This window comes from Dipodomys merriami, unplaced genomic scaffold (genome assembly GCF_024711535.1).
Source record: "Dipodomys merriami isolate MVZ:Mamm:240054 unplaced genomic scaffold, mDipMer1.0.p SCAF_1, whole genome shotgun sequence".
NCBI classification, from domain to species: Eukaryota; Metazoa; Chordata; class Mammalia; order Rodentia; family Heteromyidae; genus Dipodomys; species Dipodomys merriami.
In genome coordinates, this window is record NW_027202270.1 from 105,245,280 (window position 1) to 105,317,368 (window position 72,089).

A 72,089-nucleotide genomic window follows, 5' to 3' on the forward strand; every position below is an offset into this window, starting at 1 on the left:
GATTTAAAAATACCACGAACTATAAAAAAGTAATTGATTTTTTTCTCAATTCCAAGTGCCAAATTACACCTTAGCAGTAATATATTAATGAAGTGAGTGATTTTACAGCAATATGTATAGTTGGCAATGGGTCTTTCAGTCAAGACAACTCAACTGATGAACTTTTGGGTAGTCAACAGAAAACTATTTAAAATATTTAAAAAATATTAATAACTTTGCTGTATGTACATTGGAAGAAAATCAACAAAAGATGCCTAAAAGCAATGATTAAGTTCGGGATTTTATATACTTCTGCACGAAGCATTTTCCTGTCTAATCTGGATACTAATGACAATAGCAACAAAAATGACCATACAAACCTCAGAACATCAACTCTTGGGAGTAGAAGTCAATATAGTCTTGTATTCAAATTTAAAGTAAATTTTCAACTGCCACAAGCTTTAGCTTATAAGGGCTGGGAAGGTGGCTCAGTGGTAGAGTGCTTACCTTGCATGCATGAGGACCTAGGTTCGATTCCTCAGCACCACATAAGCAGAAAAAGCCAGAAGTGGCGCTGTGGCTCAAGTGGTAGAGTGCTAGCCTTGAGCTGAAGAACTGAGGGACAGCGCCCAAGCCCAGAGTTCAGGCCCCACAACTGGGAAAAAAAAACACCTTTAACTCATAAAATTATATTTATCAGGCTGGGAAGGTGGCTCAGTGGTAGAGTGCTTGTCTCCCATTCATGGGGCCCTGGGTTTGATTCTTCAGTACTACATAAACAGAAAAAGTCAGAAGTGGCCCTGTGGCTCAAGTGGTATAGTGCTAGCCTTGAGCTGAAGAGCTGAAGGACAGTGTTCAGGCCCAGAGTTCAAGCCCCACACTGGCAAAAAATAATTCGATTTATCAACAGTAGAGTCACAGAACAATGAGTGACAGGAATGAAGGAGCAAGAATTGTTTTGTGGATGTCAGTGTGTGATCTTGGGTGACTGTTGTTGGAACTGATTGTTTAAATATATACACACATCTCTAAACATAGACTTGCCATACATCCTTCCTTCCAGTTCAGATTGCCATTTTTGGCAGTACTTGCCAAACAGGTGCTCTCAATGTTGAGCTGCACCTCCAAGCCTTACATCACACAGCTCATGAAGGGCAACAATTGCTGGCAACGTAGATTTGTTTTTCATTTCCCCCAAACTTCCCAGTCTGTTATGTTACATCCTTGAGACTATTTGCTAAATGGTAGGAAACGTAAAGCTTCTGTGGTTTTCATAAGAACAGACTGGGACTCTAAGTCAATACCTCAAGTTTTATCCACAAACTAAAACTGAGCTGAATCAATCAATATGTGTTAGTGAAGACAATGATAAAATGGAGACACAGCAATGAGTATGGGAAAGACCACCCTAACTACGTCTATTAGCAGACTACTGCTCACTCATTCACTTGTTCATCCATTTTTCTGTAGTTGAGGAACTTCTCTGTAGTGTGCTAGGTTAAATGGAAACCCCTTTGTAAAACTACATCAAATAAATAAATAAATACATAAGCACTATTGGCCTAATTAAAGAAGTGAGACATAAACCAATATTGTATGATACTACTTAGATGAAGTAGAGTTAAAAAAATCTTACAGACAAGAAGCTTAACAATGGGAGTTATGTTTTAATGAGGAAAACTTCTGTTTGGAAGATGTAAATAAGTTCTGGAATTGGAAGGTGTGTGGTAGTTTCACAACAACTTGAGGGTACTTCATGTCACTGAAGTGTACACTTAAAATGGATTAAATGGTAGATTTTCTGTCTGTACCTCATCAAAAATAAACAAAGAAGCCAACAAAGCATCAGAAATCTAACAGATGCAACAAAGATTTTAGAGTTGTTTAGAACAGAAGCTTCCCACAACAGTGAGTGAGTAGCAAATTCTTTTCCAGACTCTTCTTTTGACCAGTGAAGGAGGAAAAATTGTTGATGACAGCACTTGACAGGTTTGCCTTGAAACATCAGGACTAATTTTCATTTGAAAGCTTCCTTCTATTGTATAGATTTTAATGCTGCTGAGGAAAAGAAAAATAAGAGGAATTTATTTTTCTTTCTTTTTTAGTGGAGTACAATTTCTAGAGCTCTTATATATTATCATGAGAAATGGCTTTTTAATTTATGGATTTCTATCTGTATACTCACATGGGAAAGAAAAAGACCAAAGCTCTTTCTATTTGAGGCGTATGAAATGACAGGTGTCAGTCAGAAAGTTATTTTTCAAGGAAATGAAGCTGGTTCTTACTGCAAAGTAAGTTGCGTATGTATAAGCAAAATATAGTTGCAAATCATTGTGTATCAACCATGTCACCATCAATATAGTGATGAAGTGTCCATGTGTGAACTTATGAACCTATGAACTCAGGAATGACTTGGTTAAAGGGAATAAAATACTGGTGTGGTATGTGTGATGAAATTAGGCCTAAACAAACATTTTGGATGGCATCTGCTCTTGCTTGGGAATAAACACAACAGTACAACAGTCAAGCTATTTATATACAAATAGCTTTAAAAAAAAAAAAAAGCAACCCACCACTGAAATGAAAGACCAAAAAGAATTTCAACTGAAATGAAGGCAGAGACAGCCTTTTCCAGAGCTTAAGACTTGATTCCATCAACCACCAATCCCCAACTGAATCAAGTCTTTTTCCTCCTGCTTGCAATATCTTTGTGGCTGCTTTGCAGAAAATAAATCATTAGAAAGGCAAATTAAGTTTACTTTCCTTGTATAGATTTTTATTATTTTAATTCAAATAAAATTATTAAAATATTATAAATTATTAAAATACTATTTTATGTGGTCATGCATTTTTCTTCTTATTTTCTTTCTGTGATTCCTATGGTTAAATTGTGTGATAAATAAGAAAAAGGCCAAAAATACCTTTGCAAACAATGCAGAGAGAGAGAGAAAAGAGAGAGAGAGAGAGAGAGAGAGAGAGAGAGAGAGAGAGAGAGAGAGAGAGAGAGAGAGAGAGAGAGAGAGAGAGATTAGGTAGATAAATAATAATGACAGATACTAGAGTTAAATTAATCATTTCCTAATTTTTGGAGGGAAGGAGAAGTTTTTGTAAAAAAATTACTCTGTGCCCTGAAAATACCTTGGCTTCTGAAGGAAAATGTTACAAATTTCAGGGTGCTCTATTTTTTTTAAAAGAAATTCACAGCAGAAATCACTACCTATCATGTCCTCAATTTTCACTGATGTAGTTGAATCACCTAGGAAACTTGGGGGAAAAAAGTAGCATTCTGGCTCCATCCTTAATTTGAATCAGCATCTAGAGGATCCTGACATTTACAGTTCTAATAACTTCCTAGTGCTTCTGATGCATTGCCAGCAATGCAGAATGATAGAATGGGTAGCTATGATACCCTGCAGTAGAAGTGGTTAGCAACCCTGTGCAATTAATTCCTCCACTCTGTGATTAGTGATCATCTGGTCCCCACTTCTTTTACTGTCATTATGTTCTATTACCTGTCTTGGCCAGAGTAAAGGAATCTGAAAGCTAGTTTGCTGTTGAAACTACCTAAAGGAATTATAACTATATCTTATATTTTTTATTGGACGTTGTGGACCATTCCGTAACTAAGTAATGAGAAGAAAGAGCAGAAACAAGTATGGATTTGCAATGGTAGTTGAGAAATCCACTACATTTTGGGATAAATGGAGAACCTTTCATATGCAACCTATATCTGCAGATTCTTAGGGCTCTTTGATGAGTCGAAGTACAGATAAGAGAGGTCTTGGATATGAGTATTTTCTTGAAATATGCTGGAAACATCTGAATTACTCACTTTCCTGAGATTAATTAGGACGTCTAAGGTCACTGGGAAGTAGAGGATCTAAACTTTATCACAGGCAATTCATCATAAAGATTTAGCTTCTTTAGACTAATAACATTTCTACCTGAGCACATATGAAATTAAATCTTCTTCAAGTTTTATCATCTGTGTCCCTTAAATCTTGCTTTTTACATAGTCACTACATTATTTTTGGAACAACAAACATTTCCACAACTATAGATTTATAATGGGGAGAGAAGTAATGTGCTGGCATGCAAAACGACCCCTAATAAAAAGAAGTCGAACGAGTTTATTTCTCATTTTCCAAGCATAGTTTATCACAATCAGTAAAAACAAGGAAAACCAAGAAAATCTTACAGAAACTGAATCATTTTATTCAGCAATTGCACCCCATCATGTTTGATTTTGTAGTTATCAAATATTTGCCTAGGGCCAAATTTGGACTCATGCTTTTTCCAGATCTTTGAGCAGTGCATAGGCTAAATTCAGTTATGGTGCTTCTGAAACAGCCAGGTTAATTGTACAGTGCTGATAACAGCAGCTGGTGTCTCTAGACACTGCCTTCAATGTAAATCCTTGCTTTCTTGCTTTAGTTAGCATTTTGATTCTGTTTTTAATGGATTTGGGCTGGGTCTGACAGTAGAAGAGTCCACACACAGTGCCAACTCCACCCAGCAGAGCACATTAGTACTAATAAATCTCCTGCAGTAAACTGCTACAGACGCCCTATGCTTGGATTTTGGCTCTGTTGTAATTACAGATAAGCATGCATCTGGCTCCTTTATGCTCTGGAGAAATCATACTGTATTTGAAAGACACTGTCACTTTAGATTAACTGTCATTTCCTAGAAAGGCATTTTGTGCTTCTTAGAAAAGCGTATTCTCTCTTCTCTCTCTCTCTTTCTCTGTCTTTGCTCTGTTTCTGTCTCTGTCTCACTCTCTTTTCTTCTGGTACTATAGCATGAACTCAGAGACTCATGCTTGGTTGGCTTTCTTACTGTATCACTTGAATCACGTTTCTAGCTCCAGCTTTTTGCTGATTATTTGGTGCCAGCTCAGACTCGGTTTGAATTTTGAGCCTTCAGGTCTCAGCCTCCTGAGTAGCTGGGATTATAGGCCTTGGCCACCAATGCTTCTCTTAAATTCTACACCAGTTTATTAAAGAAATTCCCTGCTTTGATGAAGCCTAATAGAAAGTATGACCTTGAAATAGGCATTGTGGGAAACCAATCTGAAGTTAAGAAGTTTGTCTTTTCAACTGACTTCATTAGAAAGTAACATCTGCTGTCACCTAATTTCATGGAAGCAAATCAATACCAGAACCACAAGAAGGGCATAATCTTAAAATAAATGGCAGTTCTTAAACTGAATAAATTTAGTGCTATGAAAAACAAATGCCATGGCTCTTAATCTTCTTGCTGTCCTTGAACAGTGTTGTTTCTCCACCTGCAGAAATCTGTCTTCAGCTCAGAGATTTGGTCTGGGTTTAGAAGAAATACAGTATTTGAAACCATACTGTTCAATAGCTGTGTTTCCACTAATAGCTAAACGGTGCAAATAAAACTTCATCATTCTTAACACCTACTTCTTTGCTACTTAAAAAAAAGAGCGAAGGGAAGAATTAGTGGGGGTTGGGACAGTGGCTCATTCTTTTAAAAAAATAGCAAAGTTCCATTGTCAACCAATAATCTAAGCATCTGTAACTCCAGCTATGTGAGACTCACAGATAGGAGGAATGTGAATCTGACACCAGCAATAAAACTAATAATAGAAAAGAACAAAGCACCATAAAAACAAAATAAAACAAGAAAAATCAGCGGTAACCTATCCAAAAAGATATATAAGACAAAAAGAACATGAGGTATGGTGGTTCAAATGCTAAAGTGCCAACCTAGCCAACCTGAGATTCTGAGTTCAAACCCTAGTATGCCTGCAAATACATACATACATATATACATACATATATATGCATGTGTACAAATATAATTGTCTAGTACAAAGAATGTACAGAAAACTTTACAACATTTCTTGTTTTTGCAGAGATTTTTTTTAAAGTGGAAGAACTGAATTTCACTTTTGCGGCAACTCAAACTGAAATAGTAGTCAGTTATTCAAAAGAATGGCTATTCCCATCTATAGTCATCCTGAGCAGAGTGGATGAATGCTGTAGCAAGTTGAAAATGTATATAATTCTATTTTGTAAGACTAATCAAAGAAATCCATGTTCGTGTATTTACATTGGGAAATTTGTTTATATGCAAAATAAAATTAAAGAAATAGATATTCATCACCTTTTTTCTCACACCACATCGCCTGACCACCTCACACCTCTGCCCTTCCATCCTATCCCTGACCTCCTCTGTGATTCTTAGGATCATTCATATGATGCTGATTTTACTTAGTTTAGTTTTTTAAGTTTTTTTCTCCATGTTAATCAGGTGCAAGGCTATTACTGGATACATTTTTACATTATGTAATGATCAAAGCAGAGTAAGAATAGCTTGCCCTCCCCAACTAGAATGTAAGCCATGAGAAAGCAGATATCTTTTTCTGCCTGTCCACTAATGAATCTAGACCTGAGCCTGGAAAAAAGTGAGTAGCCAGTGACTAATAATTGAATCAATTAGTAACAAACTGCTAATCACTGATCTCAGAAGAAGAGGATAGTAAGGGGGAGAATAAGGACCCAGTTAACTTCATTTTACACAATTGGTTGCATTTGCATTGTGGAAGCTGCACAAATTACTTTCAAGATCTAAAAGGACAACATAGAAATTTATTAAAATGCAAACTACTTGGTACATTTTCTGGCGGTACTTGTTGCTTAATAACTGATTGTTCCTTTCTTCCTCACAAACGTCTTGCCCTTTGAACATGCTTTGCTGTCTGTGGTCAGGAAGAGCTTTCCCTCTCCTCTGAAATTTGGGTGTAAATTTAAAAGGACCGTATCACAAAACATGGCCTCTCTGATGTCGACAGTTCCAGGATATCATCAAGTGTACAGCCTATGATTTACAAATGAAGAAATAAGACCACTGGAGTTCAGCTTATTGGTTCTTGCACTCACATGTCAGAAGCGGGATATCTGTATGGAGGATGGCTCACCATAACTTCCTTCCCAGAGGCATGGAGACACAGGACAGTGCACAGCTCTATGAGCCAAGGCTGCTAAGCTAGTGGGCAATCATAGGGACAACCACCAGAGAACTGAAACATAATCTCAGAGGCACAGATGTGATTAGGTCCAAATGAAGAGATTCCCACAAGACAATATATTAGAAGGCAAGAATTGACAGACTTGAACCTTGAGCCAGACGGTAGGGAGGGGAAAAATCTCAGCATGGCATTGAAAGCACATTCATAAATCTCTATTCTGTTTTCTATTTGTGAAGATTGTCTGGAGACTGAATCTCACAGACAACTAGCATTTCTTACCACTATAAACATCTGGAGCGTTCATGGTGTATTTAAACCTCTCTTGTGTTTCTTTGTAGGCCATGTGAACGACAAGCTGGAGAGAGCAGGTAGCTTAGAAATTATGTTCTTTAAACCTCCCTCACTGGGCTGAGAAGCAAACGCATGTCAAGATCTGCTGTATAGGATAATGAATTTGACAAGGAGAGAATGCTGGTGGGTGAAAGAAAACATTGGGACAGGAAGAGGTAATATGCTGTGGCTGGTGAGGCAGAGCTGAATGCCAGGGCTTAATTGCAAAGCAGGAGGCCATTATCCAGTGGCTGCAATTCCCCTGGTGACTTTGTTTGTTTTATAACAAATGATTAAATCAGTGGGAGAGCAGTTCACTGGGTGGCAAGTGGGTAGCAGCACTTTCTCTGACAGGGGCTTCTGCCCTGTGGGATGCTGCTGGTGGCACTTCAGTGGCCTTTGCAGGCTGGGATTCATGAAGTGAGAAGGTGCCAATGTTTCATGTTGAGTACCTCCAGGCTTCTTATCACACATCTCTGGATTCTGGAGAACTGGCTGAAATCAACAGCCACCAACCAGTCGTGAAATCGGAAGGAATTAAACTGACTGAACAGACTGAATGAGCCTGAGATCTCTTATCAGTAGGGAAGATTCAGAGTCCCTGGACCCAGCTAGTAAACTCATCATAGAGATACTGACGTAGATCCACTTGTGGAAGACACAAAGAAAGTTGTACAGAGATCCCAGCTTGAGAGCTCCCTAATGACATGGTGAAACATTTGTTAGACTTTTCTGTTCTCTGGGATTCTTTCTCTCTCAATGCAGGCTCAGGCCTGACTGATCTGATTGTTCTCCTATCTTACCAGCTCTCTTTCAATACCTTTCACGTCAACATAAAAAGGAAAAAAGCTTTGCAGTTTTAATTACAACTAAATATCTGCCTCCTGGAAGATCCTAGGTAACATAGTTAATTTCCTTCATTTATAAAACAGGAACTATTCCTTGAGACCTTCCTTCTAAAGGTGTTATAAAGATTAAATGAGGAGATAGATAAAGATGGTTAACACACACACACACACACACACACACACACACACACACACACACACACACACACACACACACACACAATGCCTAGCAAAGAGCAGATGGTATAGAGGGCTGCTATGGCCTATTAGTCTTTTGTGCCACATGAGAGTTAAGCTGCAGCCCCAATATTGACTGGAAACTCTTCCCAGCACGTCCAAGAGCTGAAATGGGGGGACAGATTGAATGTTCCTGCTCCCATCTCATGGGTCTACAATATTTAGAAGTTTCTGAAAGGTTCAGGGTTTTATCACGGTAGTATAAAAATAGCCAAGAAACATTCAAGTCTCTTTTTCATGAAGTATAAAAGAGGAGATTTAATCTTCTGCTCCTTTGAACCTCTGAATTCTAGTGAACACATCATTTCTCCCAGTGATTTTTTTTTAATTTAAGTCCTATTTCTACTTGTCAAATGACACATCATTCCTTTGACGGGTAACATGATGTAAGCAAGTGATGACCTTGGACAGGGGGCCTTCTAGTACATGGAGGCATGTTTGCTAGTTGATTCAGCATCCATGTGATCATCCTACAGCACAGCCTCACTCATTGCCTGGCACAAAAGGTAGGGCTCTGGTTGGCATCAAATCTTTTGCAGATCATCGGGAGCAATAGAAATCTGTATTTAACTAAGGAAGTATCATCAAACATAAAGGTGTGAGTTATCTCCAAGCACAAATATATGATGAACATCTAACAAGAGCTGTATTTTTCCCGGCAAATAGACATTTCAAAGGTCACTTGGGAAAAAAAATGGACTCAGGTGTTGGTGACTAGCAGATTCACATAGTGATGTCAGGGATTGGGGAACCTTTTCAGTCATCTCTAGCAGTTCTGAAGGAGGAGGCATTCATAAATAAAACACCATCTACACTGTCATAATAGCTGCCCTTTTAAGCCTAAGCCAAAGGCTTTCTTCCTTAATGTCTATTCCATATGTGTGCCTCATTTAGCCACTTAGCTTTTCTTTATGTGAAGCTGTACGATTCCCAGACATGATTTTCACTGGGAAATGAGTTTTATGCTGCTGTTCTCAAAAGACAAGTGTTTTTCAAATTGTTTTGGCTTTTGACCTTGGATTAAACACAGTCCCTGTTGCTGCCCAGCAGGAAGTCAATATAAATGCTCTTCCTGTCAGGTGAAGAGCAGCCTTTTGCATAACTGGCCTGGAACCAGATGGTTGGGTGACTTAGCACTCATCTAAATGTGTCAAAACCTTAAACCCAGTTATGCATCTATTAGGAAAAGACTCACAGATGCTCATTATTAATATTCATTTTTATTCTAATTTAGCAGTTCCAAGTAGAATTTAACATTTTGTCCAAAGGCAAGAGCTCAGGGCTACCGAAGTGGAACATAATGACCCTCAAGAATCCTGGAAGGGAATTTTGTCTAGTTCTTTGCTTTACCAAATGAACCAGCCAAGGTTCAGACTTAGAGCCAGGTAGGGCTCAAAGTTGTCTGGTGAGCTTGGTGTTCAATCTGAGGAGCCTATATTCTTGGACGTTAGGTTGCAAAACTTGAGGCGGGGGAGGGGGGAGGGCTTCATATTGTATAGTGTAGCTTACTCCATCACAACCTGGAGTCAGAGAATGTTAGAACTGCCAGAAGGCTAAAGTATTTAAGTTAACATACCTAATCCTTAGAGGTAAAAACCAATGGCCAAAAAAGTAAGTGACTTACCTGGGATTTCACATCTAGCTTAAGAATTATTCTCAAAAAGGTGAACCCAAGAATAAACTTCTGCACCCAAGAGTGGTAATGATACATAGTGACACTGGTACACCCGCTCTCTTCCCTACTCTGTCTTCATTCACAATAGTTTGGGAATCATTTTTGATTAACAGTTAATCTAATGAACACCTGGTTTCATTTAGTCAGCAGACACTAGATCAATACAACTTTAAAATTTAAATATAATAATATTTACCTTGAAGGGACTTTCAGAATATTTGCATTATTTTCCTCTCTGTTTCTATGGGTGTTTCTCATGACAAAGATTTATAATTAGTTTACAAGCTAGAAAGAAGTCAAATCCTCCCAGGAGAACTTTTATGTTTCTACTGACAAGATAACGACTCACTGGGGAGGTTGTGCCCTTTAGTTAAGTTTTCATTAGAAACATTCCTTGGGCTTTGAAGTTTTCACTATAGTTCAGTTTGGCCCAGAGAGGCTGGATTTGCTGGATTAGCAGAATTTTACAATTCATTTTGTGTCTCAGCAAATTTATCTGACTGTATTCTTGGGACTAGAAGACTTAGCAGCTCCTTTCTGGTTGTTTCTCAAAGCTTTGTAAATATTTCATAAGGTATGCATAAATAAATATGTACAATGCAGTTAGCCAACATGTACTAAATACTTTTCTCTATACAGACACTAAGCAAATTATGCTACACTGATTACTGACCATTATTGCAAAAGTTTTACATGTGAAGAAAAGAAGGTCATTGGAGATTAAGTGATAAAACTTCATAGCTAGCTGATGTCAGAAGTGGACTGCCAGGCCCAAAACCTTTATGCTATACTATTCTCTTTTTGTATAAATCATGGCTTTCTTATTTATATCCAGACAGCGTTCTTCTCTGAAGCAGCTTCTCAACCTCTAAATGGTCATTAAAAATCACTTAATTTCCACCAGTGGAAGTAAGTACTACACTCAGTTGCCTATTGATTCCAGGTTCTGCAACTACCAAAGAAAAGGCTCAAATTCAGCTAGCTAATGCTTTAGTGTTTTCATCTGTTTTCTAGACTCAAAGACCTACTACAAAAGAATTAACCTTTCAAACATCTAAAGATCTAATATCAATCCTTTGAAATCTTTTCCACCAAACTGAAAAGGAAATATTCCCAAATTTTGATTATGAGACCAATATTACCTTGATACCAAAGCCAGGCAAGAATATTGAAGATGAAGAAAATGACAAGTAAATACGCTTGATAAACAAAGATGTAAAAACTACTAGCAAACTGAATTCAACAGCATAATAAAAAAAAAAACAACTCATTGACTATGGTCAGGTGGGATTTAGCCTAGGGACTCAGGAATGGTTTGGCATACAAAAAATATAAACAATAAATGTGTTAATACCCATATTAGCAAGATGAAGAATTAGTCCCATGTGATTAGAAAGGATCACAGGAATCAGGAGTGTGGAACTTTTCTTCTGCTAAGGGCCATGTAGATATTCAAACATCATTATAGGACATACAGAATTACCAATACAGGCAGTCAGGCTGCAGGTACTGATAAGAAGTGTACCTGTCTATCTCATCAAATACCAAATATTCTCAAGAGCCTTACACAGTCTTCACCCCTCTGAAGGGAGTAAAGCATCTAACAAAATTCAAATCATTTGATGAGTTGAAAGTACTCTACACATTTTTTTTTGTATTACTGAGGTTTGAATATAGGGCCTTGGGCTTGCTAGCAGAAGCTTTACCACTGGGGCCATACCTCAGAAACTCTTAAGAAATTATTAATAGAAATGGGTCATATATCCCAATACAATAAAAGCCACATACTTCAAACCCACAGATAACACTATACCACAAAGGTTGAAACTTTTGCACTAGGGTCAGGAGCAAGAAATGTCCATGCTTGCTCCTTCTACTCAATAAAATGAGAAGTCCTGACTAACACAAGTAGGCAAGAGAAAGAAATGTTATGTGAATTGGAAAGGAAAGTAGTCAATAGTCTGTTTGCAAACAGTATGTCTGTTTGCCAAGTATCACCACATACACTCACGTGCACACTTGCACACACACACACACACACACACACACACACACATTAATCTATATCTACCTATCTACATCTGTCTATCTACATCTACCTATCTCTATCTATTTATCTATCTGTCTGCCTATCTATCTATCTATCTATCTATCTATCTATCTATCTATCTATCTATCTATCTATCTACCTACCTATCTATATCTTAACTTCTCAAAGGATAAAAGTAAAAGCAACAAATTCAGGAAGGCTATACGATACAAAAATCAGTTATCTTCCATGTGGTAACAATAAATTGTCAAAATAATTAATCTACCACACATACAAAGATGACTATCAGTTATTCTCAACCTTTTCCAAAAAGTTAAGATTAAGGGAATACCTGAACCAGACAGGAGATTTATTGAAAAACAAATCGCACACTAGTACCATTGATAAAACATAGATGCAAAAGCCTCAAATTCCAAGTTATAAAACACTTAGAAAAAATTTAACTGAGGAAAAGAAATATCTATACACTGAAAAATAGAAAACATGTAGAAAAGAAACTGAAGATGAAACTTTGGATATCCAAAATATTGTATTCATACAATCAACAGCAATTTGATTTTTACAATGGAAAAAGAACCTGAATAGATATTTCTCAAAAGAAGTACAAGTGGCCCACAGGGATGTGAACATATCTGGACATCACTAGCCACCAGAGAAAATGGAAATAAAAACTACAAGGAGATATCACAGGCCACTTGTGAGAATGGCAACTGATATAAACCAGACTGAGAAAGACAAGCATCCTACCTTCTCTCTCATATGCAAATCATGACACCAGTGCTAAACAAGGAGACTGGGGTTGTGAGCCAGTAGGAAAAAGTAGGTGAAAGGGAGGGTAAAGAAGTTATGTGATTTATTGCAGAATTATTCACAATACCCAAGATGTGGGGAAAAAAATGGAAGGATCTTTGACAGAAGAACAGATAAAGCAATTTAGATAAATATGCAATGGAATATAATTCAGGCTTCAAAAACAGGGAAATTTAACCATTTTCAACAACATGGATGATTCTAGACATTGTGCTATGTAAGATAAGTAGAATAAGACAGGCACTGAAAAGCGTAATATTGCTTAGATATGGAATCTAAATCATTAGAATAAGAAATAGAAATAGTGGCAAGGGTGAAGGAAATCAGGAGATACTGATCAAAATTAATGACCAAATTTTCAGTAATATGCTCAATAAGATTTAGAGATGTATGCAGAATATAATTGTTAGGTTTTTAAAAAGAGGTTGCTGAGTAAGAATAGCACCACGCACGTGGTATTCAGGTAAGGGGTAGGTTTATTCATCGTTCCGGCTGGCACCAGGCCATCTTGGTCCTCCACGTGGTGGGGAAAGGCCTGGGAAAGAGAGCTGGGAGAGCTGGGAAAAAGAAAGAACTGGTAAAGAGAGAGAGCTGGGAAAGAGAGGAGAGCTGGGAAAGAGAAGAGAAGGAAAGAGCTGAGAAAGAGCTAGAAAAGAACAGAGAGAGCAGAGAGAGAGCAGAGAAAGAGCAGAGAACAGAGAGTCTGGGCCTGGGTTAGTCCTTATCTAGGGTACGGGTGGAGAAAGGTGTGGCCACGTCAAATTCAGATGTGACCTCAGCGGATGCAGATGTGACCTCTTCCAGGTGTCTCAGTTGCCTAGGTAACGCAGGTACTGGGTGGAGACTTTGCTGTGAGGAGGGTGGAGTCTGCTCGCCATCCAGGAGCTGACCTTACAATAATATGACAACAAACTTAATATTAATACATTTTATGCTCAAAATTTGCCAAGAGAGCTAGATTTAAGGGTTCTCAACTTTCCCTCCAGAAAAAATAAGTATGTGAAATGACAGATATGTTAACTAGCCTGATTGTTGGAATCATTCCAAAAGGTATATCTAATAGAAAAAAAACCATGTTGTACACTTCAAATATCTACAATATGAATATTCTTCAATAACAAAGGAGTCAGTTGCACAGAAGACATCATTCTGAACTGAGGGGAAACATAGATTTCCCTTTTACTTTTTAAAATATTTTCTTGTTTGTTTGTTTTTGTCAGTCTTGGGGCTTGAACTCTGGGCCTGGGCACTGTTCCTCAGCTATTCAGCTCAAAGTTAGTGCTCTACCATTTGAGCTACAGCGCCACTTCTGGTTTTCTGATGGTTAATTGGAGATAAGAGTCTCACGGACTTTCCTGCCCAGGCCAGCTTTGAACCATGATCCTCAGATCTCAGCTTCCTGAGTAGCTAGAATTACAGGTGGGAGCTACTGGCGCCCAGCTATATTCTTTCTTTAAAAATGAATCTATTAGTCTTTGTCATCATGAGTTGCTCCTTGTCAAGAAATTTTCCTATATACAGAAACAACACTCCAAGCTGATGCTCCTTTGAATAATACCTCTAATGTCATTGATCAAGAGACATTATATTCATAAACTGCTTTGTTAAATGGTAACTCCTTTGTATGCTACTTAAGAATAACAAAATAAATAAATAAAAAGTTCTCAAGGAATCAGTCTACTCTGGTTAATTGTATTTTGTGGATCTAGATATTGTTAATGATTGGGGAAATAAGTAAATAAGAAAGTGGGGTCATTGGAGGAAAGGAGATGTGTTAGTATTCCTTTTTCATAGATTTCAGTTTATTTTGTATTTACAGAATTATGATACTATGCCACAATGTATAAAGTGAAAATAACCCCACATTGTCTGTTGTGGAATGGAACTATATTGTTCAATGCCCCTATACAATAAAGAAAAAATATGATATAGTTAGGGTGGCACCTACTGAAAAGTAACTGGTAAAATGAGATTCTAACATGGTAATGTAGCCCATTTGTGCACAGGACATGAACACTTCCCCTCACAACTTCTACAACTCTATAAGCACCTCTTGCCTCAGACCATCATGGTAGCATTAATTCCATCCTCAAGCTCACAAAGTTAATTGGCAAACAGTTCAGACCTAATACGTGCTTGGTTACATAAAGAAACACAAACAAATTAAATTTTATTTTATCTCATTCTTTTAATGAAGTTTATGCTCATAAAACAACAATAATAATGAACAATAAAACCACCCAATCTTACTAGGTTATTTCTCTTCCGGGAAAGCAGAATGTGACTTATTTTCTAATGCTAAATTTCTTGGAATATGGAAACAAATAAAATAATTACATACTTTTTTTTTACATTTTCTCTACCACTCACTTTATATTATGAATGCAAAATGAAATGAATGTCCCTCCTCCCAGCATCTCCTTGGGTCTGACACGAGGTCAAATTCATTTCATATTGCATGAATGTTCAGAAGAAAAGTAGTTCTGTAGCTCATAGTTCTTGACACAAAGGTTAAATCTAGTGTCCCAAATCACATAGCAGGAAAATAGGCCGGAATCCTCTAGCAGTAATCCTTCTCAACCATTATTTCCTGAGAGATTTTAAGTTGTCCAGAAGTCATATTTAATTTCCTGTCATAATCATCATTTTTATTTCCATATTTATTCTCCATTCTGAAAAATAGTATTCTTGACTTTTAGCACAGGCTCTCTTTTTAAATGTCTTATTAAACATTAGAGCTATCTTTTAACGGATATGTAAAATGGTCTTAAGTACAAGTTATTTTAATGTTTGTAGTCACATTTAATTTTATGGGGCAGCAAATTCTAGCTCCTGTGAGAGGTCCTTCATTTATTACTTGTTAGTGATAAAACTGCTAAAGGAGAAAATAAAGTTAAATGTTAAAGATGATCAATTATAGTTATTTTATATTGAAATTGCAAAATGTGCCCACTAAACTCCCTGATTCCTTGGAGTAAACAGTTTTAATATCATGACCCCAGTTCTGTGATAAGCCTTGTCAGAAAGAACCTGTGACTTACTGACATCTGAATCTACCATTAAATCTACAGTTTTTGAAGTGAGTGTTTTCCAAACTTGATTGATTTTTCAGTCTCAGGATCTCTTGACCCCATCTGAGATACGCTGAATCGGATTTTTTTTCAGGGGAGGGATTTGAGAAAGCATATTTTTCACTAGGGTTCTGGAGCTTACTTTGTCAAGTTTGAGAAGCTCTGTTTTGATTATAATTTCTGTTCTGTGATGGGACACTTCTGAGGCAAATGGAAATACTTAAACTTTTTAATGAGTTATTTAGATCTGCACCTATGTGATCTTATCCCAAGAACAATCTGAAGCAAGAACCACAATATCACGGCTCAGCAGTGGGCTTTGGATGTCAGAGTGAAACCAAACTTCTTTGCAGGGAATATCCTTTGCACTAGACTGTTGCCAAAAGTAGAAAAGACTGGGTTGATGAAATCCTGGGTATTTTTTGTTGTAGCTTATCATAGATATTCTTTTTCTTTTTTTTTTTGAAAAGAGTAATCAGAATACTCTAACTTTTATACATGTTTTAATGCACCAAGGGTATGACAATCATACTATTCAGGTGCCTTATGCTCTAATGAATATTTTCCTTATTTTTTAAAATCACAATGCAAAATAGGTTTCAGTGTATGCTGAAATATCATTTTCTTTTTCACTATTTTTTTTTGGGGGGGGGTCTACTCGTGGGGCCTGAACTCTGGGCCTGGGCACTGTCCTTCAGCTCTTCAGCTCAAGGCTAGTGCTCTACCACTTGAGCCACAGCACACTTCCGGCTTTTTTCTTTTGTGCTTCTGTGGTGCTGAGGAATCAAACCCAGGGTCTCATGCATGCAAGGCAAGCGCTCTACCACTGAGCCACCTTCCCAGCCTATCAGTATTTATTTTTAAGTAGTCGTACAAAGGGGTTTCAGTTACACAAATCAGATTATGGGTATGATGCATCTTGATCAGCATCCCCCCTTCCTTTATTCTCCCCCACCTCTTCCCATTCCATCCGTACCCTCAAGCTATTGCAGTTCAAGTGTTGCATAATGTACATTAAATATAATGACTGTGTTTGGTCACTCTTCTTCTCTCCATGTGAGTGCTATATCACTTTCTAAGTTTGTATTGTCTTATACAGAAATGTACTTTCCTTTAGTGATTGTGGCAATCCAAGTCTTGGCTTCTTTTAGACTAGCTCTAGGAACCTGCTAATGCTAGAAGGAAAGAATGAAGATATGGCAAAGAAGCCAGCAAAGCCATTTCTAAGTACAAATGCATTCCTGTAGAATCAGACAAACACATCTGTTCTGCTTAAAAGATCATCTCCATCATAATTGGACTTTTTATAATATGATCAAATTACAATTACTTGCACATGCTAGGTAAGAGCTTCATTTTGAAGTGTTTTATTATGCTACATTAAAATTTATGATCCAAACATGTTATTTAATTTTAGCTAATTACATATAAACATAAGAACTGGAGTAGAGCACAAAATAATTTGAGTACATTTCTCCTACTCCAACCTAACTCTTCTTTAAATTATAAAGACTTTATTCTTTGTACATTTCTGTGGTTTAGTCTTTATTTTATGATTGATATCAGTCACATAATATATTAAATAATATCAAATTATGAGCTTAAGTATAAATTAAGGTCATTGAAATAACGTGAAACAACATATTCAAAAGTAGAAAATGGGTGGATAGATACACAGTTAGATGAATGTTAAACAAAGGAGATATACAATCACTTTTATATTTTATAAAGATCTCAGTCTACTGTTGATATAGAAAATGGACTCAAAAGAGACCAGAGGAACAATAGTAACAGAAAGACTGGAGGAAAAAGGAAAGTATCTGGTACAATTCATGGCAGAGGTTCAATTCAAGGAAGAGGACCTCACAGTACCCTCTTTGCTAGATAATCTCTCTCTATACTCTACAAGCTGTAAGGACTATTATTTGCATTTTGCAGCAATCATGAGATTGTACAACCTCACACAACTGATTAGTGATGTGTAGAGAGGACTTAACACAGGTGTCTCAGACTCTAAAATCAAACGACTGTGTGTACGTGTGTTTGTCTATTTTAATCTTATGCACATCATTTAGTATTTTAATTAAATGCCACAAATTGTAAAAGCTGGCAACAAATAAAATTATTATTTTAGCAAACAAAAGAAGAATTGGACTACTTTATATCATAAAACTTGAAACTGACTTTAGCACAAATAAGAAAATTATAATATCAAATGTTAATATTAACCTGAGCTTGTCAGCTGTTTGTATGAATCAGTAAATAGGTAATGCTAAATAAAATCTGTCTGAATATCTAAAGCAGAATACTTGTAAAGACACCTTGTCTTAAAGTAAAATTACAAGTTAGAAGCTCTCAGTAGGTGTGAACTTAATATAGTTAAGAAAAATTCCATCCCTACCTGAAGGAAGTAGCTGAGAAGCACCTATTGCACCATTGATTTCCTTGCTTTATAAAATTCTATGAGTGATGCCCTTTGCTGAGCAGATTTATATTATGGTAATATCATTATTTTTATCATGGGTATAGTTATTCAAAGTAAGTCTTTCAGTCATGACTAATTTTGTACTATAGTGACTCATATGTCTCAACATTAAATAAAGAAACATGTACTTTAGATTTTTAAAGGTAACTAAAGCTTAAGAGTGCTTAATTAACTTTTAGTTACATTCTTATTTCTTTGGGTATAGTAAACTATATGCTATAGGGACCAAGCATGAAATAATTTTTGTTTTGTTCCAGTTCTGGGACTTGAACCCAGGGCCTGACTGCTGTCCTTGAGCTTCTTTACTCAAGTTAACACTCTACTACTTGAGCCACAGCTTCTCTTTTAACTTTTTTGGGTGGTTAATTGGAGATAAGAGTTTCACAAAGTCAAATGCAGTGACCACAGGGGATAAACCATGGGGCAGGGGAAGAACAAAAGAAAAGAGAAATAACTTCACATAGTACATTGATTCTGGTACCCTGTATATATGCTTATCTAAATTAGGGAAAGGAAGGGGAACAACCTAATGGTGAGATAAAATACAAAGGGCAAACCAGAGCAACAGTGAATTTCACAAGACAGTGGGTTGGAAATGAACTGTACAACTTGGGGAGGGGGAGGGAATGGGTTGAGGAAAAGAAGGAGAAAAACAAGGGAGAAGGTAACAATATTCAACAAGAAAGGTACTCACTACCTTACATATGTAACTGTACCCCTCTGTTCATCACCTTGACAATAAAAGTAAACTTTAAAAAAAAGAGTCTCAGACTTTCCTGCCCAACTAGTACCTAGGCTCTTCAGTACGTAGGATTACTGGCATGAGTTCGCAGTGCCTGGTGCTGTCTTTATTACAAAGGAAACGTGTGATCTGTGACAGAGACAGAGATTTCTGTCCTGCTTCCCTTTGGACTGATCTTTCTTTCTCTACATTCAACACATGAGAATTTCCAAACAAAAGATACTGATTTCCACCCTAGTGGAAATAAATATACATGAGGAGTGATGCATGATGGCTCAGTCTCTCACAGATTCACAGAAGAAGCAGGATAACTTCTGGCTTCTATGTCTCTAAGGGTGGAGATAAATTATCAGGTAGCTCATACCCATCAAGGACTCCCTGTCATTTAGTAGCCTCTCAAGTCCAAAGGCAGAAGACTTTCTGGATGCCTGGAGTCCAGCTCTTCAGCACTGAAGGCCTTGAATGTCTTTCTGTTTGGGACCATCAGTGGTCAACTCAACCCTGAACTAAAAAAAAATCTCTAACCATAAAAATGCTCAGTCTTTCTTCTTTCTGTTGAATATGCTCATGCACCGCATTATGATGTTTCCATCAGCTATGTACCACATATATGATGGTGGTGTCATAAAATCATTATAAGGAGCTAAATTCCAGTCCCCTGGTGATCTCATAGCCATGGTATGTTTACATATACCAATACTTACCATTGTGTTAAAATTACCTATGATTGTCAGTACAGAAGCACATGCTATACTTTTGTACTTCGGGAGCCAGCAGCTATACTTACAGAGCCTAGTTTTATGCCATCTCTGTTGTAAAGGAATTCTTATCTGTAATTCTATTTAATTATATAGATTTGGGTAAAATTCCAGTTCTGTCACTTACTTGATTTTTCTCCTATCACAAGTGACTCAAATACTCTTGTATAACACAGAAGGAATAACACCCGCCTGCCTCATTTGGCTCACTAGATTCTGGCTGCCATACAACTTCCACAACATAAAGGTTCCATGAATATTAACTTCTATTTTAGCACAGAGATAATATCTCCCCAGACAAGCTAGCCATTCTTATATTTAATTTTGTGTTTAAATTTCAGAAGGATTTTGTGATTTTTCAAAGGTGATTATCATGAAGATTTTAGAATGTATGTTGCAATAGATGAAAATCAATAGATGAAGTGCAATGGCTTTCTTAGTGGGAGATATTTTTAGAAATGAGTATCAAGCAGTTGCTAAACTGACATCTGCTGCACAATAAATATCAGTAGAATTAAGAATATTATGAGTATTTACTTAAGACTATTTTGAATAATATGGCCTCTCTATACCACTATGAGTTTTCAGAATAAGGTTGGTAAGACTTTGCATGTTCACATTATTAAATAGGAAAATAGCTATTTTACATCTGCAGATGGCTCTGCAGTTCCAGGTTAGGGTTTCCCCTAACAGATTCATGAATGGAATCTATTGTTCAATAATTCAGTTCATTCCACTCCATTTTTGGAATAATTTCTTTGGATTGCTTAATAATCCAGCAAAACTGTGCTTATCCAAGACTAGAAAACTTGCTTGTGGAAGAGTAGGGAACTTTCCAAGATAATGTAGATTTCTCTACTCCAATAATCAAATACAGTGTCTTTCTTACTCAAAGATCAGACAGATGGTTGTTGGGGAAGGCTGAGGCTAACATAGCATTCATTTATTCCACTTATTTAAGGTTATCGGGGTTAAAGAATCTCAGTTTGACCATCCTTACCTGTTTGTGCAGTCCTACACTGAATTTAATTTTTGAGAATTTGGCTCTCATATTTCTAGCCCTCACAAAGTAGAGGGACAGTCACACTGTTTTTATTCAGCTAGCTCTTTCTTTCATACTACTTGCATTTACTGCATCCTCACCCACATATCAACCAGGAACTCTTTTTCTGTTGCTCTCAAAACTCATTGCCTTTCCATTCTGTTGTAGAATCCACTTTCAGTTTCAACTCTTCCAATTGCAACATTTTCTCCTTTATCTTACTTACTGACTCTTCTCCATCTTACTTTATGACTTGTTTGTGAGATGGACAATTGAGGGATGCTGGGAAAGATAAAGACATAAAAAAAGAATGAAGCCTCTCTAACATGTCATCTTCAGAAAAAATGTCCAACAGAAACTCAGTGAATGTAAGTGATGTCATTTCCTCCCTTCATCCACTTTGTCATTCTTGGAGCCCAGGCTTTACCCAACTTCAGCATGTCCTTCCTGCTTCCTTGGCTTTTAATTCCCTTCTAGATGTTCTTGTCCCAGGTAGATAGAGTAGGTGCAAGATCACATCTCACATTGTGAAATAGACAGGCTCCAGGTATCTCAGCTACAGAATGCAGGATTCATTCACATTTAAAACACTGCTAAATATAAGTGCTCAGCATACAATATAAGTGCTTAGTCATACAATGGGCTAACTCCTACTGAAGGCATCAGTGTGGTGCATATGAAAGGTAAAGAGCTCATCTCTCCAACTACAAAATGTTGCAATTAGGATATTTAAATGATTTTTTGATTAGAGAAATGTTGCATCACTTTGAAAAGGCAGTATGTTATCTCAAATCATGTATAAAGGTGTTACTATCTTTGCATAATTTTAGTGCTTCTCTTTTTGTACCTTCTGGTAGTATTTAATTTATATTATGGTTTAATTTTTTTAATGCTCAAAAGTGTTTCTGTGGGTAGACCTCATGACCTTACTCTACATAAAACATTATCTACTTGGAAAAAAATTCATTCTGAGCTTCTAATCAATTTTTTGACTTTCCAAATGTCCAAAAGGTTAAAGACTGTCTCTTAATTTGTAAGATATTCTCTTTTCCAAGTAAATGACATGTTATTATTCCAAAAAAGTAACTTTAACTAATTTTGAAAGTCTTAAGTTGACTGGTTACTCATAATGAGAAACAACTATGTACTTAAGACCAATTAATAAAAAATTCCTATCTTTAACCTATATCACATGTATTATCATTATACATGCATATATAATTGGAATTATATTATTCTCATCCAAAAGAAAATATCCTCTTTCATAACTAATGCTCTAAAAGATCAATTTGAAAACACACTGCACTTTCATGGATTTTGTTTTATAAAATATTTTCTTTTTTTAATTTTTTAATTCTTTTTAATTGTGAAAATACTGTACAGAGGGGTTAAAATTACATGGGCAAGATAATGAGTACATTTCTTATCTAGCATTGTAGCCTCCTCCTTTGTTTCCCTTTCCCATCCCTTCCCATCCTCCCCCACTGCTCTCCCTATAAAATATTTTCTAACATAATTGGAAATATGTTATTTTACTCAACCCCACAGTTAGAAAGGATCAGTTTATACAAATGAGGATGGAGGAGAAACATTTGATTTTATATTTTCCAATCAGTATGACTGGCATGAAATCATCTTTCAGTCATTGTGTCTCAGATAGTGAAGGGAGGCCTAAGGGCACAACATTCTTGACCTAGGAAAACAGCAGAGGTGATACTTGTGAGCCAGCATGGGTGCTATGGTGATGAAAACAATCTTAATCTGCTCCTTCTACCTCAGAAGAATGGCCAACAGTATTTCAGGTTCCAAGAACTCCCCATCAATTCCTGGCAGAGAATATGTAAGACATGAAAATGCTATAATATGTTACAGCCACATTTATTATGTGAAAACTGATGTAATTATTTAACAAAACTTTTTTCAGGTTTGAGTGCCAAAGTCACTTTCTATAAATTTTTCCTTCATAGCGAAGATGTACAGATCAAAGTAAAGTAATACTTCTTTTAAGAATTGAGAGTTATTTTCTTATCACACACATTTGTGGTAGATAATGGAAGAGTTCATGTTTCCTTTCTGATTGCTTGCTCATGGTTGCCCAAATCTAATGTATTTATATGTTAATGGTTCTAGAAGCTTGCTATATAGTGGATAAATTCCCTCAGAAATTACACACTATTTTAAATTCAGAGCCTGAAGTCTTCTGCTAGACTCCATCCTGTACAATTCTATGACCAATTTAGATCTAAAAGAGAGTTGGCCTTCATTATAATACACTTATCTCATTAAACTATCATCTTTAACATTATAGGTTTCTTCAGTACAAAAATACAAAACTAGTAGGGATATGTGTGAGAAAGGACATACTTCCCGCGAGCCTCATGGTGGTAATATATGCACCACTGATTTTGTTGGGTGTCAGATTTTTAGATCTAGAACAAAATTGAGAATTAAAAAATGGGCAAAAGTCACCTTGTAGAGGAGATATAAATTTGCCTCACTCCGTCACATTACCACACTTTGTACTGAGTACCTATGTGTCAGGATTGTAACAAAACTTAGGTATAAGAATTTGTCCTTGAAAGCCTCTGAGAGTTAACTGGGTAGATATATGGGAACAAATAGTTCTGATCAAATATTGATGTTGCTCAATAAAAACTGTGTATAAATTGAAGAGCACATAAGAGTAGTAGTTAATTAGGCCCCAGGAAATCATCTCAGAGGAGAAATTTAAATGAATTTAAATGAAACTTAACTGATGAGTGAGCATTTGAAAGTCAGGGTAGTGACGGTTGAAATTTCAAGACCCAGCATGGATGTAATACAATGTGTTATGCTCAGAGAGGGGCAAAGGCCCCGTGGCTTGGGTTTTAGGTGATTGTATGGAACAGAATTTTTTTTTTGCTGTGGTAAATAAAGATGAATATTCTCTTCTAAGAAATTTCTCATTCGTTCGCCAAAATTTCACTGATGGAGTTCTTACAGCAGAGCCCTGTCTCATGTATGAGAAAGTAGATCTGCTTCCTGTCCCTTAAGATTTCCATTTAGATAAGGAGACATTATGTGATGCATGGATGGATCAGCTTGGGCCAGGGGCAGGAGTATTCAGAATGTTTTTATTGTTGTTATTCGGGAGCAACACTAATAGCCCTGAGTAATGAACTATAGGAAAATACAGCTGAACTCACCTCCTGAACTCTCAGTCTGTCCTCTTCTCACTGTTCACTGTGATTATTCACATTCATCCTATTCTCTGAGTCATCAACAAAAATTACATCATAGAATTTCCTAATCAGAACAGAACTCAGAGGTCATTGTGTCCTCTCCATCCCAAATCACAGTGGAAAACTAAGATCTAGTTTCTCCTTTTCTGCTCAAAGTCAAGTGAATTTCAGTACTTGTGAGACCATTAGTTTGCTTTTACTTTATACAGCTCAGAGGGTATAAATGTCGCCATATGCTGCACTAAAATCTGCCTCCCAGCTAACTTCCACAGGGAATTTCTGAGAAGAAGGAATAAAACTGTTATCTTCTACACCTCTTGCACTGGAATTGCATTTGATTCTAAAGAAAGAAACAGAAAAAAGATATAATTTATAATATAATATAATTTAGTTAATAATGTATATGTTTATATGTATGTATATATATGTATGCATGTATGTATATGTATATATGCATGTATGTATATATAGAGTCTTGTTATATTGTCCATATTGGTGCCAAACTCAGGATCCACCTGCCTCAGTCCCCTGAATAGCTGCCATTTCAAGCATGAGTCTCCATTCCTAGCTTTCTTTCATGTGTCTTAACAACCTTCTATTATTATCTTGTTATTCGGGAATATGCCATCTTATGCCCTGTAAACAACTTCTTCTGCTTCTGCTTCTTCTCCTTTTTGGTAGTATTTGAGTTTGAACTCAGGGCCCCATGCTTGCTAGGCAACTGCTTTACCACTAAGCCAATCCCTCAGCCTGTAAACCACTTCTGTGGACCAGTATGGTTCTACAGTTGATGATTCAGACACTTAATTAATTCTTGAGTCTTATGTAAAGTGTCAAACATTGAGCAGAATTAGACTATTCTTATCTAAAATAAAATATCCTCTTTCATAACTAACGCTCTAAAAGTTCAATTTGAAAACATACTGCACTTTAATGGATTTTGTTTTATAAAATATTTTCTAGCATAATTAGAAATATGTCATTTTACTCCACCCCACAGTTAGAAAGGATCAGTTTATATACATGAGGATGGAGGAGAAACATTTGATTTTATATTTTCCAATGAGTATAACTGGCATGAAATCATCTTTCAGTCATTGTGTCTCAGATAGTGAAGAGAGGCCCAAGGGCACAACATTCTTGACCCAGGAAAAACAGCAGAGGTGATACTTGTGAGCCAGCATGGGTGCCTTGATGATGAAAAACACCTTAATCCTCACAGGATTTAAGTATTCAATAGTCCAGTGATAGAGTATGTGCATTCATAAGCAATTTTGAGAACACAATGAATACTGAGGAAATGTAGGAGAGGCTCCCAAGAAGTTACCTTTTTAATGTAAAAGCTCAGTAATTCACTAAGTAAAGCTGGCAATAATGAACTACATGGGTGAGGGAAGGGCGGTGTGCAAAAGGAAAAACACAAACAAAATGTCTTGGAAGGCCCAGAGAACATAGACTACATCTGATAATTCTAATAAATCCTTCATGATTGGAACATGAAATGGGAGAGGTCAATCAGTAAAGGAGGAAACAGCAGCAGCAGCTGACAAAGTGCTTTGTAAGCTATGTTAGAGTTTGGACTTGGTGTTAAAAGCAGTGTTATTTTATCAAATGAGTTTAAGCAAACGATAGCATAATCAAATATGGTAACATAACAGTAGCTCCTTGAGATCAAAGTATTTCAAAAGCCAGATTGAGCCTAGAGCTAGTGACCCATGCCTGTAATCCTAGTTACTCGAGAGACTGAGATTTGAGGATTGCAAATAGAAGCCAGCCTGGGCAGGAAAGTCCATGAGTCTTATTTCCAATTAACTACCAAAAAACTGTAAGTGGAGCTGTGGTTCAAAGTGGTAGGGCACTGGACTTGAGCAGAAAATCTCAGGGACAATGCCCAGATGCTGAGTTTAAACCTTGCAACTGGCCAACAACAACAATAAAAGCCAGATTAGAAGTTGAGATACTAGTAAAAGGGTGTAGTGGTGACTCAGGGGAAAATGGCAGACATGGATCATGTTTGTGATAATAGAGAGAGGAAGAAAAGTGGTTGATTAGAGACATATTGAAGAGATAATTAAGAGGATCTCATGCTTGTTTTAATGTTGAAAGTGATGCAGAAGGAGTGGAGGGTAGAGGTTTACTGCTAGGTTTCTGGCTAAAATTCTGGCTGGATGATAGAATTGAGGTTGGAACAAAGAGAAAGCACATATGGAGGAATAGTGAGTTGAGTTTCAGTTGTCATTAATGTGAAGTGACTTTTGGATGTCCAAGAAAAATATCCAGTAAGTAGTTCAATATAGTTGTGATGTTTAAGACGTTGAGACTTGAGGTGAAAATCTCATAGTCTTAGTTAGAATTGAAGTTTGGGATTCATTGAAATCACAAAGGATTCAGTGGAGTGAGAAGAGAGCTGGGTTTAAAAGAGCAACAGTCCAAAAATAGAGGATTTCACAAAGAGATTGAGCTAGACTAGCTAATGATACAAGATAAAAGCCAGCTGAGTGATGTCATAAAGTGCACTAGCACAGTATTTTAAGGAGTAAAGATTCATACTGAGAAGTATCATTTGGATTTGCTTCAAAAACCAGTGAGATAGACTCCAGATGGAAAGAGAGGTGAATGTAATAAATCTGGTGTCTTAGTCTATTTTGAACTGCTACAACAATAGGATGTCTGAGACAATAATTCGTATGAACATAAATTTATTTATCTTGTTCTAAATGATAGAAAATTCAGGATTAAAGTTTCAATAGGTTCATTGTCTGCTAAGGACTTAGTCTTCACTTCCAAGATGGCACCATTAAAGCAGATTCTCTGGAGAGGAGAAATAATAGTCTACTGGAAAAAGAGCAGGAAGAGACCATACTCCTAAAAGACCTTCCCACTTTTTTTTTTTAAATAAGTCCTTCCCACTTTTTAAGACATTGAACCCACTCAAAAGATTTAATCTTTCATGGTCTAATCACCTTCTGTCTTTTTGATAGTTAATTGGAGATAAAAGTCTCATGGACTTTTCTGCCTAAACTGGCTTTGAACCATAATCCTCACATCTCAATCTCTTGAATAGCTAGGATTATAGATGTGAGCTACCATCTTTGGCATACCTCTTAATACTGTAATACTAACAAAATTCAACTAGGGTTTTGGAAAACACAAAGCTTCACATCTAACAGAAAGCCCTTAAATTTATTTTTAACTTCCTGTGTTAATAGGAGGAACTATTTAAGCAGTTTTAAATAGCCAGATACTAAAGATGCAAGTGTGAGAGGACTATGCAATATAAAGAAGTATGGAAAGAGGAAAAGGGGTAGGACATAAGGGATATGAAGTATTCGTTCCAATGAATTCTTCTAATCCTCAAACTGTTTTATCCTATGAACCATTATTAAGATTTCAATCTCTGATAGTCTTATGAATAACATAATGACACTAGATTCCAATCCATTTAGCATGGAACAATTTTTTCATAAAGTAGTAAGATATTTACTTAAGACCAATTACTTGAGAATGGGGCTACAATATACTATGGGTCAATACGTTGAGTACCTATGATCCCAATCTCTTTGTGAGTGGAATGATAATAATATATGTATAGAAGGTAGGTAGGTGCCAATTAATAATACAGGGTTTAGTAAAATAAAACATAATATCACAGTATGGGGAGGGGGAAATGCAATCTCTAGATATAAGTAATGTTGTCTGAAAGAGTGTTGAGCTTATCAGTCATGTGTTGATCTGAATATGTAGAATTCATGAATAAGAGTAAATAAAATAAGAATATATAAATAACATCTAATAAAATAAAATAATAAAAGTACATAAAAGAAAAGAAAAATACTACAAAAATATGTATTTCATGTTACTAAATTAATATATAATTTAAAGAAATTCAACTTTATGGCAAAATAGCCAAGTATAACAACAAGCTTTTAGAGAGCTAGCTATGAAAGAAGATGTCATATGGTCAATAGAATCTGATGGTGCAACAACAGAGTCTGTTGTGTGCATGTCTCAAATATTCATAATAGTGATAATTGTAATGCTAGTAGATTCTTTTTTCTTTCTTCTCTGTGTTGGGTGATACTCTGAACATTAAGGATGTGTCCATTAACAGCCCTAAGTAGTAGGTAACAATTGCTGTTGATTGCCATATGCTTATTTCATGCCAAAAAGGGAATTACTTAAAAGTAGAGGAAGGGAAGGAGGCTGAGTATTCTATTACAGTGGGGACAGCCCATGATAGGATGATTCTTTTATGCATATAGTTCAATTACCATTCTCTCCCAGAGCCTGCTAACTGTTCTATTAGTAACAGACACACTAGCCTCTATTCTCAGCTATGTTAGCCCGTCTCTCTTCCTGGACTACTTGTTTCTGCCTTCTTTGCATCTGGAGGCAGAGGATATTGTAATACTCAGGGTAATGGGATGTGAGCAGAGTAAGTTATAATATTTTGGATGGAATGGAATTTTGGAATTTTGGATCGAATGGAATGTACTCGTGGTTGTGAAACAGCTCCAATCAGATAGACAAGGGCAGCCCCCAAAGATCATAGAATACCACCACAGCAGGAATCTAGGCTTTTCAGATTGCTTCCAGGGGTGTTGTAGTCCATAGGTTAAATCCACACTTATCTGAGGTCATCTCCATGATTTAAAACATTAGACTGTACCTTAACTAATACAAACAATAGTAAAAATTTTACTCAGGTAGTCAATAGTCAAATTTAATAGTTGGATTGTTAACTGTCTCCAAATATTGTCTTCCAATAGACAAAGAATTAACCTGTCAAAGAGTTCTATTGCTATTAGGGGCTATTAGTTGTGATTAATAAACTAAATGGCTAAAATTTTGTTTCCTATGAAATTATGCTTCTCGAGAAGGATGAATTGGTCTTGAAAATATTACTTCCACATTTAGACAATATTTATATACTTGATTATCGTCAAATCACCTTCTGAGTATTGACCTTTTTTTCTAGTCCTAGGGCCTGAACTCAGGATCTGGTTGCTGTCCCGGAGCTTTTTGTTCAAGGCTAGTGCTCTACCTCTTGAACCACAATTACACTTTCTCACAGACTTTCCTTTTGAACCCGAGCTAGTTTTGAACTCAATCATTAGAGCTCAGCCTCCTAAGTAGCTAGGAGTACAGGCATGTGCTACCAGTGCCTTCTTGATTATTGACTACCTTAAGAGGCAGATAAAAGAAAAAAGAAAAATTTAGTTTCTCATCATGCAAGATTGTGGGCAAGACTAGACTATAAAGATACTCTAAAAGATAAGAAACTCTGGAGGAAAGGAAGAAATGGGTAGGTAGGGAGCTATGGGATGGTAGGGGAAAATCAAAGGAGGAGTAACAATGCTCGATAGAAAATGTACTCATTACCTTACTCTTGTAACTGTAACCCCTCTGTATACTATTTCTACAATCAAAAAAATGTATTTAAAAACAAAAGATAAGAAACTCACCTTGATGGAATATTTTGTTTTCTCCCAGGATTGCATATGTCAGTGAAGAGGCAATCATGAGGGCAATGCTTGTGAGTCATTTGATTTTCTTAGTAAAAAAAAATATTAGAAATAAAATGGAAAAGATAATGTATTTTTAAAAATTCATTATAATGATACATTGCTGTAATTCTAGTACTCTGGAGGCTGAGGCAAGAGGCTTACAGGAATGCAGGAGTTCAAGACTAGCCTGGGCAATGATTCTATCTCAAAAACAAAGCAAGCACAAATTTTAAATCCTTCCATTATAAATTACAATTTGACTACAATGTGTCAAGTATTTGGCCTGATTCGCTGACCTTCATGTCTCTAACATCCCAAGTTTTGCAATGTGCTATGAACTTGGATTCCTTGCTTTTCCTATGAGGAACCTCTTGTTCGGGTAGGCAACAATTGGGGGGAGGGGTAGTTTGTGTCAATATTTTATTAGCATATATTAGAAATAGAGGAGATTTCGTTTTGACTTTATTTACATAATAAAATGTACCTCATCCTCCCTCCTTCTTTAAACAAATTAAACAGGTTTGGTTGTTCCATTTTCATAGATGCATATAAAGTACTGCAAACACACAATAAAGAATTTGAAAAAAATAAAATATTGCAAACATATTCTTTATTCACCCTTTCAATTGTCCTTCCACCCCCTTTTGGTAACCCCTAGAGTCCATTTTATTTTCTTGTGTTCACTTTTTTAACATATACTGTGTACAAGAAGTTCTCTATGGTAATACATATGTGCATATATTATAATTTAGTCAGATGAACATTCAACACTTTTTCCTATACTTGCTTGCTATTGTTAAATAACTTCCAGTGAGTTTCCTTATTCTAGCACCATAGTGTCATTTTTTAGTTATAATAAGGTAATGTGCTTTATTTGGCAATAAAAGCTGGACAGCAGCTGGTGGTATAAATTCATTTAGAATAGTCTTGGCAAAAAATTGAATCCAGCCTCCACAACAAACTTGAGCAGCCCTCAAATGGCTGCTTTGAGGTCCACTGAAATTTTTGATGTTGTAAATTACTCTTCTTGGCATTCATGTGCTTGGAGATTTTTGCTTGATTTTGCAATGAAATAGCATGCAGGAAGTATTTTGGAATATGGTTATATTAACTACTTAAGGAGCTTAAACATATGCTAAACTAAGATCGAATTCTGCTGTTACTAATGTTAATAACAAGACTTTTGATGAAATGATTGCATTTAAAGAAGCCCTGGCAATCACTGTTCAGATATTTATATATTACAAATGCAGGCACTGCAGCCTACACTGAATACTTGTACCATCTGTCTCAACAAAGAACATTTGGGAATTTTATTTAGATGCTGTGTAATCTTCTATTATGTAGGATTTTCCACAAAGGACTCTTTATTTTGCCTCTCAATGAACAACTACATTTGATAATTTTAATGATCCAGAAAAAGGATCTAGCAAAAGAAACTGCATTGCTAATTTTCTCGAATCACAGGAGCAGTTTTCAACACACAGTAATGCACGTACCCTTCTTGTTAGCAAAGCACAGATGTATGCGCTCATTTGAGAAAAGCAACCATTCATTCAGACAGACCAAACTGAGGTCATTTGTCAAGCATTACACTGATGCTCTGTTTGAAAAGTCCTGGAAAGAGAATACAGATGCTTGGAGAGTCTGGAGAGTTCAAACCTAGTATAATAAGCATCAGCCATCAGCGTCCAAAAGGTAATAGTTATTGTTTGTATTACAATAAAACACAATAGATTCCTATGCGATGTCTGGTGGACTCTGAACCTAAAATAGAATTTAGTCAGCTACCCATCATTAAGGAAGACAATAAATTGTACTTTTTAAACATTAGTGTTTAAGTTACCCAAACCAATGTTTTCTTTAAGGTTAAAATCTTAAAGATGCTGGTGAGGGCTTCTCTGTGAATGTACAATATTTTTTCTTCACAAGTTTTCATCTGTTAAACCAAAGATATAACATGAAAGACTCTGGGAAATAACAAAGATTTTACAGACCAATGGATGTGAGAGAGACATTTATTATTTATATCAGCCAAACAACTGGATTGCAGGAATTTGTTGATACATTTCCTAAGGAATTCTTTGAAAAACTGGAAGTTTGTTATAAAAGGGAGCTAGTATCACTGTTTCTAGTTCAGCCATTCTACCAATTTGAATGCTAAAAATTGCATTAAAATTTTTTAAAGTAGAAACAAATTTAACAAAGCATGAATATCCTATTAAATCCAACTGTGTGGTGCGCAAACTAGACCCATGTGTATGGTAAGCTACAATAACAGTGTGGGAATTAAAACTTCTCTGACTGCAGAGATTAAACTTTGCAAGTTCGGGTAAGTAGAGATTTGTAAGTACTTGGTGCTTTTGCAGAAAAAAATGGAACCCTCTAGTCAACACTAGAGGGTTTCTAAAGTGCAACCTTCTGTTAAACAACCAGATATTTCTCCTGCTTCACATCAAGAAAGGTTGCAACTTTATGTCTGCTCTATGCCAGGCAGTGTTCTGCAGAAACACGTTCCATAATTATTACATTTAATCCTCAGAATGTTTTTATGGGGTGGAAATTATTATTGCCATTTCCCCCTATTATACCACAAACTGAATGTCAGTATATATTGGATAGACAATAAAAGTAGCTTCATATAATTTTATCTAAAAAGTTAATATAGCAGAACCCTATACAATCGTCCAATTTCCAGAAGCTAGAGCCTGTAAACCATTTACCACTGAATTTGTAAATTGTTAACTTTGGTTTGGTTTCTAATTCTTACCATTTTCTTTTGGACCCCCAAAACAAGTCATGTGACTTCCCATGCCAGCTCAAGCCCATGTTTAGCCCTAGGACTATTTCTGACTTCAGTTGGATGGATTGTAGGGATATAGGCATAAATTTGAGTGTGGCAGACAGAAAAATACTATTCATTTTCTCCCTGAATACTCTCCAAATCTTAAGCTCCAAAAGCTGAGAATATGTCACTGTATGTGGCAGAAGGGGCTTTGAAGTTGTGATTAGGAATTGTTAATTTGGGAAACCATTTGAGATTATACAGGTAGGTCCAATAGAATCTCAAGAATCCTTACAACAGTTGGAGAAATCCAGAAAGTAGATCCCCTTCTTGCCTAGAGAAGAATTAGAATTTTGTTAATACCCTAATTCCAAAAGTTCTTACCTTCATAACAATAAAATCATAAATATATTTATGCCACTCAAGCTACAAGATTTGTAGCAATTTGTTATTGAAACAATGGGCTTTTGCACTGATTGACTTTTGCTAACCTTGCTAACTCTAACTTTTTAACCTATGTCTGGTAAACAGATTTTTCTTTGGTCCCAGATTCTGAACCTTCCTTCCTTCTTTCCTAGCTCAGACCTTAGTCTTCCAGGGTGGGGACTGGAAGGGGAGAGTGGGGGGAGGGGGTGTTCTTTTGCTAAAGTAATTAAGAAATAATAATTCCATCTGGATAAGAGAGGCACTCATTATTACGTATCTTCCAACCAAAAGCCCAACCATGAAAATGAATAATTATTCTATTTTGTTGAAAACAGTGTTGTAACTAAAATGTATTAGATTGACATTATTACTTAGGTGAAAGAATTATTTGCATAAGCATAAGTGCAGAGTAAAGCAGAAACACATAGGCACACCTGATACTTAGCATTTAGAACTTGGGTTCTGCAGGGTTTCTTTCTTATTTTTATTTTTAGTATTTCACTCTAGAAAATAGACTGGAGCTTGAGGTAAAGATTTTGCTTCCAATAACGTTTTCTTGGTCAGTTGTCTTTTGATTTACTAATATTTTAGCAATGGCATTTTTTATGCCAGAATACTTGAGCATTGCTTAATTACCATTTTCCCACAATCCCACATGTCTACTACTACATTCTACCTCATGTCCACTTCCAACTCTCAAACAATATTTCCTTTTCTTTTATGGAAAAATTGAGCCTATTATTTCTTTTAGTACACTCTAAATCGTGATCTGGTTCTATGGAAGCTCAAGAAGTATGAGTTTTCTAAAGTTTACTAGACCATGACTGATGTCTATCATATAGTTGTAGTAAAATGAAACTAATAAGTTATTTGTCTATAACCAGAATATATTATAATTTAGTCTTCTGTTGTGGATGCTTGAACAAATGACAGTGGTCCTCCCGAGTTTATTTTCCTCATAGGAACAAGATGATTTCAAATTCAAGCAAAAAATACAATTTATTAACTTTCTCACCCAGCATGTCCAGGGACTTTAAGCTTCATTGAATGCTAGAGTTTCAACCACATTGTTGGATTTCTTTCCCCATCTCTCTAGCTCTGAGCTCTCCTCCCACTGTGTGCTAACCTTGTGCTCTATTCTGCAGGTGAGCATTCTTTGTATAATTGTCTCTAACGCACAAGCTTGCTGCCTCTGTTTTTGGCAGTCCAGAGGCAAGAGGACCCCATCTTTCAATGTCTTTGTGCCTGCATCCACACACCAACTTCAAAGAACTCTGTTACCACTAGTCTTTGGACAGGCTCACTCTTGGATCAGTTCCTAATTCTAGAAGAATGGGTACATGGTTACAAAGACATTTGTTAAGTGCTGCTCCCTTGCCTAAAATGAACTGTTGAGGATTCTGCAACCAACATGTATGACAATGGATTGAGGTAAAGGATAAACTGTCTGAAGAATATATGGTGATTAATCCTAGGAAAAGGTTATTCCTGCATCACTCACCTTATCTCATTCCCTCTGGACCCTTACTATACTGACATTGTCACAGACATTTCTCTTGGAGTTGTAGGTTTATCATTTTATCAATATCCATTTTGGTTGATTGTGAACATTGTATTTGTTTTTCGTTTTTTGTCAGTCACGGGGGCTGAACTCTGGGCCTGGGCACTATCCCTCAGCTCTTCAGCTCAAGGCTAGTGCCCTACCACTTGAGCCCCAGTGCCACTTCTGGCTTTTTTTCTGCTTATGTAGTTAGTGTTCAGGAATTGAACCCAGGGCTTCATGCATGCGAAGCAAGCACTCTATCACTGAGCCACCTTCCCAGCCCTGAACATTGTATAAATTAGAAACATACTGTATTTATTCATTTATATCTTGCTTCTTTACTTCACAGATTTCCTTGTGTTGTGAACAAGCTATATTCTACCCATTTTCACTTTATGGGGGAGAGGGTATCAGTGGGTATGTGGATAAGTATCATTCCTATGGCTTGAACTCAGGGCCTAGATACTGTCCTTGAGCTTTTTTTTTGCTCAAGATTAGTGCTCTACCACTTGAGCCATGGCTCCATTTTCAGCTTCTTTTGGTGCTTAATTGAAGATAAGAGTCTCATGGCCTTTGTTGCCCAGGCTGCCTTCAAACTGTGATCCTCAGATCTCAGCCTCCTGAGTAGGATTACAGGTACGAGCTGCCAGCACCCAGATCATTATATGAATATATCTTAATTTGATTATCTATTGAATTACCACTGTTTCCATTTTGGAGCTGTTACAGAAAGATTTCCTTATAAGCATCTTTCAACTTGTGTCATCGTGCATATATATAAAATTTTATGCTACCTAGTTACTAGGAGTAGAATTTCTGGGTCATAGAATATTTGCATTTAGTTTTATTAAAGAAGGAAAAAATGTTTTCTATAATGGATGTATAAAGTTCAACTGCAAGAGGATAAAGTCCAAATCTGCAAACATTTGATTTAGACCTTTAAATTTTGCTAATCCCATAAAATGTAATTGCTCCTTACTTTTAATGTATATTCTCTCCATTAATAATGATAGAAACACTTTTGATATCTTTGCTGATTACTTATTTGAATTGTAAGTTATTAGAAGTATGTTTCTCAATTTTGCATCCATATTTTCCTGATTATCTTAATTGCATTGCTGCCAAGAATGAGAATGATATATACCAATTCTTTAATGTCTTTACCACTTGTTTTATTGCCTGAGTGATTACTTCTTCTTAAATATTTCCCACTTATTTGAAAAGAATGCATAATTAGCTCTTAATTCTGAAATGTATATTTCCATACATATCAAATTTGCCACTAATTAAATTCATGATTAGAATCACTTATATCAATATGTATTTTTGTTTGTATGATCCTCTCATTCTCTGGGAGTCAGGTATTTAAATTTTCAGATGCTATTAGTCTTGTCAAATGTATGCAAATTAAAAAGAATTTTACATGTGTGTGTGTGTGTGTGTGTGTGTGTGTGTGTGTGTGTGTGTGTATGTGTGTGTGTTGGTAAAGGAAGCTGAATTCAGGGCCTGGCAGCTGTCCCTGAGCTTTTTTGCTCAAGGCTAGTGCTCTACCACTTGAGCCACATGTCCACTTCTGGATTTTTGGTGGTTGGAAATAAGAGTCTCATGGATTTTCCTTTAAACCATCATCCTCAGATCTCAGCCTTTTGAGTAGCTAGGATTGCAGATATAAAGCCATTAGTATCCAGCAGTTTTAAACTATTATAATTACAAAATAATTCTTTTTAGTACATGTAGAGATCTTAAATCAAAAAATTTAATCTGCAGAGCACTCCAAAATCTGAAACTTTCTGCATACTGGCATGCTGCCACAAGTGAAAATTTCCACACTTGACCTCATGTGATAGATCACAGTTAAATCACAGGTATACTAAAATATTTCCTAGGCTACATGGAAAACATGTACATGGAACATAGGTGAATTTTATGTTAAGATTTGATCTGCTACTAAGATATCTCATTTATGTATGCAAATATTCCAAAAAGATTAGGAAAATAAGACACAATTTGTGCAAGTCCTTTGCTTGGGGTCTCCCAAAGAGGTACCAGTCATGGCATTGACCAGAGTTGCAGCTCAGCCAAGGCTCAGGACCCTGTTCCAAGCTCAATGATAGTGTTGGCAGAATTCCTTTCCTTGCATCTGTCAGTCTGCCTGTCTGTCTGCCGATCTGTCTCTGTTTATCTCTCAAATAAATGTATATTCTTAATTTTTTTTCTTTTGCTGTTATCTCACAGCTGGGAGTGAGATAACAAATTTAAGTTGTTTCAGCTGCTAATTTTTTGAAATTGCTCATACAGCACCAGAAAACTAATATTGTAGACTGATGTTCTTCATCTCTTTTGGGGAAAAAAACTCAGCATTTTCTTTACAAATATTGGCTCTGGTGTTTGCTATCACTTTCTATGAGTAACTGATTAAATGTATATTAGCCACTTTTCCCTCTATTCTAAGCATCTCTGTTCTCCATCCCTTTGTCTTTCCTAATGTATTCTGCACAATTTCTTTAGATGCTTCTTCAAGTCTAATAGCTCTATGTGTGTGCCTGATAGTTTGAAATCTGTCATTCATGTATGAAAGTTCTCATTTTAATATTGCATGTGTTTTCATATGAAGTATTTCTGAAGTTTTTTCTGTCTCATTATAGCAATGTATAACATAAAGGGACTGTTTTCAAGTTTATTTTATATGTAATAATAGTTCCTTCTGTTTTTCAATGGTAAACAGTGCTATTAGTATTCCCATCACCAACAACACAAAAATTCACATGTGCACACACACACGGTATACATATATATTTATATATATTATATATAAGAAAAATCTTACAAGAGCCATTTGTCTGGTAACATCTTCAGTCACAAAGGCTGTTATTGGAAGAATTTTATGTTAGGAAGGACAAAGCTGTGTGCTAGGGTGGCAGGGCTCTTTTTTCCTTGTTCTCTTCTCTTTCTAGCTTTCACAATATATTTCTCTAGTATTAAGAATGAATCGTTCATGAATAAGATTTATAATATTGCATAGAGAGAAAATGAGAAGAAATTACTTTAAGCAATGAAAACCAATGTTTTTACCATGAGAGAATCAACTGGAAACTTTTATTTATAAAACATAAATTTAAAAAAAATTATTGATTCAAGTAGTCTAAATTCTATGATTTTATATACAGCTGTGACATCTCAAGAAGTAAGAGAAAATAATATTTCTTTCCCAATTTCCTTTATCCCTGATATTTTCTCTTTTTTTACAAACATTCCTTGATTATTTTTAATTATGAAGCCAGAATATCTTACTTATTTTTTTTACAAGTTTTGCTTTTCTAGTATCCCAGTATCACGACTTAGTACTAATTGAATAATTAGACATTATGGCCTAGTTAGGGCATAGAATATCTTATTATTACTATAATAATAAGACATTTTGAACCATATATGCAACATTTGCAGTTCAGATTTTGCAAAAGACTTGTTTTTCCCCAGGTTTTCCATTTTATTCTAAATAAAGTCTACTATTCTAATTGTATAATTTCTTTGTTAACAGTAACAAGTGGTCAATTATTTCTATGTTTTAATATGAAATAAACTTTTAAAATGTCAGATGGCATTCTGTTAAATAAACAAACAAAATGTATATAGTGACTATTTTAAGTAGCTAGGGTACCACTAAATAAGCTGCCAACTCTAGCTTTAGAAATGTCACCTTGTTGACTGATCTGAAAGTGGCTGTATAACTCTGGAGGAACAGCAATTTATTCTACACACATAGGAATAAGAAGGCCAGTATAACTTCAAATAAGGGCAAATGTAAATTCACCTGAGGATGTATGAATGCCATCATAGATTTGAGTCTTGGTCCTTCTTGTTCAATTTCTCACTACTCTATAAATGGGGGCGGGGTGGGAGGATGGATAAATGCTTCCCAAACAAATGGAAGGTAACTAAAGGCAGAAACTCTCTTAAAGGCAAGAATACTGACATATTCATCTATCGTTCAATGTAATACTGTAATTTCTTTTCCTTTCCTCTCCCTTTTCTTTTTGGGTGCTGGTTCCGAGGCTTGAACACAAGGTCTCTTTTTTGCTCAAAGCTGGTGTACTACCATTGAGTCACACGTTCACTTCTGGCTTTTGGGGGGTTAATGGGAGATACAGGTCTCATGGACTCTCCTGACCGGGCTGGCTTTGAACCTCGATCATCAGATCTCAACCTTCTGAATAGCTAGGACTACAGGTGTGAGCCACCTGTGTCCAATCTATCCTGTAATTTTATAATCATCCTATAGTGGCCTTAAAATCTTAATACAGCTTCTTCCTAAAATACCTAACCCCTCAGAAACTAATAAGATGATTCATTCATTTTAATTGAAAAAGGATGAAACATCTTTTTATAAGTAAAGTGATTATAAATAATTATTGACCAGTTAACGGTTGAGTATACCAATCTCTTTTTTTAAATTTTTTTAATTTTAATTTTTATTTTTTGTGAACATACTGTACAGAGGGGTTACAATTACATGGGCAAGATAATGAGTACATTTCTTATCAAGCATTGCAGCCTCCTCCTTTGTTTACCCTTCACATCCCTTCCCAGCCTCCCCCCTAACCACCCCTCCCCCCAAAGTTGTAAAGTTCGTTTTCGACATGACAACTTGTACTTCTCATAGTTGCAACGGGTCCACCTGCATCCTTAAACGACTTGTTTTTCCCATCTCCTCCACAAATTATACCGACATCAAATATAGTGAAAGCAGGGGTTATACTGTGGGGGAGGGACATACAAAGCAACAAAGAAATAATCTTATAAATGAGTTAGAAACAAATGCATGAAAGAAAAAAAAACATTGAAATACATATCTAAGGGTTCATTTTCCTCACATCACATTATCTGACCTTTTCTGCTTGACTCATACATATACTAGATTTTGCAAATAAGGGAAACCATGGGACCTATATTTCTTTGGGCTTGGCTTACTTCACTTAATATAATTTTTTCCAAGCCTTTCCATTTCCTAACAAATGGAACAATGTCATTCTTTCTGATGGAGGCATAGAATTCCATTGTGTATATATACCACATTTTCTTGATCCATTCATCTACTGAGGGGCATCTGGGTTGGTTCCATATCTTAGCTATGGTAAATAATGCTGCAATAAACATAGTTGTGCTGGTAGCTTTAGTGTGGTCTTGTTTGTAAACATTTGGGTAAATGCCCAAAAGTGGGATTGCTGGGTCATAGGGGAGCTCTATGTGAAGTCTTTTCAGGAACCTCCATACTGCTTTCCAAGGTGGTTGAACAAGTTTACACTCCCACCAACAACCAATTTATTTCAAAGAAAAACATCAAAGTCTTTCGGCAGACCCGCAGCTAAGGGCTCTGTCATCCATGGCCAGAGGAAGGGCGCAGGCTCCGCGTTCTGCACGCGCGCACATGACACAAGGGCGCAGCACACCTGCTCGCCATGGATTTTTGCGGAGAGGCACTGCTATATCCAAGGCATCGTCGTGAAGGACATCATCCACGACCCCGGCCCCGGCCCTGGCCGTGGTGTGCCCATCGCCAAAGTGGTCTTCTGCGATCCCTACCGGTTCAAGAAACGCACGGAGTTGTTCATTGCCACCGAGAGCATCCCCCGGGCCAGTTCGTATACTGTGGCCAGAAGGCCCAGGTCAACATTGGCAGTGTTCTTCCCGTGGGCACCATGCCTGAGGGTACTGTTGTGTGCTGTCTGGAAGAGAAGCCTGGGAGCAAGCTGGCTCCGGCCTCTGGAAATTATGCAACTGTCATCTCACACAATCCCGAGAACAAGAAGACCCGTGTGAAGCTGCCATCCTACTCCAAGGTCATCCAACAGAGCTGTTGTTGGTGTGGTGGCTGGAGGTGGTTGAATTGACAAACCTATCTTGAAGGCTGGCGGTGCCTACCACAAATAGAAGGCCAAGAGGAACTGCTGACCCCGTGTACGGGGTGTGACCATGAATCCTGTGGAGCATCCGTTTGGAGGTGGTAACCACCAGCACATGGGCAAACTCTCCACCATCCCTAGAGATGCCCCTGCTGGACACAAAGTGGGTCTCATTGCTGCCCGTGGGACTGGGCGGCTCCATGGAACCAAGACTGTGTAGGAGAAAGAGAACTGAAGCTAAAACATGTCTTTGGCTATTAAAAAAGAAAAAAAAAGAAAAACATCAAAAGGGATTTAAATTAGTAAATATTTTAATGACACAACTGAATATTTATTAATTTCTTTTTTATATAATTCACATAATGTTAAAATTCCTAAAGTGAATCTACATTTTAGTGCCAATAATAAAAATGCAAAACTAACCACATACTGATGGCTCACGACTGTAATCCTAACTACTCAGGAAGCTGAGATCTGAGGATGGCAGTTCAAAGCCAGCCCCCAGGTAGAAAAAAAAATCTGTGAGACTCTTATTTCCAATTAATTAGCAAAAAACTGGAAGTGGAGCTGTAGCTCAAATGTAAGGCTTTGAGCAAAAAGCTCAGGGACAGTGTCCAAGTCTTGACTGTCACAGGATTGGCACACACACACAAAGATAAAATTAATTTTTAGTTATTTAGGTCTATATTGCTTTATTTTCTTGATGATATTGATGTTTGAACTCAGGTCCTCAAGTTTGCTAGGCATGAACTCTACCACTCAAAGCACGTCTCTATTATCTGCCATACTTAAAACACAAGTCAAGTATAAAGCAAGATTGGTATTAAATATATGAGTCTTATTTATTTCCTACAGCATGTTTTCACTTAAACAGTTAAATTATTTTGCAGCCTCTCTGGAGTTTCTTCTTTCCCTACTACAGCTATCATAGATTATACTTCATCTTTGTTCACTTTTCATTTATATCTTGCTTTAATGAAATCTCAAAAAGGATAGTTAGTTTTCTAATGCAATCCAGTGTAATTATTACTACTTTCAAATTTGTTCTGGCTTCAACTTTTTTCATCTTTCTAATTTAGAATGTTGAAATGAAATTTTAATTATGCATAAAATTAATAAAGGGCAATTTATATTACCATTGTGTGTCGACTAGTTATCTGTTAATGAATAGAAAGCTGGCTCCTTGATGGATTTTTTTTAACCAAGAAAAATAATTAAATGGCCCTATCATCATTATCAAGGAGGAGCTATTGAAGTATTGACTCTTACACAAAAGCCTTTCATTCAGCTATTTGAAAATGAAAAGTGATAAGAATTTTGCATAAGCAATGGGTTTTCTGAATTTTATGTCCAAATGGTACAGCTAAACAACTTGGTCTAAGTGTCAGATTTTAAATGTTATGGGCAAAGTACTGTGAAAGAAAAATTCATCAATGCCCAGCTTCTGCAAACTGGGGGAGCTTTGTTTGAATGCTGAAATGGTATCAATGCACATACATGTAAAGGAGACACTTGTTGAGCTGAATTATGTTAAAAAAAGAAAAGAAAAGAAAAGAAAAATAGGTCCAAGAAATGTGCTCACAGAACTTTGTGGACAGTAACATCACCTTATCTGTAGTAGTGAGGGCTTGCATTTTATTCAAATCTAAAGGACAATTTTTAAATTACTTTATTATGGTTTTTCCATGCATAGAATATTTAGAAGATTCCATTTCAATTTTTAAGCACTTTGCCATATGTGCAAGCATATGTATTACCCATTCTGTTTGAGCCTCTAAAGAAAATAATGTGAGAACCTAATATTAAATCAGACTTTTACCAGTTGTTTTAAATTTTAGGACCCAATCCAGGGTGCTATTCATATATTAGTAGTATGCTAAATATACTGGACACTTACCTGGCACATAGCATGTATTTAGGTTTATTTCTTGTATTTAACTTAAATAAGTAGGACCCAGTTAGCTAGGTTCTTGTATTCAAGAGTTAACAGCATACAGAAAATCTTAGACCATCTGTGGCAGCCTACAAACTTGAAAGCACACTTGGCATTTATCTTTCACTTTGAGAAGAGTATTAAGAGAGTTGGGAAGATCCTCCCTTCCATCCCTAGTTTTTGAAATATGTCAAAGAAAGGACAACTCAATGAAAAACTACCTACAATATTTATGGAGGGTAGAAAAGGGATACAACTGATTTCAAAGGAAAAAAAGAACATTTTCCAAAAGATAAAAGAAGGTGCTGTACCTTTGCTCCCTGCAAATCATTCATCCCAGAGCTGTTGCCTCTGTGGGGTGCATTTTCCTCTGTGTGCAGTCATACTCGCTTGCATGCTCTTTTGAGGTCTATGTGTTGGCAGGAACACAGGAATGGCCCTAAACGGGGAGGAAATGGCTGGGATCTCTAGTTGCTGCTAGAGTAGATCTAAAATTGTCCTAAACAATCTTCTTGTGGCCCTTTGCTTAAATCTCCTCTACCCTGACCACCCTGACCCCCCTCCCTCCAAAGAAGCTGGCCCCCACCTGCTCTGCCTCTACCCAGCTCTACTATTAAACTTTCAGAACCACACATTAGGAAATTGGCTAATTTTATTTGAATGTACATGTTGACAGGGCAGGAAAAGGGAGATTGTACCTTTCTAACACCTCTTTCCAGAAAGTTCTAAGTCTCTCTCTCCATCTCCAATGGGAGATGGGAGGAGGCTAATGCTCTTGTCAGAGTAACTGGGTGATAGCTTCACTTCATGTTCTATTCTGTTTCAATTTTATGGACTATGCAAAAAGTTAGTCAATCTTGTTTCACCCTGCCAATGGAGTATAAAATCTTTGGCTTCTATGTTAATTTTGGGCTCTTTATTTCTTGCAGATCTTGTACCAATAATGGGTTAGCAAATATTTAAAGGGAATAAAGACAAAGAAAATAGTAGGCAGAGAGAAGAGACACACACAAATACACTCCATCCAGTGGGTTAAGTAAAATTAAATAACAGAAGGTAAATAAATAAATAAATAGACAAATGCCTCAATGATATCTAAGGAAAGAGAAAATATTCATCATTGACAACAAAGTTACTATTAGTTCTTCTGTTCTTTGGTGCTAGAGTGCAGAGGGACAAAGGTTTGGGGAAAAAGGAAAGTCAGCAGTAAGCACATTTTATGGGCAAATTCTTCATCTATATTAATTAGCCTCCTGTGCTCAGGGAAACACTGGACTAGTCTAGATTTTCTTGTTTATGAAAAGAAAATGTTACCTTCAAGATATTCTCCTAGCCTTGGTAAGAATGGCAACACATATCTTTACCAGTAGTTATTATTTACTGAGTACCTCTTCTGTATTCTCTAAAATAAGCAAGCAGCACACTATAATCCTGATTAACAAGTGAAGAGTTTGTGGTTTGGAATGTTCAGTCCTACATTTTATACACAATTTTTTTTCATTTTAACAAGATACAAACTTAAGAGAAATATGTAATAATTTATAATTAGCAGCATAGGGATTATTTCTCTATTAGCAATTGGTTGTTGATTTTAATTTTTATCTTAAAATTGTTGGCCTATGGACTATTTTACAGTAAATGAAAGCAGTATAAAGTGGTAGGCTGGAAATGAGGGGAAGGTCTCCCATCTAGGAAAGTCATCTTCATTGTCATATAAACAGCCTAGTTTCTGAATATGGAATCAGGCTTGGGGCCTATAGAACTCTAGATATGATCAGAAAAAATGATAGAACATCTATGGACATCACTGACTGAACAGTAAGCTCCAAACTTCCGCACGGTCTAGACAAACTTATTGCTGCTGTTTTAAGTTTTTTGATGGCATGAGGATTGGTGCTGAGTTTAGAACCCAGAGCCTTGTACATGCTATGTAAGCATTTTACTACTGAGTTACACCCCAGCCATCAACTCTCAATTTTTTATTTTGATTTGTGACAGTCCTGGATCCTGAACTCAAAGGTTTGGTTGCTGTCCCTGAACTTCTTCGCTAATGGCTAACACTCTACCACTTGAGCCACAACTACACTTTCAGCTTTTCTTTTTTTCTACTGTGCTTGTTTTTTGGTAGTTATTTGGAGATAGAGTCTCATGGACTCTCCTGTCCAGTCTGGCTTCAATTCTTGATCCTCAGAAGTCAGCCTCCTGAGTAGCTAAGATTATAGGAGTGAGCCACTAGTGTCTGGCATAAACTGGAACATTTTAACCAACAATTGAACACCACTATTGCAGATGATATCAAAGGAATTTTCTGCTCTGCCTTGAGTGTACACATGCACAGAGTGAGTGCTTAGCTGCTACATTCTTATTCTGTGATTCTGTGAGGAGAGATGTGTGTGTTTTCACTTCTCTCTCTACAAGTGAGTCACTATTATCTGATATTTCACAGATGCTCTTTTAAGTCCTTCCATAGACTTTCTTCTAAACTGCACTTGAAGTTACTACAAAGACCTCAGACCAAAAATGAAAGCAAGCACACATCCAAATATCAAAAACCCTACAATGAAAAGATAACTCAGTCCTTCCTTCACCATATAAGAATGAATCATAAAGACGTGTTAAGAAACTAGAAACATGAATCATGTACTAAACACAGTACTTCCTCTTACTTTCTACGAAGACATATTGAAGAATGAAACTTTCAAAGAGGAGAATAAGAGAACAGAACATCGACTACATTTCACAACTGGAGCAAAAGATGATTTTAACAAGCCCTCTCTTTGGATCATCTCTTTGCAACAATGATTATGAAATGAGATAATATTAATAATAATGGCTATAAAATATCTATCCATCGAAATAAAATCAATTAAATATTAAGACCAAACAAAAAAAGGTGATGTCTTAATATTATTTAATTACATTATTTTTTTTTTTTGGTAGAGAAAGATGAGGCACAAAAACTGTTTGCAGATGAAGTGGAATCTTCATGATTTAGTATGTGCAAGTAGAATGAGTGAAATTAAGAAACACACATTTCTTTCTCTTTTATTCTGTAGCATCTTTTGTTATTTTGAATCTAGTACAAATGTAGTAACACTAGTTCATCAGGCGATGAGATGCCTAACAAGTCTGAAGCAAGTTAAAATAAATCTTCCCTCTGCTAATTTACTGTTGAATTAAAGACAAGTAACAATCTTAGAGGAAATGCAAAATAATTAGGAATACTATGATTTAATATTCATGTAGAATGCAGTTTTTATTAAATAAATAATAACACCAATGTGTTTATTGGGACAGATTAACTTAGTAAATTCAATTTTGACTAGAATAATTGCACATGAACCAACAAAAAAAATTTTGTTGAAGTTACCTTATTAATCACAATCCTTAGCACTATTTTATTTTATTTTTTTTAATTTTTTTTTTGGGGTCCGGTCGTGGGGCCTGAACTCTTGGCCTGGGCGCTGTCCCTCAGCTCTTCAGCTCAAGGCTAGCACTCTACCACTTGAGCCACAGCGCCACTTCTGGCTTTTTTTTTTCTGCTTATGTGGTGCTGAGGAATTGAACCCAGGGCGTTAAGCATGCAAGGCGAGCGCTCTACCACTGAGCCAACTTCCCAGCCCCTTAGCACTATTTTATGATGACAATTAAAATCAGACTAGTTGGCTCCTGTGGTTTTCACCTATAATCCTAGCAACTCAAAGAGCTGAGATCCACAAGATAGCAATAGGAAACTCCATGGAGAAAACAAGTCCCTGAAACCATGTCTCCAAATCAACTAAGCAAAATCTGGGTTGGTGTCATGGCTCAATGGTAGAGTGTCAGCCAAGCAAGCTGAGCAAGTGCTAAGACCTGTGTTCAAACCTCAGTAGTATGAATAAATAATAAGACAAAACAAATAAATAAATACCAAACCAAATTTTAGTGGCTTTTATTGTTATCATTGTAAAATTCTCAGTGGCTAATGGATATCTGTGGCAATAGATAGAAAATACTGCTTGCCATTACGCTTTAAGATCACAATAACAATAAATGTATCCTATGTCTAGTACTCATGCTGTGGTTCCATTGAATTGATTGAAGCTATAGATATAGAGAACAGCGGCTTTGTAGTCTACATTAGTTATCTCATCATGAGGTTTACGGCAATTGTTAAACGTTACTCTAGCAGTTTAGCCAAAAGATGCTACCATGATTTGTGCTAAGATAGTTTTGTCTTTGCCCATACTTTAACTGCAAACCCAGAATTTCAATTAATATTTTGACTAGCATATACTGTATCAACTGTATAAGGTTTCCTTGTGATCATTTCATAGATATTTATACATAGTACTTAGAACAAGTGCACCTATTATATTCTCTTAACCCCACTGCCTACCCTGCTCCTTTTCCAGTATTCTGTTGTCAAAACCAGAATTTCTACCACTGCATGGAGACTGGAGCATAGCTTTTATTCTGAGGCTTAAAAAAATCTTTCAAAGTTGTGATTCAAGTAGGTAAAAACAAAGAATTTGTGGTTTTCAAGAATCTAATTTTTTCAGCTGATTCATTTTTAATGATAGATAATCTAACTAAAACTATACTTTAAATTACAAGAATGTTTAAATAGTTCCAACTGATAAATAAACCAGTGTGTGTGTGTGTGTGTGTGTGTGTGTGTGTGTGTGTGTGTGTAAATTTCAAACAATACACCAGGTTTCTTTTTCTGAGATGTTTCTATTGTTATTGAGTGGTCTGTTTTGTTTGTAGAAAATTCAAGCTGCTTACAGAAGTGTTTTCAAAGCAAGGATTACAGGAAATATTGAGGTTAGGCCAACAGGTTTTGGGTTTTTTTCCTTCCCTTGGTGCTCCTGGAATCCTCTGATATGTTAATTTGCTCTAAATATACTAATTGTGTCCAGGATGGGAATATGAGATGACCCATTTTCCAACCTGACTACAGAAGTATTTTTCTCTTGGAACCTCTTCTGGAATTTACCATTCCTATAACCTACTTTAAGAAACTCCTCTCTCTCTCTTCACTAAATCTTAGATGTACCCAGTTCACAAAACACATCTTTCTGCCCCTAAAGTTACTCAGTTACCCTCCTTCACATTCCAAATCTTTTGCTTAGAATCAGAAGCTTCTACTATTGGGAGTAAAGGAACTAAGCACTGACTAATAGAGAGAAATGAGGTACACTTACTATACATTGTGTGGTCAGAGGCTTTAGACAGCTAAAGTGGGCTGCCCATGTTCTTTCTAGTTCCCACTCACCATGGCCACTTAAAAAGCAATCCACAAACACTGCTCACAATGACTGTACCCAAGTGCTTTGTTTGTATGTCCTTTCCCTATAGCTGATTTGTGACTTCATTATCTCACATATTTTACATTTGCTGATTGAAGGTGACCAGAGTGTCACTTATTTTTAGCCTGTTACATAAAGCACTTGCTAATGAAGGGTCACAGCAGGTTCACATTTGTTCAGTGTTCATTTTCACTTTCCCCCATTGCCTTCCTTATAGCAGTGTCTTCCTTGGTTTCACTGTATTTTTGTTTCAGAAGAATGTTTTTCTCTAAATTTGTAAAAGATTTCCAATGATATGAAAGTTTTATTATATGAAATACAAAGGAGATATAAGAATTAAGCCTGAGAACAAAAAGGACTGGCTGTTTAATGAATCAGAAACAAATTGAGGTAAACAGAGAACATGGAAAGTAAATCAGCATTTTCACATCATGTACAGTGTTGCACATAGTTCTGTCACTTTGAAAAATGGCTTTTAAAATTTGCCGAGCATTTCCAAATTGTTGAATTAATTATGATTTATTAGGCAAGTAATAGTTTTTTCTCAGTTTGCAATGAATACTTGAAGCGGGAAAGGAAAACATAAACTAGGCAGATCAAAGTCTTCCCAAAATAAGGAAAAGGACCAAGAAAACGGAAAACATTATGTATTCTTTACCAGAATAGCCAAAAAGAATTGCTTTACAATTTCTTTTAAAAAAAATAATTAAAAAAGGGGCTGGGAAGGTGGCTCATGCATGCCTTGCATGCATGAGGTTCGATTCCTCAGCACCACATAAGCAAAAAGAAAAAAGCCAGAAGTGGCGCTGTGGCTCAAGTGGTAGAGCACTAGCCTTGAGCTGAAGAGCTGAGGGACAGCGCCCAGGCCCAGAGTTCAGGCCCCATGGCCGGACTCCAAAAATAATAATAATAATTAAAAGAATATGGTCTCTTATTCTAACAAAAATGCTAAATCATTTCATTTATGTGTGAAGTTTGTCACACATATATAATTTGTAAAAAAAAAAAAAAAATACATTGTAATTGAATTAAAATAGGAATGTAGTCCTTCCAGATTTCACATCTACCTTCTAAATTCCAACATTAAGTAACTCTGAAGTCAAAATTTAATGTCACCTGCACAGCCATGTGTGCTGTTGCACTATTCACAATAGCCAAGATATGGAAACTGCCCAGATACTCCACAATAGATGAGTGGATCCAAAAATAGTATGTGGTACCTATACACAATGGAATTTCACACAGCCATTAGCAAGAATAAAATAATGTCATTTTGAGGGAAATGGATAGAACTAGAACAAATCATGTTATGTGAGATAAGCCAAGCACAGACAAATTGGTCCATGTTCTCTGATATGCAGAAATTAAATCTAAACTACACTGAGATAGGATAAATTATACAGAATTCTACATATTCATGCACAATGAGACCAAAAGAGGTTAATCCTAGGAGAGAAACACAAAAGCACAATGTCTAAGTGCCTCTTTATATTTATATAAAATAATATACATATTGAAATGAGCTCTGAGATATGGAAACAAGAGACCTCACTTTGTTTTCTTTGTTTTAGTTTTTAGTGTCTGCTCTTTGATGATTCTTTCTTCTTTACCTTATGGGTGTGTATTCATGTGTATGTCTGCAGGAGAATGGGAGGAGGCACAGAGCACAAAGGAAAAGGGGTGAAAAAGTGCAGCAGTGGATCCTACTAGACATCGATGAAAGTGAACTATACAACTCATGAGTGGAGATGGGAGAGAGGGACTGGGAGAGGTGAGGGAACAGATGACACTGTACGAAATGAAACGTACTCAGTACCTGAATCATGTAATTTTAATCCCTTTATAATGACAATAAATAAAATTAAAAAGACAATGTCAAAGCTACCTGAATAGGTGAGATATAATTTGTTTACACTTATTGGTGGGACTTAGGGAGTAGATTGAAAAAACTTGAAGCAGGCAAAGTAGATGCTTCATTTCAGTCAAACTTTAGAGTTTGCTTGCAAAACATATCACTACAACTAGTCAGAAGTACAAATTTAAGAGATGTCAGTTTTATTCTCTGTTTGTACTTTTCCCACAAAAGTGTCAATGTTCTTATAACTCCTTGTTCCAGGAACTGTTTGTTTCTTCTCTCTTGACCTGAAAGAGGATCACCTCAAACAGAACTTCATTTTTAAGATCCAAGTCAATGACTTAAAAAAAAAGCCCTGGTCTATGACCATTAAGGACTTGTGCATGTGACTAAATGAGAATATAATCTCTAATTCTACATTTAAGCTTCATTCATCTACATTTTTATCAAGCATGCAAATGAAACTCAGTAAACCTTTGCCAGTGGTTTTCTACCTCTATTCAACTCTAATTATCCAAGACTTCAAAAATGGAAGAAACTTGGGAAGGGTAATGGAAATATACTTACAGGACCAAGAGATGAGGTTTATACCTCTCTTCTTCTGAGCTAAATCTAGTATACAGCTCTGTAATGCCCCCAAAGTACTTCCTGGTTTAAAATGAGATATTCTTCTTTCTCCATTGATTGTTTCAATATTTTCCACAACTAGGTGATTAATTCACTAATAGGCTGGATTGATGAAATCTGGTTTCTTACATTTAGGCATAAAAATGACAATCTTTCCACCCTATACTGTTTTTCTTTTTCATGCCCTCTTTACTATATTAGTTTAGATATTGTCCCAACATTTTGTGTTTTTCATAGGAAACCATTTGTATTTTATTTGCTGCATTGGTTTTTTGTATGCTGGTTTTATTTGTTAATAGTTACTCTTTAGTCATTTTAGCTGCATGATTTCATTTCCTAAAGCACAAAAGCAGCATTTTTCAAGAGCATAGAATAGGGATTAGTGATAAGCACTGAGGGAAAGAATTTATAGTGCTGTTACTCCAGTCTAGACCAGGTGGCTCACCAAATGTCTTTATCTGAATGATATTATGTCTTCTCAGGGATGTTTGCAGTCCACAGTATTTACTTCACAAATTTTATTTTCCTGGCCACATTTCTCTCCACCATGATCCATATAAAATCAATTTATGTTTTAATAACATATTAAATAATTAATTTTTTAATAAAATCATAATCTATATACAATGTTTTATCATTTTATTGATGATAGCAGACATTGGCTTATTCTAAATGATTGCATATTAATGATAATAATATTAGTAAGTTCTTACATAATCATTTCTATGAGAATAAAGCTTGCTTCATTCATATTTATATTTACATTCAGCACAGTGCGTGCTAACTTCTGTATTCTTCCAGCATAATTTGGCTGTTAGACCATTTGTTATAATCTTCTGTATGATGGATATTTGGTTAAGAGTCAAACTCCTTAGATTATAAGAAGGAACTGGACAGTTACTTCCAGCAGGGCAGAAGAGGCTGAGAAAGGGAAAATGGAGGAAGAACGTAATACAGCCATAAAAATGCTGTGTGAGCCAGAATAGCAAGGCACTTAGGAGAATAAGACCAATGTTTGGGAAACATTTCTGTGAATAGGAATTTTTACCATATTGTATGAGTCTCCTTAATGAATATGAACTAGCATGCTATGTGACTCTCCTTTGTATACAAACAGCTACAAGAAAGAGTTTTATTATGGCTCGGAATTTCTCTGATAAACTATTTAGGGCCAAATTTTATCTTTAGGGCCCTTAGATTAATAAAGTCTACATTTTCTTATGCATCTACAAGCCTACATTTCTTTTAAGTCTTTCTATGTAATAACTGCATGTTTTTTAATACATATCCTCTGCACTTACTAATATTGTCTACTCCCTCCCAACCTTTACATAAGGGTTATTCCAGCCTGAGTAAATTCTCACAATATCTGGACTTTTACATGGAACCATTTCTTCATATTACTACAGTTACATCAATATGAGCATGTGTGTGTTTGAACAGATTCAACAAACTAAAATACCAAGAGTGGAGGTGATCCTCCAATCCCACTAGTATATGCCATCTACTGATTCTACTTACTTGTTTACTCTCCTCTTTCCTCAGTGCCTATTTTCTTCCTTTCCACATGTGAATTTTATTGTCCATAATTATAATCCCACCCTTCCAAATTCCCTCTATTTCATTTTGTTTCCTCTTGGTTTTACTTACTTAACTAACCTTTAACCCACTTAATCCCATCTTTCACCCACTTCATGCATTGGAATAAAGCACTTAATTGCACTAATTTATTTTTAAATTTATAATGATTACATTTAACCAGGTCCCTTATATTGTTGAGTACTTATAGCCTACTTTTTCCTTGAATTTTTCTTTCTTAGGAAGTATCTCCTAAGTTAACTATTTCATCATTTTTATCTCCTAAAATCACAGATACTACCACTCCATCCCTGTACTCAGCTGAAGGCCAGACTAACAACTTCCTGAAGAAATTAAAGCATTTAGAAAAAAAACAACAACAAAAAACAAAAAACACAGCTTCTCATCTCTCCTCACTGAACATCTGTGAATACTTATTCTTCCCCCTATTATTATAAATGAGCTGTTCATTTTCTTTACTGAAACCAGATTTTCTGAATTCTTTTTTGCATTTATTCAAGAAAATTGTCGTGTCAACCCTCCATTCCCTTTCTTTTTAATAATTTTTATCAGCATTTAAATAAACTGTTGGGGATTTGTATCTTAAAAGCAATCCTTTATTTTTCAGCAGTACTGAGGTTTGAATTTGTCCTTGTGCTTTCTGGACATGAACATTTACCTAGCTATACCTCCACCTAATTTTATACTCATTATTTTTTGATAGGGTCCCAATGCCTGGCACAATAGCTTCTGATATGCTTTCCAGTGTCTAGAATAGCATCTATATTCCACTGTGTTCAGTTCCTTGCTGAGAAGGGAGAATCTCAGAAATACTGTTCTGCCAGAATGGCCCTCAAGCGAGATCCCAATAAACTCAGTCTTCTAAGTACAGAGGACTATAGGCTTAAGCCACCTTTGTCTGAATAATCCTTTCTCAATTCTACTTTTCCTCAACTCCCTTTCTCCATTTACAAAGTAAATAAATAAGTAAATGTAATGTATTACTTAAAACTTGATGTCTGCAGTTTAACTCATTCTCTGTGCTTTTCAGTAACATCTATCAGAACAAGGTTTGATGACTTTAGGCTTGGAAGCTGGAAATCAGAGGGTCATTATTCAAGGCCATCTTGATGAAAATTCTCAAGACTTTGTCTCAACCAATGAGTGGGCATGGGGCATTTTATCCCAGCTCTAAGGGATAACACAATGGCTGGACCCAGCTGTATGCTTGTCATCCCCAGAAACATAGGAATGCACAAAGAGAAGGATTGATGCCTAAGCCAGCCTGGGCACAAAGATAACCCAAGCTCAACAATAACCCCTACAAAACTAGAGTTGAAGGCCTGGCTGAAGTGGTAGAGCATCTAGGTATCAGTGAGTTCAATTCCTACGACTACCAATAAGAGACACCAATTAGTTTTTGGTCTTACCACCTCACTGTCAGTATCACAGTGACTTCCAGGAAATGTTGAAAAAAATAACCAAACTGAGTGTTTCATCCTTATTTTTTTCAGCAGCATTTCTGGAAATGGAGGTTTTGCCTGGCTCTCCCAATGCTTTACACTTCCTCAGATCCTCTCTTCTAACTTTTGCTATTCATCCCGTGTCTCCTTTCCTGGTTCATCTTTATTTCTGATGCATGACATTTGTCAGTGATCTCATCCTATCTCATAGCTTTAAATACCATTTGCATGCTAATGACATCAAAATTTATATCACCAACCTCTGCCCTTCCCCTCTGGACTCCAAATTCCTATTACTCCCCATTCCTGCTGACATCTTAATTTCTGTCATAGATACCACAAAAATAACACATCTAAAATAGAATTTCAGATATTTACTGTAATCAAACCTATACTACTTGATATCTTTTTTTCTTTTTAAACTAATAGACATGTTCTAATTTTTGAAGCACAAGATGTTGAAATACTCAACACTCTTCTCTTTTTTCTCATGCTCTCATGCTGTACTTCCAACTTACTGGCAAATCCTGTCAACTGTATCTATCTCTTCAACTCCTATAACAAATGTCATAATTTATTGCCACTTGCTCTTCTTCCAGTCAAATCCCAGTTGCCATAGTAGACAATTTGAATTAGTAAAGTAGCTTCCTAGCTGGTCTTTTTTTTATCCTATTCTTGTCCCTCTTCAGACTATTTTAACACATCAGTCAGAGTGATCCTTTTAGGTAACAAAAAACAAAAAAAACAAACAAACAAAAGAAAAGAAGAAGAAAAAAATAAAAAATAAAAAATAATAAAAAATAAATTTAAAAAGTCCTTTGATTTTTTTTGGGGGGGGGGAGGGGTGGGAAGAATCCTGTATCTCCCTTTTGTCTGTAACCAGCCTTTTGTTGGAGTCTCTGGTCAGCTTGAGGTCCTGTGGCTTGATTGGTTTCTTAAGTCGGTTTGTTGGAAGAGGCAGAAAAATGCTCTGCTTTACCCAAGATTTTGAGATCCCCCTCCCAGGTTAGTTTTCTAGCAGGGTGATCTGCTTTGAGAATCACAAAAGAGGGGGATGCAGTGGTGAGGCTAGGTTCTGGGTAGAGTTGAGGCCTTTCAACAATCAGTAGCTTTTTCCTGGGGCTATTTTGTGCAAAAAAAAAAAAAAAAATCTCCCAGAGCCCAGCCTGGAGCCGTTCTCAGGGATTCTGTTTTTCAATTGATTGTTGAGGCTGCTAGAGGGAGGGGCAGCCTCTGGCTCTGGTTACCCAGTGAGGCAAGCCACTCCAATGGCTGGCGCCTGAGCTGGGTGACTTTTCCCTGGATGGAGCCGAGTCTGGCAGGTCACTTCGCCGTTAAGTTCTTGTGACCTGCTAAATGGCTCGTTTTATTCCAAGGCCTGGGTTGGAGCTGGCAGCTCCTCCGAGCTTTGTCGGTATCCAAGATGGAGATCACCGGTGCTGGTGGGGAGGGGTGGCCTTCCCTCCTCTGCTCCCTGAGAAGGAGTGAGGATGTTGGGCTTGTACTCACGCCGAGTCTTGGATCCTGGGTCGTCTCTGGTCTGCAAGCTGCAGGATGAAGATGTCCGCTCTTTGTTGGTTCTTGCTGGTGTTGAGTAGAATCCGCTCGCCCGCTGCGTCTGGCTCCTTCTTCCCGGACTCTCTGTGTGAGCGCTCAGGTATGGCCCCGCTTGCGACCCTGCCGCCGCCGCGGTGGCTGCTGGCGAGCACTCAGATGTGTCTTTTTGCCTTGGCTTCCCCTCTCTTGTCTAACTCTCTGTCCTGTGATGGCACACTTGGTGTGATTCTCTGGCTTAGGACTGTTCACTGGAACTCTAAAACTGCTTTCTATGCGAGAGCTTGTTCAGATTACAGCTTCTCCTCCGCCATCTTCCCGGAACTCCAGAGTGATCCTTTTAGAAGTCTTTACCTACTGTAAAGACTTCTAATGGCTTCCAACATCTCATGGTGAAACTCAGAGCCCTTATAGTAATCTATAGAACTCAACCCATCTAACCCATTGACTACTTCAGTGAAGTTTAAGAAGTTAAGAAATCAAGTCAAGAACTAGACAAGAAAATCACATGATAAATTTGATAAATGATCATGATAAATTTAGCAAGGAAATTGAAATTCTGAAAAAAGCAAAAATCTTTAAGAACCATAGTAGATAGTGTTATCAGCACACAAGATGAAGCAGAAAAGAGGAGGTCAGCAATAGAGGGACAAGGGTGAACAAATTTAGCAGTGATACTCACTAGACACTATGTTGGAAATGAACTATACAATTTGAGGGGAAGGGAGAAATGGGATAAAATGAAGGAGGAGGTGACAATGTTCAAAAAGAAATGTACTCATTATCTGACTTAAGCAACCTTAACCTTTCTGTACACCACTTTACAATAAAATTTGAATAAAATAATGTCAAAAGAATGAAGAAATATTGTACTCTGACAATAACAAAGAAAAGAAAAATAAGTGACTATGATTATAAACTACACATATTCTGAGACTCAGTGAAAAGACCAAACCAAGAATTCATGAGATAGAAGAATAAATTTAAATACCAATTAAAGTTATATATTCAATAAAACTACAGCAGAAAATATTTCCAAATCTTAATGATGCAATAAACATCCATGTACAAAGGCATTTCAAACCTCAAATAGTCATGACCAGATAAGATAAACATCACATCATATTCTAATTAAAATGACAAATTAAAGACTAAAGACTGAAAGTTACAAGAATAAAACAATTATATACAAAGGTAAACATGTAAGAACCACATCAAGCCTCTCTGAAAAACCTAGAAACTAGGAAATCATAGAACAATCCAAGCCCTCAAGGATAATAACTGCAAACCAAGAATATTATATCTAGCAAAATTATCTTTCAGATTTCATGGAGAAAAGACTACCTTCCAAGGTGAGAATAAACAAAAGCAGTTTATGTTCACCAAACTTGTAGTGTAGAAAATACTGTAATAGAATACTATGCACAGAAGAGGAATGAAGACAGGCACAAGCCTGAGAATTTAGATAAAAATAAAATATGCCAAGGAATGGAGAAAACTGGGAAAATATCAACTATACATAACCCAGAAAAGCAGCAAAACACAAAAATGAATAATAATGAAAGAAAATAATAAGCCACACTAGAATTGACTTGAGGGAAACAATAAAACAGGAAGATTAAATAACTCTCAATTAATACCCTAATTCTAAGTAGGCTTAGAAGGCAACCTATTGGATTAGATTGATCAGGATCTACCTCACAAAGATATACACAGACTAAAAGTGAAAGGAAAAAAATACCAAGCAAGTGAAACTGAAAACCAGCAGGAATAGTTAAATTCATATAGGACAAAGCAGATTTCAGTAATAAATTATCAGAAAAGATTAGGAAGGTCTTTATACTTGCAAAGAGATTAATTAATAAAGATAGTACAATTTTAAATATTTGTGCATCTAATAAAGTCTGAAGTTTATGAAATGAACAAGCATAAAGCATAAAGGAATAGTGTCTGATGTAATAGGACATGACTTCAATATCACACTTTCAACAACAGAACATCCAAACCACAAAGAATCAATTGAAGATATCATAGAATTAGACACCATTAATTAAATGAACTTAACAAAAGTCTACAGAGTATTTCACTCTATAATAGAAGATGGCCTACTCTTCTCTGTAACCCAAGGAACTTCCTTCAAAAATAAATCAAATCATAAGCCATAAAGAAGGTCGCAGAAAATGTAAAAAAAAAAAAAAAAGAAATAGTTTCTGGTGTCCTCACAGACCATAATGGAATAAAATTATAAATAAATAGTAAAGGAAACTAAAAAAAAACACATTCAAATGCATGGAGATTGAAAAACAGACTTTTGAACGATCATTGGGTCATTGTAGAAGTTAAAAAAGATTTAAGCTGGATGCCAGGGGCTCATGCCTATAATCCTAGCTACTCAGGAGGCTGAGATCTGAGGATCCTGGTTCAAAGCCAGCCTGGGAAGGAAAGGCAATGAGACTCTTATCTCCAATTAATCACCAGAAAACCGGAAGTGAAACAGTGGCTCAAGTGGTAGAGTGCTAGCCTTGAGCTGAAGAGCTGAGGGACAGCGCCCTGGCAGGCCCAGAGTTCAAGTCCCATAACTGACAATAAAAAATTAAAAAAACAAAGAAAAAACAATTAAAACTTTACTAAGAAACTTATAGACATTAATACCTTTGTCAGAAAATCAGGGAGATCCCAAATAAACAACCTAAGGATGTACCTCAAGCTCTTAGGAGAACAAATAAAAGCCAATCTCAGAAATAATAGATGAAAATTAAATAATAAATAAGGACAAAAATTAATAAAATGGATAAAGAAGAACAATGTAATGAATCAATAAAATGATTGATTGTTTGAAAAGAAAAATAAGATTGATAAACCTTTAATTAAGCTAACCAAAAAGAGAAAAGAGATCCAAATTAATGAAATAAAAAATGAACATGAGAATATTACAATAAGAACAAATGATATTTAGAAGACCATAGGAAATTTTTGAAAACTTAATTAATTAATCATCAAAAAGCTAGAAGTAGAAGTGTGGCTCAAATGGTAGAGTGCTAGCTTTGAGCACAAAAGCTCAGTGATTTTGGCCAAGGCCCCAAGTTCAAGACCCAGGACCAGCACAAAATAAAATTTTTTCAACCAACAAAAGCCCAGTTTTGTATTTACTGCTGAATTCTACCAGACCTTTAAAAAATAACTAACCCCAATACTCTTTAAAGTACTGAAAAAAAAACTTAAAATGGAAAGAGTACTGCCAAATTCATTATGTGAAGCCAGACTTACCTTAATAGTAAAGGTGGACAAACATAACAAAAATGAAAGTTACAGATTAATTTCCTTAATAAAAATAGATGTAAACATGCTTAATGAAATACTTGTAAATTTATCCAACAAAATATTATAAAGATCATACACTATGATCAAGTTGATTTTATTCCAAAAATGCCAAGATAGTTCCACATAAATGTATCTGTTAATGTTATATGACACATAGAATCAAGGAAAACAACATAATTGTCTGAATAGATACAGAAACAGCCTCTGACAAAAGTCAACATCCTTTTATAATTAGATCTCTTAAGACACTATGAATAGGGCTGGGAAGGTGGCTCAGTGGTAGAGCGCTTGCCTTGCATACATGAGGCTCTGGGTTTGATTCCTCAGCACCACATAAGCAGAAAAAAAAAAGCCAGAAGTGGCGCTGTGGCTCAAGTGGTAGAGCGCTAGCCTTGAGCTGAAGAGCTGAGGGACAGTGCCTAGGCCCAGAGTTCAGGCCCCATTACCAGAACCCCCCCCCAAAAAAAAACCCAAACAAACAAGCAAACAAAAAACAAAGAAAGAAACTATGAATAGCTGAACTATAACATAATTAATTTATATGACAAATCTATTATAAATGTTGTACTAAACAGAGAAAAACTGAAATCATTTCTTCTAAAATCAAGAATGAGACGAAAATATCTACTCTCCACTCCTATTTAATATAGTACTAGAAATCAGAGCCAGTGCAATAAGACAAGAAAGAAATAAAAGGGATTAAAAGATGGAATGAAGCAAAATTATCCCTATTTTCAGAAAATACAATTCTATCATTTAAAAACCTGAAGGAGCTGGGGGTCGAGGGCTCAGGCCTGCAATCCTAGCTCCTCAGCTGTCTGAGATCTTAGGATCACAATTTGAAGCCAGCTGGGGCAGAAAAGTCCCCATGAGACTCTTACCTCCAATTAACCACTCAGAAAACTGGAAGTGGTTTCAAAAGAAATTAGAAACCTAATTCCATTCATAAAAACCTAAAAAAACTTAGAAATTAATTTAATTTAGTGAAATATCTCTACAATAAAAACTATTTCACTGAAGAAATAAATTGAAGACACCAAAGGTTAAAAAATCTTCCATGAAAAATCAATATTATGAAAACAGCTATATTATTAAAAGCAATCTATGCATTCAATGCAGTGCCCATCTAAAAAACAGTGACATTCTTCATAGAGTTAGAAAAAGCAATCCTAAACAGGGCTCTGGTGGCTCATGCCTATAAACCTAGCTACTTAGGAGGCTGAGATGGAGGATCGTGGTTCAAAGCCAGCCCGGGCAGGAAAGTCCATGAGACTCTTATCTCCAATAAACCACCAGAAAACTGGAAGTGGCACTGTGGTTCAAGTGCTTGAATTGAACTGATGAGCTGAGGGACAGAGCCCAGGCCCAGAGTTCAAGCCCCATGACCGACCCTCCCACACACAAAAAAATAAAAGGCAATCCTAGAGTTTATATGCAAATACGTAGAAACTGCAATACCCAAGCAATTCTGAGATATCCAAGCATTAGAGACATCACAATGCCTAATTTCAATCAGTACTACAGAGCCATCGTAACAAAAATAGTGTAGTCCTGGCACAACAGACATGTGGATCAATGGAACAAAGTAGATAGTCCCCAAATAAATTGCTCACAGCTGATTTTTGTCAAAGGTGTCAAAAATATACAATGGAGAAAATAAAGCCTCTTCCACCAATGCTACAGGGAAATAAAATATATCCAGACAGGGACTGAAACTACATTGTTCTCTCATCCTGTACTAGTATAAATTCTAAGTAAATAAAAAAAACTACAGTGTAAGAAGTAAAGCATCAAGCCTAATATAGGAAAGCAAAGGGAAACACTAAACATACGGGCACAGGCAAAAGCTTCCTGAATTTAAGAACAAAGCCAATAAAAGCACAGATTGACAAATTTAATTGCATCAAAATAAAAAGTTGCTGCACAGCCAAATAAATAGCCACTAGACTGAAGATAGACTCTGGAATGGAAGACAAATCTTTGCCAGGCATATGTATCTGGCAGGGGGTTAAAAAAAACACAACATACAAGGAACTCAGAAACTCACTTCCTAAAGAATTAACCACCTAGTTAATAAATGGGCAAATAAACTCAATAGATAATTCCTAAAAGAAGAATAGCCAATAACTACATGAAAATATGCTCCACATCACTGGCCATGGAGGAAATGCAAATTAAAACAACATTGCGATTCCATCTCACCCCCATTCGAATAGCTATCATCAAGGGAAAAAAAAATCGCCAAATGCTGGTGAGAAAGGAAGAAAGGAACTATTGTTCACTTTGAGTGGCAATGTAAATTAGTGCAACCACTATGAAAAATAGTCGTTCCTCAAAAAAAAGTAAAAATAGAGCTGCCATATGATTTAATCATTCCACTTTGGGGTATGTATGTAAATCAGCATTAAGGCAGAATGCAGCAAAGACAGTAAGCACAACCAGGTTTATTGCAGCCCTAGTCACAATCACCAAGCTGTAAAAGCAGCCTAGATAACATATATGTGTGTATGTATGTATACGTATATGCATGCATATATAATGGAGTATTATTTATATATGTATATATTAGTTATATATAATGGAGTGTTATTCAGTCATAACAAAGAATGGAATTATGTCATAACAGAGAAATGGACAGAACTGGAGAACATTATGTTTAAGGAAGTAAGCCAAGATCAGAAGATCAAAAGCTGCATCTTTTCTCTTATATATGGAATCTAGTCCTAGTCCTGAAAGATATATATATATATATATATATATATACAGATACAATATCTCTATATATATGTAGCTCTATACATACATATATATTGCACATATATGTATCTATATGTATACATCTGTATATTATACCTATAGGTATATATATATGTGTCTCCACATATATATGTGTGTGCGCATTATATATATTATACCTTAATATAACATTGTGATTATAATGGTGAAATTGTTTGAGGGGACATTAGAGACAAAGAAGCTAAGAGAATATTGTCTAAGAAGAGAATAATGTCTAAGAGAATAATGTCTAAATATATTGTGCCTATCTATGATGATTGCATGATTAAACTCACTGAAAGCTGCTGAGTAGTAGGTACGGAGGATATACAAAGAGAGGAATAGAGAGGGTTAATCTAACTGAAGTATAATATATACATGACTAGAGAATAATACACATATGTGTGAAATAGCAAAATGAAACTCAGTTGTACAATTAAGATACGCTAAAGAAATGATTGACAGCAATTTATAGCAGGTTCTGTAGAAGGTGGGAGGCAAATGGAAAAAATGAAATGGGATGGAAACAGTAAAAGTATTTAATATACTTATAGGAAAATAAAATAATGGAGCCTATTGAAAATGTTTTAAGAAGAGGAAGGCAAGGATGAAAGAGAGTGATGAAGGGGTGAATTTTATCAGGTGACATTGTATGCATGTATGGAAATATCACAACAAACCCCCATACAACCAATATGCTAATAAAAAAGAGATTTATGGTGAGTCATTTTGTAAGTGCCTAATAAATATGTGTAGAACAAGCAAAATTTATTAAACAGTAAGTTTATTTGTTACTATTTCCAAGACTATGGAAGAGATAGAACAAGTAGCTAAGATTCATAATAGCTTATATGCTGGCAAATTCTAAGCGCAATTCTCCTTGCAATCTCTGATTTTCACCTTTAAGACCCAACAATAAAACACAATCACAAGCAGCAAGTTTGGGGGAGGAGTTCTTCCCAATAGTCTTGTCTTATTTTAGGACTTCAGAAGCAAAATCATCCATTGCTTTAATTCATACTTCAAGCGTCAGTATAAAATAAAGCTATGACAAAAAATAAATATTCTGAAAGCATTCATTGTAAGTCTTATAAAAGTAAAATGTCAGCAAAACTCAAACATTCATGGACTAGATCGATGGAAATGTTATGAAGCCTTCAATATCCTCTGGTTATAGAAAGGCATGACAACTTTATGGCTCATCTCAGTTCAACAGCTAATATGTTTGTAATAGTGGAAGATTTCCCCCTAGGACTTCTCCTTTAGAAAACAAAAATTTCCCTGTAAGCACTATGTACTCATGGAAGTATCTTGCTTTTATCAGAGTCCTGAATACAAAAAGGGCATATTAGGTATGTTATGGCATTGTACAGGCTGAACCTTATTTAAATTACTAAATGTTTGTGCTTTATCTATAAATGTTTCTTACATACAAACTTAGCCTAAGGACCTTTGAGATAATAATGATGTTTCACGTTAGAATCTTGGTAATATTTATTTTCTTGAAATTAGTCTCAGACTCAGTACTGAAGCATAGATGTTTGAGAAGTCTTAGCAATAGAAAAGTCAGTCAAATCATAAAAAACTTGAATTTAATATAATTCATCTTATTTATAGACACTGAGAAATGATTATGTACAAATATCTTTACCAGAAGTGTACACCATCATTACTAGTGATTTAGAGCTCACAGAATTTCTTGACTCAGATCTGTATGCATAAAAGAAATCAGAATGCAGTCTCAAGACTGTGATGAAGTAAATGGTGCAGATTTGCCTTCTTATCAAAGAAATCATAAAGCCAGATGAAATGGCTATGTTCAGGCATTGAACATAGACAGTGTGGGAGTGTAGTGACTGATCAAAGAACTGATGATCACCACAGCTGGGTGCTTTGTGTGAGGGGGCATTTTCCAAACCACAGCTCAGAACAGGGAGGCCCAAACAGAGGCCAATGGTATTACCAAGCAAAGAAGGAAGATGTGAGAGTTTGAAATGACAAAAGCAGCTGGAAATCCTTCAGTAAGATACAGTGTGGGGTTCTGTGAAGAAACGGAGCTCATAAATCTACACAGGAGGCTCTTGGCTGAAGGGTCTTGGCCCCTATGTGCGAAGAGATGCCACAAAGCCTGACAAAGAAGCTGTTGTGAAGCTCAGCTATCTGGCAACAAAGATGCATAAAATTTGCCATGAGAAATGTTTGAAAACTATTCCAGACTCACAAAACCATTTACTTAGGTCCAGAAACACCTCATCTAAGGAATAATAAGTACCACAAGGAAACAAGAACTATTCTGAAGAGTTAAAATTAGACAAAATACTAAATACATAAAAGCATAAATACATAAAGCAAGTCTGAAAGAAGCAAAAGAATTTGCCAGTGATTAACTCCTTGACAGAACAAAATTCCACTTAAAATTCTGTCTTTAGCAGAAGACAATATAATGAAGGTAAAATAATTGTCACGATATCTAGCATAAAATAGAAGATAAGATCTGGGAGGCAGCAAATAAATGGGCTTGAAAATCAAGAAAAATTCAGTTAATAAAAACGGACCCTTCCAGAGGCTGAATTAGCAGACAGAAATTTTTAAAGAGTTGTAAAAAAATTCAGACACAAAAGGAAAAATGCATTTATAAATAATATTTTACATATAACAGATAAGGAATGGGAGATAGAAACTCTGAATAATTCACTTCCTAGATATAATCCTGTCTCTCAAATAGTACAGTATTGAGTTTAATACTAGATAGGAGGCTATGTAATAGGACAGTGAACTGAAAGACAGATCAATATAAATTATAAGTTCTGGAAAATGGAGAGATAAAGACTTGTTAGAAAAGTAACAGTATTAAGGGCTTGCGGAAACCATAGAATAATAAAATAATTGTGTAACTGAAATACCAGAAGGAAGGTAGAATGTTCATATAGCAGAGACACCAATGACTATAAATTTCCCAAATTTAAGAAACTAGTAACTTATAGATCCAAGAAACTTAGGATGTATCAAGTAGTATAAATGAAAGGCTAAATATATTCAAACACATCAAAATCAAATTGCATATAACTAAAGATGAAGAAAAATATATAAAATAAAAAATGCACATTGTACAAAGATACAAATGATGACCAAGTCTCATAAAAATACATACCACAAGAAAACAAAGACAAAAATGAAAGAAAAATATTTACCGAAAGTTTATACTCAGAGAAAAATGTCTTTACAATAGCCTGATATTTTCTGTACAGCATGATTTCACTACAAGAAATGCTACAGCTAAATTGGAAATGCTACTCTATAGAACCACAAATCAATAACAAGAAATGGTAAATTCAAAAATGATAAATATATTGGTAAATATAAATTGTTATTTCTCTTCCTTTTCTTAAAAACCCTTTAGATCAGTTAAATAAAAAATATAATTGCTTATTAGGTCATCTTTGTACAGCATGAAGTAGGAAAATGTAAGAGCAAATAGAATTGTCTTCAGGTAAAATTCTCACATAGTTCCTTAAGTGGATCAAGAGTACTTCTTTTTTAATTTTTAATTTTTATTTTTTATTGTGAAAATACTGTACAAAGGGGTTACAATTACATGGGCAAGATAATGAGTACATTTCTTATCAAGCATTGTAGCCTCCTCCTTTGTTTCCCCTTCCCATCCCTTCCCATCCTCCCCCTGCCCCTCCACCTCAATCCTCCCCACCCCCCCCCACACCAAAGTTGTAAAGTTCATTTTCGACATAACGACTTGTACTTCTCATTGTTGCAATGGGTCCACCTGTATCCCTATTTAAAAGATTTGTTTTTCCCCTTTCCCTCCAAATTATACCGACATCAAATACAGTAAAAGCAGGGGTTATACTGTGGGGGAGGGACATACAAAGCAACAAAGAAATTATCTTATAAATGTGTTAGAAACAATGGCATGAAAGTAAAAAACATTTGAATACATATCTTAGGGTTCATTTCCCTAACATCACTTTATCTGTCCTTTTCTGCTTGACTCAGACATATACTAGATATTGCAAATAAGGGAAACCATGGGACCTATGTTTCTTTGGGCCTGGCTTACTTCACTTAATATAATTTTTTCCAAGCCTTTCCATTTCCTAACAAATGGGGCAATGTCATTCTTTCTGATGGAGGCATAGAATTCCCTTGTGTATATATACCACATTTTCTTGTGGATCAAGAATACTTCTGTGGACACTATGACAATAATCTGTAGACTATAAATGGTAATACAAAGAGCTTCATTTGAGAGTCACATTCTAGACCTAACAAAGCTGTCCCAAGATTGGCTGACACATTCTGACAAGAAAAATTAGATGGCCCCAGTGCAATGTCACGCTCAGCCAGCATAACAGACATTTTTATGAAATTAGTGGACATGATGCCTGGCCTATGCCACTAACAATGGTTTCCTTATTCTCCTTTGTTTTTGTGGTGTAGGAACCAGACCCAGAGTTTTGTACATCGTAGGCAAACTTTACCAGTGAGCTACAACTCCAGCCTCTGATTTCTTGAGACTGTATCTCCTTCTATATCTAGGCTAGTCTCAAATCCCTAATCCTCCTACTTTCTCCTTTCAAATGGTGGGATTACAGGCATGAACCACTATGCCTATTTCCCTATTCTTCATTTTTTTTCTAACTGCTTTTCTCCACCTCCTAAGAGTGAAAACTCTGTCCAAAACAACTAAACAGGGAGAACTATAGGATTTTTCTTTGGAGAGAAAAAATATGTTGTCAAACTTTAACCTTATATTATCTTCTGAGGGAAGAAGATTGATAAAAATGAATATGGGTAATAGAATAAATGACATGTTGTAGATGGACACAGATTATTGTCAAAGAAAATAGTGGTATTGTGATCATTGCTTGTTCAATAATGTTTTTCTGATACCTTGAACATAATATGCTTTGGTCACATAGCAGCATTTGTATTCTTTAGTTATATTTAATAACAGCAAGCTTTCCTGAGATGCTGTGTTTGTTGACATTCTTCAAGCCTGGGGAACATCAAAGGAAGTTCTGATACATCTATTTAATTCTGGCCTTTTATTCACATTCTTTTATGTTTTCACTTCAAGCTCTTCTTTAATTTTTCCAGGGAAAATGTGGAAGATGAGTAGTTAGAATAAGTCTGTTAGTCAAACAAGTGAGATGCCATCAGTCTCTGAGACCAACACAATCTTCCTTTGTACTGAAGTAAATCAGAAACCTGTCAAGCCCTAAGATGCTTGATAATTCATTTGTTTTTCTTCCCTGGTAGAATGTGCATTCAATTAGGCAGCAGGCACTCACTGTGGAGATTGAGGATCTCCTGAAACCCAATGAATGTATGAATGCATGTGTCACCCAATTCCTAGAGCTGGTAGTCTTCAAATAGTATTCATCCAGAGACTTTCCACTGATTAAATAAATGAAAGCTTTTGTTCAAAAGTTGAGAGATAGATTCACTCTCCTCAAAAAGGATAAATAAAAAACTACATTTCCCAAATGAAGGTATTTCAGGCTGCTGCCTTGTGCAGAACAGCACCAAGGACAGAGCAATTCAAAGGCTCTCTTGTTCCTTTCATGTGCAGACCTCCATTGAAGGAAACATAGGAACAAGTACTTATAATCCAATGGGAAAAATTAGCCATTACCATAAACCTCTTATAGATTAAAGAAGTTAACCTTTCCTAAGGAGAGAGCTAGCCTTTCTTTCTCTTTGTTTCTTGATATAATCTTTTAAACCTTGGAGTTTCAAACCTGAGAAGAATGTTTTTGTTTGCCTGCTGGCCTCGGGTAAGCTAGATAAATAACCATGTGATTTAGACACCAAGCTTTGGCTGCATATCATCAGCTCCATTTCCTGAGGAGATGGAGTGAAAATCAGACTTGAAGGCAATCTACCAAACTTTTGTGATGGAATTCCAAGAACTCTATATACCAAGACTCTAGTGAGCTCCCTGCATTGCAATGCACTGGTGACTATATGTAACAGAGAGATGAATTAAAGTATGTGGGATATACAGAGGCTCTCTAATAATGCTATGCTATTATACAGGAGACTTGGGCATTTTCAGATTTTTGTGTTTGTGAGGACCCTGAAACCAATTGGCAGTGGATACTGAGGGACACCTGCCACACAGGGTCAGGCATATTAGACCACAGTTGCAAAAGCCCAAAGACAAAGAGCCTTCTAGTGATAGAACAGACAAAATGTGACAAGAAGAGTATAAGCGAAAACAAAGAAAGGTTAGGCCTTCCAGCTTTAAGACAACGCTTAGTTCCGTCAACTGGAGCACACTCAGGAAAGACAAACCTGGAGGGTAGATGGGAATAAAATCATGACAGCCAAAACGACTGGAGTCTTAAACTTGAGGAGTCAGTGTGGACTGGAAATGACATTAAGATTCAACTGTGAAAGTGTCATCATTCAGGAAAATGTATTTGACACCACCATATTTCCAACCTGCTGGAGAAACTGTCACTCAATGAGAGTATCCTAACAATCCATTGGCTTCTTCAGGAAGGAAGGAGTCTTCTGTCTCTGGGTGGTTTGGGGGAGAGAGAGTTGGGTATATCATTTAAAGCGAGTTACAGATGGCATCAAATAATCATTGAATGGTTGGATGACAGAGGCTTCAGATCCCCTTCTCTTTCTGAGGCTCTATACTTTATTCCTCTCTTGACTGTGTGTCCTCTGACACAAGCCAAGAAATAAATGAGGGTGGGGAATCTGGCTCTTCCAGAGGTGACATACTTGCTTTGCCTGGCCTTTCTTGTTTGTCTTTCCTCTGTGGCTTTTCTTCCTTAATGTATACAGAGCATCTGTCATCAGTGAGTTTAAGATGTAGAGTTATTTTAGAACAGTGGAAGAAAATGTCAGCATAAGTAAAATAGACTAGGTAGGTTTGAAGTTCATGGCAAGACACGATTTAATTACCGTGATGGGGATTTAAAGAATTAAACAGTTTCTAGCAGATTGTTCTTTCTCCCATCCCCTGTTCACTTGCCATTTCTTTATTGCTGGTGTTGAGTCAGAGAGTAGATGCCTCTCTGGCTAGTTTAAAGAGGAAATGGGATTTTAAAAATAGTTTAAGCAGATATTTTAGTTACAATAGGAATTACAAGATGAATTTTTAAAATCTCATCTATACTATGTGTGATATACTTGCTGAATAGTCTCATTTTAATTATTTTCTGTCATACATGTAACAAATGGGCACAAACATGTTTACTTAAAAAACAGAAATACTTTTCTTTTTACAATTATAGAGACCAGAAATTCAAGGTCAAGGTGTCTCAGGGTCATGCTCATTTTTAAAGGCTATAGAGAATTCCTTCTTACCTTACCCAGCCACTAGTCTCCTTACGCTCCTTTTACAGTCTCTACCTCTGACTTGCCAGGCCCTAAAGCATATCTATCTGTCTACCTTATCTCCTAAGGATACCAGTTATTGGATTTGAAATCTATCTTAAAGTTTAAAGGATTTTATTTTGAGATCTTTAATTACATATGTCTGCCATGTTCCTACTTGTAAGTAATAGATCACATTCTGAAGTTCTGGGTGAAGTGAATTTGGAGGGATACTATTTAACATATTTTTCTTGCCATAAACAAAACACAGCTATGTGCTGAAAACCTTGAAAATCGCCCTCTCTCTCTCCCTCTCTCCTCTCTCTCTCTCTCTCTCTCTCTCTCTCTCTCTCTCTCTCTCTCTCTCTCTCTCTCTCTTTCTCTCTCTCTCTCTCTTTCATACATCTGATTATTTCAAGACTCACACTGTCATGCCTGTTTACACCTCCACTTGTGAAAACACATATCTTTGGAGATGTGCTTCCTAGATATCTCCTCTTCTCCCCTTGTTCCTCTATTAAAAGACAGATGTCCAGAGTGGATTTAAAAGCCAATGACAAATTCTGCTAAGTGTTCTTTATGTACAGGTGGTAGGTCTTGGTTCATCTGTATCATTTAGCTAAGCTGGCACTGTTGCTGTGCATGCTGAGTTTTGAAATCCTTGTATTGGAGTCCATTTAGACTAAGAAAGTATAGGTCTCTTATAACCAGCTGGTGTTCAGGAGATCTCTGGGATAAAGGACTAGAAATGTGAATTGTCTGTGTAAAGGCAGAATTGTATCTATGATACCGGGCGCCGGTGGCTCATGCCTGTATTCCTAGCTACTCAGAAGGCTGAAATCTGAGGATTGCAGTTCAAAGCCAGCCCGGGCAAGAAAGTCCATGAGACTCTTATCTCCAACAAACAACTAGAAAACTGGAAGTGGTGCTGTGACTCAAGCAGTAGAGTGCTCGCCTTGAGCTGAAGAGCACAGGGACAGCACCCAAGCCCAGAGTTCAAGCCCCACGACTGACCAAAAAAAAAAAAAGAATTGTATCTATGATAATATACTAGTTTGCTCCTGGAGAGTGGAATGAGGGCAGAATCCTGAGGAAAATCAAGATAGGGGACCCTCAGAGATAAGAGTGTGTCAAGAAAATGACTTAGAACTCACCTTGTGAAGGTTAAAATACGTTTGTGGCTTCAGCTAAGTATCACTATCCCACAATATTGTGAAATTTATGTAATCATTTAATCTCGATAAAGAAATTTTTAAAAAATAAAGAAAAAAGAAAATGACTTAGGAATGATCATTAAAGAGAATCTATCAATAGAGTCAATTGCTACTTTATTTATCTAGAATAGAAAGAAAAAGAACTTTCAAATAGTAGAGGGACTGCTAGGGGAGGGAAGAGACTGGAAGAGGGAAGGGAAGAGAGGGCAGTTGGGTGGATATATGCACGTACAGAAATGACATCAAGTACTACTTTAGAGTAGATAATATATCTACTCTATATATTCATTGAGATATATTCATTGTATTTGGCAACTGTCTCAGCCCATTTTGTGTATCTCTAACCAAAATAATAATGCCTGACACATGAACATTTACAAGGAAAGATGTTTATTTTGTCTCACAGGTCTGGGGTGTATATCCAAATGTGCAACACTGGCAAAGGTCTTGTATGACTTCAACTCTTTCATGGCAGCAGAGAAGAAGAGAGCCTCACTTTATAACAACCCACTCTAGCAAACATACACCCATTCATTTGAGAAAGGCACTAATCCCTCACAACTTAATTACCTCATAAAGCTCCAATAGTGCCACAATGACAATCAGATTCAACAATGTGAGTCCCAGAAGGAACAAACCATATTCAAAGTAGCAGCAACAGCCAGAAGAATAGGACTACCTTGGTAAGAAGAGTTTGAGATTAAAAAAGTGAGATGGTAAATGTTAACCTATCTATCCAGAGGACTATTCCTGAATAGAAGAAAAAAGATATGGCAGTAATGATAAGGTACCTAAGGGTCAATGAAGTTGTGTGGGATTGTTGTCTGTTTTCTTGAAGTACTGGGTATTAAACCCAGGACCTTGAATAAGCTAGGCAAGTGCTCTCTACCACTGAACTACATCCTCAGCTTTGTGTGAGATTTCTGTTTTTAAGATGAGAAAGAGGATACATAACTATAAAAAAAGGGAGACTGTCTAGGAGTACTTACCAGGAGAATAGGGAGAAAGATGTGGGCCCAAGAAGGTGGAGAAGCTCAAAGTACAATATATAGTACAAGAAATATGTATATATTAAAATAGTCTAATTTATTTTGGAATTGATTTTTGCTTCAGCAGTAATCCCTCTACTTTTCCTGGGAATATATTTTGGCCATGATTTTGTAGAGTCAAGACAAATCACTTCAATGCCACGCTTGCTCTTTGGCCCTCTCTCAGGGAATTCTGCTGAGCCACTACTAAAGTACCTATCCACTTACCTCTTAGATGGTACAAAAGGTGGGGCATGACAACAATGCAGCAATAAGGTACAAAAAGCTAAGCAGAACACTGTTTGAAGAAGTGTGGCAGGTGGAAGAAGAGGGATAATAAAATACAATGCAGAATGAACTTGCAGAACAGAATGGCCAGTGTTCACACTACACACATCAATGAAATAATCGCAATGAAAACTCCTATGCTATTAATATACGTTAATTTTTAAAACATCACCTTTCAAGGCAGAAAAAGAGGTGATTGTGCTAGATTCAGGGCAAGTGACCTTTTTATTCGACTTCTCAGTTATAGGAGAAAAAAAATCATAAAATGGCAAAGCTTTGTTGGGTATTACGAAAACTTCTATATATTTAAATAGGAGCTTATCAAACTTCAGAGAAGACATTTTGTTTCAAATCTCACTACATGACCTTTTTGTAGCAGTTATCTCATTTTAAAATATGGATGAAATTTTGATGATATCAAGTTATTACTACTTGGTATAAACCTATAATTTGATGGACTGAAGTAGCAATTTGCTATCCAACCTTTTCTGCAATAATATCCTATCTTCTCAAATAAAAGAGGTTTTCATAACAATATCCCAGCTGTATATTTTTAATTTTTTATCACACTCATGGAGAATTGGTATCCTAAGTCCTAAAGCCTAGCCAAAGAACCAATTCAAGATGTTATGCATCACTTAAAAGCAGGAATTAAACAGTATACATAGTGGCCTTGACCTGAAATGACTCTCATTGGCTTCCCACCTGAGGTCTCATCTCATTCAGGCCCAGCAACTCTTCCTCCCCAGATATATATTTACCAGATACTTTCTTAGACAAGACTGAGCAACATTTTATTGACTCTCCTTAGACACTCAGTCCAGATTTTAATATTGCTGGACTACTTTGGGCAGCTTCTTGGAGACAGACATCTTATCAGTGAAGGATTGGTTCAAAATTCGAGTTATTCCCAACCATCAAACAAAATACAGCTGTAGAAAGTCTAAAATTTCCCCTATTCAAGTTCACAATGTTAAAATCTCCCCCTGGTGGATTTCAGCAGTATGTGTTTTCATAAATTAAGTTGGATGGAATTTTCCAAGAAAAGTAAATACCGAAATATTACAGGTGTGAAAATCAACCCTATTCATCTCTAAGTTCAAGGGAGGGAGATTGCAATTATTTAAACGATTTGCCATTGATGAAATTCTGCAAAACACACCAGTTTAGGTTTTCTCTGGTCTTATGTGCAAGTGTGAATATTGAATTTTATCATTTCTCATCTTGTGTTACTACTCTCTCATGAATTAGAGCATTTTTATTGACTAAATATGCTAATTTCCTCCTTAATTGTTTAGTGAATAGAGACATAATGTTTCAATTATGAACGGGTATGTCCCTTTCCACTGAATCTGGCATCTGGATAGTGTCATCTGTTACAGCTGTCAGTCAAATGAAGGCAA

General features: G+C 36.3%; 1 pseudogene; it reads left to right on the forward strand.

Moving 5' to 3' along the window:
- The first annotated feature begins 32,007 nt into the window (after positions 1-32,007).
- LOC138823536 (large ribosomal subunit protein uL2-like) lies at positions 32,008-40,641 on the forward strand (annotated as a pseudogene).
- Positions 40,642-72,089: the final 31,448 nt, after the last annotated feature.